General features: G+C 37.6%; 3 protein-coding genes and 1 pseudogene across 5 annotated transcripts in view; all 4 read left to right on the forward strand.

Annotated features, from left to right (window-relative positions):
* The first annotated feature begins 8,396 nt into the window (after nt 1-8,396).
* Nucleotides 8,397-8,495, forward strand: LOC127939084 (uncharacterized; annotated as a pseudogene).
* A 17,438-nt stretch (nt 8,496-25,933) lies between these two features.
* LOC127938356 (SNW domain-containing protein 1) lies at nt 25,934-33,031 on the forward strand. 3 transcript variants are annotated; one of them, XM_052534933.1, is made up of 14 exons: nt 25,934-26,048; nt 26,398-26,551; nt 27,353-27,514; nt 27,616-27,711; nt 28,202-28,308; nt 28,836-28,940; nt 29,030-29,099; nt 29,234-29,299; nt 29,407-29,523; nt 30,905-31,046; nt 31,363-31,465; nt 31,802-31,919; nt 32,240-32,403; nt 32,616-33,031. In XM_052534933.1, exons 1-14 carry the CDS (start codon nt 26,035-26,037, stop codon nt 32,806-32,808), a joined length of 1,611 nt encoding a protein of 536 aa, XP_052390893.1. In that variant the 5' UTR covers nt 25,934-26,034; the 3' UTR covers nt 32,809-33,031. The 3 variants fall into 3 exon arrangements, with proteins under 3 accessions (XP_052390893.1, XP_052390894.1, XP_052390895.1); XM_052534934.1 differs by lacking the exon at nt 25,934-26,048 and adding an exon at nt 26,708-26,855 and having other exon boundaries at nt 26,405-26,551; XM_052534935.1 differs by lacking the exons at nt 25,934-26,048; nt 26,398-26,551 and having other exon boundaries at nt 27,353-27,497.
* Nucleotides 33,032-38,862: 5,831 nt separating this feature from the next.
* LOC127938355 (serine palmitoyltransferase 2) lies at nt 38,863-59,960 on the forward strand. The gene is made up of 12 exons (XM_052534932.1): nt 38,863-39,108; nt 43,317-43,499; nt 43,849-44,003; nt 44,793-44,941; nt 45,348-45,472; nt 46,719-46,812; nt 47,135-47,240; nt 47,595-47,814; nt 48,113-48,239; nt 54,208-54,343; nt 54,507-54,636; nt 57,617-59,960. Exons 1-12 carry the CDS (start codon nt 38,962-38,964, stop codon nt 57,731-57,733), a joined length of 1,689 nt encoding a protein of 562 aa, XP_052390892.1. The 5' UTR covers nt 38,863-38,961; the 3' UTR covers nt 57,734-59,960.
* A 4,281-nt stretch (nt 59,961-64,241) lies between these two features.
* LOC127938357 (isthmin-2-like) overlaps nt 64,242-72,089 on the forward strand; it is an 11,157-nt gene continuing 3,309 nt past the window's right edge. Inside the window, exons 1-3 of the mRNA XM_052534936.1 lie at nt 64,242-64,684; nt 67,148-67,330; nt 67,802-68,102. Of these exons, the coding sequence (XP_052390896.1) occupies nt 64,562-64,684; nt 67,148-67,330; nt 67,802-68,102 (607 nt within the window). The 5' untranslated portion in view covers nt 64,242-64,561. The remainder of the gene's footprint in view (nt 64,685-67,147; nt 67,331-67,801; nt 68,103-72,089) is intronic.

Below are 72,089 nucleotides of genomic sequence, written 5' to 3' on the forward strand. Positions count from 1 at the left end.
CATTGATGTCATTTATTTCTATGTGAATAGAGCACTATAGTTTATTCCCACTAATATTTGAAAGGAGCATTTATCATGCCTTGGCTTGATGAGGCGTCACTATGATGAGCCTGTGTGATTAATCATTTATTTCCCATTGTGTGCAGAGGGAGATAAGAGCATAGGGTGTGCGGCAGTGACATTTGTGCCTTTGAGAGCACACTGAGTTATTAAAGCTGGTTAGAGGCAGGATTAAAAGAGCAAAAGCCTGTGTTTTTCAAAGCTAGGCTCTCCACTTTCAGTCTACAGAGGAGCCCTTCGGAGAGAAAGCTTTTTACCATCTTGCTCTGTTAATTACACCATTTAATGGTGTAATAAATCGGTTTACTATGGGGTTTCAAGGTTTTTACAGACAGATTTTAAAGCCTCAGGTCAGTGGTCTAAAGAAGAATTTGGTATCACAAGTGGAACCAAATGAAATTTCAGTCCTTTTTGTTTGCGCACCAGCATAATGGCACTGGTGCAATCATGATATGACAGCGGTGCAAAATTGCTCACCTGACCAATGGCAGACGTTGGTTTTTTTTATTATTATTATTATTATTATTATTATTTTATTATTTTGTTTTTAGTAAATTAAGCACTTCACCTTTAAACAGATCAGGAAGTGGCTGTATCAGTTGTCATACAGTATGTTCCTGTGGAGTTCAAATGCTCTCAAACTGTTTTTGTTGATTTCATGACTAATTATGACATTCTGAAACCCAGGTAGTCTGATACTTTTTTCCACAAACAAATTAATAATAAAAATAAATAAATAAACAAATTGTATGAGCTCACTGATATCAATAGTTCTAGTATAATTACTTGACTGCTGTGCAGTTTCAGGTTCTTATTAGTCAGCCAGAAAAAGCCATGTTTAGATGGGACCAGGATGCTAAAATTATTAGAGTTTATAAGGTTGATGGTATTAGATATTTGAAAGATATTTAAAGTTTTGTTTGGGAAAAAGAGTAGCACACTAGATAATAAATAATTTGCTGTGAAGCTGCTTTAAAACAATATTTATCATGAAAAGTGCTATACAAATAAATTTAAATAGAATTTAATTGAACTGAATATCAATGAGCACAACTTTATTACTATAAAACCCTACTGGATTTGTTTTCTGAGATAATACAATAATTATCTAATAAGGACAGTTGCAATTAGAAAGTCCACAAACATTTCCTAATTTCTTCTATTTTCAGTACAACAGTATCATTCAGTCCTAATATAATTTGAGTTAATTTTCTTAGTTTCCATAAAGAACTCTGAATTGTCAATTTACATGTCACTCAGATATTTAAGTGGGCAATTCTTGGTCAAAATAAGTTGCAGAGTTGCTGTCAGAATGGACCAGATTGAGTTGATGATTAAATTGCTCCACTCAACCAATGGACTTACTACACTATATATAAAAAAAAAGTTTTGGAACACACTTTTTAATTATTTAATTCAGGTGTGTCAATCAGAACCATTGCCACAAGTGCATAAAATCAAGCACCAAGCCATGAAGTCTGCATTTAGGAACATTTGTGGAAAATAAAACGTGTTGCTCTGGAGGGCTCTGTGAATTCAAGCACGGTACTGTGAGTCCACACGTGCGTTTTATGAAGATTTAAGGTCAAGTTTTATTTCAAGAACACATGCAACACTCACCGATCTCGCATATCAACAACAACGCTCTTCTTCAATCATCTTGCGATACTTTTCAGATCTCCCTCCTCCAAATATCGTCTGCCAATCTACATCCACTGCCATTAAACTGTACAGAATCATAGATTTGGTTTCCATAAGCAATGGCATGCAAGCATCACTTCGTCAAATAAAATGTCAAGTGTCAGATATAATGCTGTAAAGCACTGCCACTGGACTCTGGAACAGTGGAAACCTACTCTTTGGAGTGATGAATCATCCTTCTCCATTTTGCAGTCTGATGGGTGAGCCTGGGTTTGGCAGATGCCAGAAGAATGAGAATGCATTGTGCCGACTGTGAAGTTTTGATGAGAAGAGACAATGGTATGTGGTTGTTTTTCAGGGGTTGGGAAAGGCCTTTTAAAGAAAAACACCACCGTTTTACAATATTCCACTATGTTCTTCCATCAACTTAGACGAGTTGATACATATCTCTCCCGTCTCAGTGCATGCACTCAATTGCTGTATCCTGCGGTGCCACTATTCTAGCGTTTCGTTTAGCACCATTAATTATTCCTTAGGATCCAAACAGGGATTGATTTAGAAGCCACCAAACACTTCCAAGTTTTCCCTATTTAAAGATGTTACATAAGTACAGTCGTTACATGAGTAACTATGGTGACACAAAATAAACAGTGGCGATATCCAAAGCGGATAAAAATGTTGACTATAATGTATGGCGGAAGGGCACTCCACAGCACTTCGACCTCCATCCTTTCATTGGATCCTAATGAATGGTGCTAAGCTAAATGCTAGCATAGTAAGTTGAGGGAAGAAAGGTGGCATTTTCCTTTAATTCCAGTGAAGTGAAATCTTAATGCTTTTCATGCCAAGACATTTAGGACAATGCTATACTTCCAACTTTGTGAGAACAATATGGGGAAGGCCATTTTCTATTCCAACATGACTATGCCCCAGTGCCAGGTCCATAAAGATGTGGTTAGTTGAGTTTGGTTTGGAAGATCTTGACTGGCCCACACAGAGTCATGACCTCAACCCCATCGAACACCTTTGGGATGAACTGGAATGGAGATTGTGAGCCAGGCCATCTCGCCCAACATCAGTGCCTAACCTTACAATTTATCTACGACCCACAGAAATGCTCAAATTTATCAGAAAGGCTTCCCAGAAGAGTGGACGCTGTTATAGCTGCAAAGGGGAGCCCAACAACATATTACAGTAATGTCTATATATTTAGAATGCAATGCCAATGCAATGCAATACTTTTTTCCATATAGTGTATAATGAACAGGTAACAACATCTTGGACTTAAGGCCAAATCTGAAAAACCAACCAGACTGTGAAAAAGCAACACATTACCCTTCGAAATCGAATAATATAGTCAAGCAATGTTTTTGAAATGTGAATGTAAAACAGAGAAAGAAAGAACCATCTGTCTTTATTAGTGTATGGCGCCAACATGAGAGAATATGTGGGTGCAGTCACAGCAATACCCATAATTCCTCCCCACAACTATCTGGACTGGCTTGCACACAGACAAACTCAGGCATCAAAGACACAACTGCTATACTTGACTGCATTTCTGCAGTCACCTTGAGTTTGAGAAGAACGTTCTCTCAGTTAAAACTTAAATAAGGCCCCTATAGGCCATGTTCACTCTAGAAGCATCAAAGCTGAATTTGTTGGTTTTATACAGAACACCTTACACTATGTTCTTCAAAGTGCATACCCTTACTCAGAAATGCCCAAGAAAAGAAGGATTGATCATAGCCAGAGGTCTGTTTGTGTAACTGAAATGTAAACGTACACCTACTTTAATGTTCATCTTCTCAGATAACAGAAGTTATACTTCATCCTTCAGTCTGCTCTTGTGGAACTGGCACATTGGCAGTGAATCATTTCATTCCCTGTACACCCGGGCCATGTTCACCTCAGAACAGTATGAAAGTTGAATCCAAATGAACAGTAGGGGCTTGAAAGAGTCTTCATGGAATAGATGTAGAGTATCAGAGCATGGTCTGACTAACAAATGGTACATATTTTAATGAAAACAATTTCAGAAGCTCTCTTGGTAGGTACTACCCACTCACTGATGTGAGACCACTGTTATGGTTTGTATTTAAAGGGTTGGAGAGGCTTATAACTGGGCACTGCTATTTAATAATTAAACTTCTTCACAGCTATAAATGTGTTATAAAGAAGATTACTATTTTATGCTACATTGCAGTATGCCTGACTTTATTTATTTATTTATTTATTTACATTTGATGTGTAGGAATGTAGGAATGTGACTAGGGAATAACGCAGGCTGGATGAATCCAGCACACCACAGGCACAACAGCTCTTCTAACTTGAATATCTGGTTCTAGTAATACTGAGGTCATGGGTTAGATTTCGAGGTAATTGGTAAGATGTATGCACAGTGAGTTTTGAACAACAGTGTCTGCCAAATGAATGCATCACAGCCCATCAAGGTGTGATGCAGTGGAAAACAAGTTGACCTCATTTCAGTTAAAATACAAATATTTTGGTCAAAAAAAAAAGGAAGGAAGAAGAGTGCTACTTTCTTGTCCTGACTTTATCATTTGACATGAAAAGTATATTTTAAAAGTTTGTTTTAAATGAATAAGAAGTGATGTAATCTGTTTTGAAGTTATTATTTTATTTGTATTTTATTTTTTTATTAAAAGTCAAAAGAGTCAAAGATTGTCAGGATCTTGGCAAGGAGGAACTCAGGTGCAGACAGGATTTACAACACAAACAGGTTTATTCACAAAAAGGGGAAAAATAAAAACCCACGAGGGGGAAAACAAGGGCTAGGGTAAACACTAAATAATTCTACAAAACACAATAAACAAGGTAAACAAAGACTGAACACTAACTACTAACAAACACTCACTGCAGGACAAAAGACTTCGAGGAGTTTCAAGGACAAGGTACAATCACGAATGATGAACACATATGAGGTACACAAATCACAATGAACCGACGCAAGACAGAGCACACTTGGAGACCTAAATAGGGGAAACAATCAAGACACGACAGGTGGCACAGATGGGACAATCAAGACACGACTAGGTTAACAAGGGGGGCGGGGCAAGGGAACGAGACAACACAAGCACATGGCCCAAAGACAAGGCCATGTGCTTGAACACAAAACACGGGTCTGCCATGATCCTGCCTCAAGACTAGGAAAAATCAATGACACGAGGGCAGAATCATGACAGAACCCCTCCCTTAAGGAGCGGCTTCCAGACGCTCCTCAAGGGAACATCAAACACGGGACATGACTGACATGACAGACTGGGACACAGACACAAACCAACAAGACATGACAAATAATAACAAAGGCAAACATGAATACACAATGGCAGGGTTAGGGTGACATATCAAAAAAAACAAACAGGGAAGGGGAGGAGGCGGGAGCACAAAGTTCATGGGGGACAGACCAGGGTGGGTGGGAGGGGTAGGGATCTTAGGAGGACAGGACGAAGGCTGACGACGGGGGGTACGGGCAGGTCTGGGTGGTGAGGGGCGGGGAGGGGTCTCGGGACAACTGACAGGGGACATGATAGGAGCAGACAAGGGACGCGGGGCAACACTTACGGGATGCGGGGCAAGACTTACGGGACGCGGGGAGACGACAGCTGGACACGGGGGGACAACATCTACTGGACACGGGACGACAACATCTACTGGACACGGGACGACAACATCTACTGGACACGGGACATCTACGGGACACGGGGCAACATCTACTGGACACGGGACATCTACGGGACACGGGGCCACATCAACAGGATACATGACTTCATCAGCAGGACACGGGGCAACACTCACGGGACACGGGGAGACAACATCTACGGGACACGGGGAGACGACATCAGGACACTCGGGATTTCTGGGGACAGGGTCTGAGGACAAGACAGGACTGACGGGGACTTCTAGGATACGGACAAGACTAGACAAATAATCAGAAAAGGCTTTAGCCGCTAAGACAATTGGCATCTCCTTACGAGATGAGATACACTGAACTAAAGTCTTTGCTGCAGAGTCGGCCGCGGCACTCTCCTGCGCTCTCACGACTGCCGACTTGCATACTGCCCTCTTCTTTGCCGGCTCGGGCACGCCAGCGCTCTCCGCTGCTGGCTCGGACACGCTCACCGCTGCTGGCTCGGGCACGCCAGCGCTCACCGCTGCTGGCACGCCAGCTCTCTCCGCTGCTGGGACGGGCACGCCCACCGCTGCTGGCACGGGCACGCTCACCGCTGCTGGCACGGGCACGCCAGCTCTCTCCGCTGCTGGCACGGGAACGCCCACCGCTGCTGGCACGGGCACGCCCACCGCTGCTGGCACGGGCACGCCAGCGCTCTCCGCTGCTGGCACGGGCACGCCAGCGCTCTCCGCTGCTGGCACGGGCACGCCAGCGCTCTCCGCTGCTGGCACGGGCACGCCAGCGCTCTCCGCTGCTGGCACGGGAGGAGACAGGGTCACAGGACTGGCAGGCCCCCTCTTCCTCCTCTTCCTCCTTGGGCGCGGTGCAGAGGCCACAGCTGGGTCAGAGGCGGGTTGGGGGAGTTTGGTCTCGGGCAGGGCAGTCTCGGACGCCGAAGACTCAGAAGTTGACTCCCATGAAAACCGTCTCCCTCGTTTCATGGGGAGACTGCTGGCTGTGGAGGGCACCTCAGGACTCTGGGAGGGGCTTGCCTGATCCCCCAGGGTTGCCACGGCCAGGACACGACCCTCAGGGATTGTTGGCAGCTGGGTAGGTGGAGGGGACCTCTGTGGCTCCTCCTGGGAGATGCTTTCCCACAGCCGGGCATAATTACGGAGGATCCACTCCCCCTCGGGCGAGTATGGGAGGGTGACCCCCTTCCTGTCGGTGGGGGATGACGTCCAGCACTGCCTCCGGAACTCCAACAGGTGTTGGAGCTCGGAGGACCTCCTGCCTGCTGAGTTCCTTTTTGGTCGGTTCATTCTGTCAGGATCTTGGCAAGGAGGAACTCAGGTGCAGACAGGATTTACAACACAAACAGGTTTATTCACAAAAAGGGGAAAAATAAAAACCCACGAGGGGGAAAACAAGGGCTAGGGTAAACACTAAATAATTCTACAAAACACAATAAACAAGGTAAACAAAGACTGAACACTAACTACTAACAAACACTCACTGCAGGACAAAAGACTTCGAGGAGTTTCAAGGACAAGGTACAATCACGAATGATGAACACATATGAGGTACACAAATCACAATGAACCGACGCAAGACAGAGCACACTTGGAGACCTAAATAGGGGAAACAATCAAGACACGACAGGTGGCACAGATGGGACAATCAAGACACGACTAGGTTAACAAGGGGGGCGGGGCAAGGGAACGAGACAACACAAGCACATGGCCCAAAGACAAGGCCATGTGCTTGAACACAAAACACGGGTCTGCCATGATCCTGCCTCAAGACTAGGAAAAATCAATGACACGAGGGCAGAATCATGACAAAGATATTGTGTGAATGTGACATGCTGGTGATGTGACTCGCAGCTGAAAATGTCTGTATATAATACAGTTTCATCATGTAAGTAGCCTATATTGAAATTTCTAAATAAAATTATAACTTTACTAGCAGATTACCAATGTTCTTCAGTAATCTCCATCGTATATACAAGCAATAATAGAAAATGTATCCCATAGTCAAAAATGTCTATAGTAGCCTATATGTATAAAAACACTATTATAACAAATAGGTCCGCAGTGTATATTCTTGCTAAATTGCACCTGTTGACTGGGATTGCATCGTATGATTGTTGCCTAGCATATAGGTCACACATACTATGTTAATATAAAAATAAGCACTACTTAGTTTTAATTAAATACTTACTGTATAAATCATTTTTAATTTTCCAGGTTGTTAATATTTTATTACCCAAACTTTGCGTATTGTTCTCTTATATCTGGAATGTCTATTATTATTGACTGTTTTTAATTAGAATTATTAAATAATTCATAATAAATGAATTAATAATAACTCTAACAACAGGGGGTTTTCTTTCCAACTTCCAAGAGAATCCTTTAAATTATTTATTTATTTATTTATTTATTTATTTATTTATTTATTTATTTATTTATTTATTTTGGTTAATAAATGATTAATTTCAGTGCAAAAAAAAAATAATAATTAATTGCATTGATGTTACATAATGCCTGAAACATTTAGTTAAACATGACCCTCTTTTATAATCTAGATCTAAAACTGAAAGATGCAAACTTCAAGTGTCTTTTTGACTAAACATACACTGGCTTTTTGACAGGGGTCTGCTCCTATATTTGTATAAAGGTTTATAAGGGACTAAATCAGGATAGCAGACAACAGAGTAAAGGCAGAATATGTGTCCCCTGTGGTGTTATTAAAGGATGTTTAGATTGATGCCAATACTCCATTAAAAATTAGCCCTGGCTGATCATTATTCCTGTCAGGCGCCAGTGCGCCACTTCTGGAGAGGTTAATGACTGTTTGCCCCATTGTCTTTAGGGAAGATTTATCCTGATCAAAGGCCTGGGGAGGTCAAAAGGTCATAATGAGGAAGGCTGAGCTAGTCTTAAACAGGGGTGAAAGACTAGTGTCACACTTGCATGTGTCCAAACAGACGGAAGACGAAGAAGAATTCCAAGTAAAGTCTTTTAATGGTAGCTCATGAAAACAGGATACAGGCAGGGATACACAGACTAACGGCGGCACATATACTAAAACTGGATCGATACATAGCAGATTAGCATGGCCCCTGCAAAAGGATGAAATCCGTGAGGCTCTACATCTTTTAGGGAAGTCGTGGCCTAGTGGTTAGAGAGTTTGACTCCTAACCCTAGGGTTGTAGGTTCGTGTCTCAGGCCGGCAATACCACGACTGAGGTGCCCTTGAGTAAGGCACCGAACCCCAAACTGCTCCCTTGGCACCACAGCATAAATGGCTGCCCACTGCTCCCGGTGTGTGTTCACTGCTGTGTGTGTGTGCACTCTGGATGGGTTAAATGCAGAGCAAGAATTCGAGTATGGGTCACCATACTTGGCTGAATGTCACCTCACTCACTCACTAAATCAGATGGTGATCAGACAAATTAAACTGTGAGGGTGCAACTTAAATTAGGGAGTTGAAAAAATGAGGATTATTAACACAACACAAGACAACTGGTAACTAATGACAACAAATGAGAAGCGTGATATTAAAACAAAGTAACCAGGAATGAATGAAAAATAAAAACTGAAAGTCCATAACTAAAACAAACTCAACAAAAGTCCATAATCTTGACAGCTAGCAAGTCGGTTTGAAGATAAGCATCAAATATCAAATTCTTTTTTGGTTTACCTTTTGTGCAAATAACATTTAGATTGTGGAAAAAAGCAAAAGAACCAAATTTGATTATCTGATGATCTGACTAGTGAGAACAGTAATGCTACTGATGAGATGACAACAGCCGGCAGATCACCGTTTTCCCACTGTGATGTCATCCAACAACTGTTTTGCCCTTGGCTAATCCAAATCTCACCTAGAGTTCGGAATCCAACTGGCTTTTGACCTGAAAATGAACCTGACAATCACTGACCAAATATCCTCAGCATAACAATAATACATTTTTGAAGTATTTTAATACAAAACTACCTGTAGCTTGAGGCTCTCTGTTTGTGTGTACTGATTTTGGCTGACCACAAAATCATCTACATCCTTCAAAGAAATGCACAATATTATGTACAAATCTGTACCCTAGTGTTTACGAGGAGGAAAACACATACAAATGAATACATCAGTGGGTAGCAACACAATGTGTGGGGGAAGATGAGTGGCGAGAGAGCTGCGGTTAATTTCACGCCCCTGTATTTTCCCGTCACGCCTGGCTAATTTCTGTCATGTTCTGCCGAACTGTTGAAATACTCCATCTGCGAGCCCCTGGTGGTGTTTCTCAGAGAGTGGGGCATGACTAGCACACCAGCAGGGATGCTTCCATTTAATACAGGTGAGAGTAAATGCATATATATATATATATATATATATATATATATATATATATATATATATATATATATATATATATGGGGGGGGGGTGTGCTCTTGTTTTTGTGACATATCAGGACACAACTCTGTATAATGATATGGGTATGACACAGGTATTTCAAGGAGAGGGTGACTTATGAGGACATAACCAATTTCCCCATTTTGCAAAACACTTATAAATCATTCAGAATTTTTTGTTTGTTTGTTTGTTTTTTTTGAAAAAGTAAAAATGCACAAAGTTTCCTGTGAGGGTTAGGGTTAGGTTTAGGGTTGGTGTAGAGCCATAGAATATACAGTTTGTACAGTATAAAAACCATTACGCCTATGGGATGTCCCCACTATTCACAAAAGCAAACGTGTGTGTGTGTGTGTGTGTGTACCAGTCTGCACTTTTCTTGAATTAATTAACACCTTACTGGGATTTTTTTTTTTTATTTGATGTCATAAGGGATAAGTCTTGTGGCTTCACTCTATCTCCATCTGCAGAACCAAAATGCATTCTGATTAGGAAATGCATATTTGATTAGTAAAACCAAAGATAAGATTAACTCCACCTTAAAAACTTTGACCTGTTTATTTTATTACAAATGCTGATCATAAATTGTTTTCTGATCTTCACAGTGAGTAAATAACAAAGCATTTAATCCTGTCCATCTGCATTTTCCAGGCTGGTCCAGCTAATGTGCATGACAAGTGACTTCCTCCTACAGCTGCCGTTTTGAGCAATGCAGTAACTCTATCAAAAGCTGATCATAGATATTTACATTTTTATGTAATTAATTTTTTTTTTAAATTGGTTATGAATTTGAATAAATTCATATGATCTCATTCATCTGCTCATGCCCCCTTGTGGGTTAGGTTAAGGTTGGACATTAATTGTGACAATGAATGACATTGTGTTTACCAACAAATGGTTTATATTCAGGTTCCAACTCCTATAATAATGGAACCGTTCCAATGTGTTCCATCTCATTTTATATTTACAAGATTGTACCAATGAGACGGAACAACAACAACAAACTACTAGAGACGATCCAATGGGGATTAAGAGAAAACCACAACTCTAATTTAAACAGTACAAATTTAAAGTACAAAGTCAATATAATAAGTCATAACTTGTGGGAGGAAAACAGATACAGGTGCATCTCAATAAATTTGAATGTCGTGAAAAAATCATTTATTTCAGTAATTCAACTCAAATTGTGAAACTTGCGTATTAAATAAATTCAGTGCACACAGACCGAAGTAGTTTATGTCTTTGGTTCTTTTAATTGTGATGATTTTGGCTCACATTTAACCAAAACCCACCAATTCACCAATCTCAATAAATTAGAATAAGACCAATGAAAAAATGTTTTATTTTTTTGTGAATTGTTGGCCTTCTGGAAAGTATGTTCATTTACTGCACATGTACTCAATACTTGGTAGAGGCTCTTTTTTCTTTAATTTTTGCCTCAATTCAGCGTGGCATGGAGGTGATCAGTTTGTGGCACTGCTAAGGTGGTGTGGGAGCCCAGGTTTCTTTGATAGTGGCCTTCAGCTCATCTGCATTTTTTTGGTCTCTTGTTTTTCATTTTCCTCTTGACAATAGCCCATAGATTCTCTATGGGGTTCAGGTCTAATGAGTTTGCTGGCCAGTCAGGCACACAAACACCATGGTCATTTAACAATTTTTAACCATTTATATACTCAATTGATTGATTTATTTATTGATTAGTCATTTATTTTTCATATTATTTTTTCCATTGTGTATGATTAAACACCACTGGATGAGGAAATGTTGTTATTTCCGACTCAGGAAAATTAAGGTGTCAGGCTTTACTACAGTAGTTAGTATCTACTTGTTGATGTATTTTGACATTAATAACTATTTTTCAAACAAACACATAAATCTATGATATTTCACTATATAATATTAAATGTTTTGAGCATGGGGGAAAAAGGGAAAAAGCTTTCACATTAGCTCAGGATAGTCGCTAAGTGTTTGAGAATGTGTTGCAGTCTTGTGGTCCTATCAGGCAATTAGTGCTGTCAGGATATTGTTTTCCTATGGCTATTGTCTCATTAGGTCACATTGCATTTATGATATCTGGAAATCTGGATCTGAGCTTAAGTGCTCATCATGTGCAAAGATGGCAGCTTTCATTCTCCTTGCACTAGAACAAACCAATTTAATTGAGATGAATGGGCATGCCAGTCTTGCCAGGTATTATAGACTTTTAGACAGATTGCAGTTCCACTTGGCCGGTCCGCCATTTGAATTGGACTCGGTAATGTAAAGTACTGTTTTAACAAGACATGAGAATGCTACTGCTACTCATCATCTGTCAAAAGCAGTTACAAGACATGCTACAACAGATCTGTCTGGCTGTTTCGGGCGTGTAGCAAAAACACTGTTTATGATAATCAGCTTATTTGTGCAGGGCAGCATGCTTGGGCACCATGGGTAAAAGTATACATAAGGATTATGGCAAAGGCTGTTCAAAAAAACTGCTAAATTATGCGATGACAGTCTAGTCAAAATCAGAAGTAAATAAAAGGCAATAAACTGAAAAAGAGGTGTTCGGCATTTCCCTGCTGGACTAATCTGTAGTGTATGTACAAAAAATAATTAGTGTATTCTGTTGGAAGCAGTCACTTGAGCTCCAATTAGAGTCCAAATGCTCTTAAAAACTTGAGTTCACTGGAGTAGGAAATAGGAGGAATTAGCATTCACTGGCATGAGAGATTCCTATTTTTCTCTAAAACATTTAGGCTGGTCTGAGTACTGAACAAATTATTTTTCTGGATTTTACTGTGAGCAATGCAATCAAAATATAGACAATGAACTTAAAATATTCATTGCATAACTGTATCAAATATTAGTTTATATATTCAGTGAACAAAAGTTCCATTTTCCAGGGCTGTAACTAAGGGAACAGGCTCATGCTTGCTAATGACTACATCTATTGTTGTTATGATTTCTGAAATTGTGCTGAACTAATTGTGCTTTGAATATTCATGCTCAAACTGTAGCTTTACAAAGGCTGTGAAATGTAAGAGTTTCTCTGATGCAAAATTGATTTTTATTTTTTATATGGGAACATTGGGTTTAGGGGAATGTTATGGAAATGTTACTTTTGAATGTTTGCGAATGATGAGTAATGAGTAATATTGCTGGGTTCCTCTTTTCAAGAGAGAATACATAAATAGTTTTCTCTTTTGTAATGATACATTGGGGTCTAGGCACAAGGGAACTGCTGACCTCTTTATTTGCCAACTACTGCTTCTTCTCTAACCAAACCTAACTCAATGCACTGAACGCTGAAGCTTTGGACATGAGCTGTAGCTACTGTCTTCTGGCATTCAGGTGGTTCAAGGTTCACAATATTTGTTTATTTTCGAGATCCAGCTGGTGGTGGATAAGAGAACATACAGGTGTACTCAAGGATGTCTCATTCAATTGATACTAATTATATAAAAAAATAAAAAAATCACAAAAATAAAGGCCCAAAAGCTGGTAGTGGGGTGGTACCTTTTAAAAGGGTATTAAGATGCACAATCTGGGTACAAATATGTGCACTTTAGGTACTAAGATTACTAATATGCACAATATGTTTATGAATAGACTGTATTACCATTTGTAGGACCACTTCTTTAAGCGCTCATTGTAGCAACTTGTAAACCTAATTTAGATTAGAGATTACAGTTTTTGTGTGAAATATGCATCAGATGGTCTGTGAGCGAGATTAGCTTCTGGGGGTGTTCAAGCATATTAAATGAGGTACATGGTCAAGATGCTCAGTTCCAATACAGAGACATAAACCAAATGGACTTTCAGTGGCGGCAGCGGTACACTTGTTTATCCGAGTGTGATCTGCCTCCAAGTAATTGAAGGAAAGGCTTGTCGATGTTTGCTGAGAGCATTTTAATTAGCCGTCTCGCTGCATCCAAATGAGCACTCGTGGAGTGATGAAGCAATTTGAGTCAATTAGGAAATGAGTAATTTCTCCCTTCAAGGGCTAAGCATTCATAACATTTGTAGCAGGTTCTTGGAGGGCTTGTTTTGTGGAGTGCTTGCTTTGTGTAGGAGTTTAGGAGATTAGTCAGAAATGAAATTAGGAAATGGACAGTACAGCCTCCTCCATTATTTTTATTCCGCGCTTTCTCTACCACTCTGGCATTCCTCCATCCAGCTGCCTGTAATTCCATTTTTGGCTTTGATAAGATTAGGATTCCCCGGCTTCCCTCCTTAAAGAAATTGCTGTGTGGTGAGATACCTGCAAAATGCCTCGTGGATGTTCACTATCGACAGAGAGACAGTGGGAGCGAATGGAAACTGTCATTTGACCCAAGTAGGGCGTCAGACTTCAGTCAGTGCTGCCATCTGCTGGTGTGTAAACATTGCCTTAAGACTGATGAAAACATTTGCTACTCTACATGCTAATCATTTTTGTAAATGTTATTCTCAGTAGCATAAAAAATGACTGGCCAATCAAGATATTTATCAAGTACTATAATCAATTATTCATATAATGAGTGCTTTAGTAAGTCAGTCATTGTTTCAAGCTTCCTAGGTGTTCACATTTTTACAAGGTCAGAAGCACATATGAAACACATCGTGCAGTAGCCCCCAGCCCCTTATAATACATGATGTATGATGTATGAATATCAAAGGTTCTGTGACAATGAGTATTGTGAAATACTCGCTATACAAATAAATTTGAATTGAAATTAATTGAATTGAATCGAATTGTTGAAGAATTTGTTGTCACGTGATTTATTTATTTATTTATTTTTTAGTTGTGGAGGAAAAACTATTGTGAGACAATACAATGAAAAGGTAAAATTAGACCACTGGGGTAAAATTTACAAAAACTTATTTATCATTTAGAAAAAAAAACATTTTGAATATTTATATCCTTTTAAGACAAGGACAGCATCAATAATACAGATGCATATATTACAAAAGAAAAAGAAAAAATGTTTTAGGATATAGCAATAATAAGGCTTAACAGTGTACATATTGCTACTACAAAAATAGCTGATACATACATAAATAATTTTGTTCTTAATTAAGAAGAGAAACTTGATTATTAAAGAAAATCTAATTTCAGTCTTCTTACAGGGAGCACAATAAAACAAATGCAATTCTAAAGAGCACTAACATACTGTGAGAGAAAACACAGACCTCTTCCTGGCACTCTGTTGTGTTGCTCTGACTTTAAAGGCCAGCTCTGGACAGCCAGCTCAGGTTTATTTACACTATAGTTGTAAGCTTTTAGAATCCACTTCTGGCCTTGCCTTCTTCTCATACAACCCAAGCACTTCTTTTGATAAGGTGGGTGTTCACGGGATTCACGGAACTGACCTTCCTCCTTTCATGATGGAGAAAACAGGCAGAACTTTAGTTGATTTTTTAGGGCTTGGATGTACCTTTATTTAAAGGTACGCTCTCACTAGCAGGTTAAAATCTCCATGTTAACTCCATGAGTCAGCATTCTCAGCAATGGCCATGTAAATAGTTTGAACTGATGCCAGTTAATCACAGAACACAGATTTGCATTCCATTAGCTGTTAAATAAAAAAATTATTGTGGAACCAGATTAATTAAGAGGTTTAAATACAAATCAATAACAATAATATAACTGCCACATTCATAAATAACTTTTTAAATATTTGCACTTTAAATCTGGGAAGTCATAAATTAATTAAAAGTGATAAAGTAAAATGGCTTTATCTTGAAAAAAACTATATATATATATATATATATATATATATATATATATATATATATATATATATATATATATATATATATATACATATATATATATATCGCCCATTCCAATCAATAAAAGTACATTCTTTAATAAAAGTACACAAGTCATAATTAACCACAACAAGCAAATTAATATTTTATCCCTTCCTTTGGTTTGCTCAGCTCACAATCTAATTGGTCCAGAGTTGTACATCAAATGTCTTCTGAATAAATTGCCAAACATTGCAGTAAAGAATGTGAGGTTGTCTCCACACACACAATGCATTTACTTGGAGGCATGATTGATGATCAGCTGACTTTCTCAGACAACATTGCTAAAACTGTCCAATCCTGCAGATTTTCTTTATTCAACATCAAGAAGATCAGGCCCTTTCTTTCGGAACATGTAACACAACTCCTTGCTCAAGCTCTTGCTCTGTCCAGAATGCTCTCCTGACAGGTCTTCCAGCCAGTTCTATCAAACCTTTACAATTAATCCAGAACTAATTTAATATTTCTCAAGTCAATTTATTGTTTTAGATGTCAAGCCATTTAATGGAGTATTTTATTCCATAGTCAGATTCCTTGGATATATTTAGTCTCTTTAATCAGCCAGGAGGTGAAACAATAGAAGATGTTAGTTTTGAACTATAGCGCCATTTCTTCCTTCAAAACAAGTATTTTCAATTTTCTTAATTGACTTTACCTTATACCAGACCAAGCAGACATCTACCGGTTCTGATCCAAAGTGAGAGCAAAACACTAAAGCGTCGCCCCTGGCTCAGGGAGAGAGTGTTTCAGATGTATTACGATCTGTATAGTTTTCCTCCTCATCTGTCCTTTAGATTTATGAAGTGCAAGGGCTGCGGTGTTTGCTCTCGGCAGACTCCCTGATGTGTGTTTAAACTAGATCATACCGGAGAAGCAAATACCACTAGAATACCAATGCATGTGGATGTAAAAACAAAGACAAGGAGTCAAAGGCTCACTCCTCTGAATTTAGGCAGAGCTAAACATGGTGCAAGGTGTAATCCAATGTTCAGAAATCAGAGCCTTAGTATTCTGCACAGGATATGGGTTGTGGAGTATCAGGAATGATAAAAATGTAATGCTAAACAGAATGTTTGAATAGTAAAAATACATACACAAAAAATATAATAATAATAATAATAATAATAATTTGTGGTTGTATGGGCTATCAAATCAGTGAAGTTAGAAAAGTAAATCAAAATGGAATGTTGGCCCAATTCAGCTGATGCTTTAGGCACTTTAGGGTATCTTGTGAAGGGGAGCGCAAACTGATTGAGGCCCAGGATTTAAAATAATTTTAAAAAAATGTTTTTTAATGTCAACATTTGACAAATAAGTTTAGTAGTTTGTAGCACTGGATTACTGATGGTCATTTACCATTTCTTTCATAAAACAGTTGTCATATATGAAATGTTTAGCTCTGTTAAAACTGAAGCATCTCGTTGAATCCGCAGCTTTAAAATATATTTGTACATTTTTTGTCATCCTAACAACAATGGTGCAGTGTAGCAGAGCAAGACTGTCATATTGGTGACCCCTCGGTGTCTATTGATATTGAAATCATCAATATTCTATTTATTTTTATTTTGAAATACCCAGTTAGTAATGTTTTTTTTTTTGCAGTTTTCACCTCTCAATCATTACTTTTTCACATTTTCACCTCATCATTCTGTATTTTGAAGTGACAGGATAGTGAGTTATTTTATAATTTACAGATATTTATTTAATTTTTCTACACAATTAATATAAAATAAGATTACAATTAAATTAAAAAAATTCTGGTGGACACATATGTCTGGCATTCTCTGCAGAACAGAGAGGGGAGAAACTCACTGCAACTGTAATAATTCATTTAATATCATTAATAATTCCTGATCTACAATAGCATTGTTCTTTGTCTTAAGCATCATCAAAAAAATACCCACCATACACAAAACATTTATTTCACATACATTAGATTTATTTTACATAAAGTATGTAATAAAAAATAATAATACATTTTGTGATTTATACAGGGCAATTTTGCCCTATATAATTATATATGGAATAAAGTAAAAAAAATGTAAAAAAAAAAAAAATGGATGTAGTTATAAAAATAATTATTAATTCATTCAATTTATATTTATAAATAATTTTATGCATTATGAAAAAACACTTATTTGTTAAGGGAAAATAATTCCATTTAAAATTCCAGCTTTCCAAGTAGTTTTTGTTTCTTGTTTTTTCAGAAGTTTCTGTTTAAGCCCCACCTATCCATTTTGAGCCAAATACAGATGATTTTGGAATTACGCATATACAGATGTTGGGTTTGCTGCACATCAATAGTCCGTAGTAGAAATAGTGCAGAGTTACACACCAAACTTTAACACTTGCCTTGGAAAGGACCATTAACTAAATCACCATGGACCCAAAACCGAGTTAGGACGTCACCCGTTTAGCTTTATCACACTGATAATGAGGCAACAATATTGGTTAAGGAGCCGTTTCCTCAGGTCTGGTTTTTATTTTTTATTTATTTTTATTAGGCAGCCCACTGGGTGCAGCCAATGGTTGCTGGCACACTCTGAGCACAGGACTGGGTAAATGCTCACTAGACTGCAGGTATGACCCACTTTTGTACAAACGCTTGGTTCTTCATTCATCTCTTTGCAGTCTAAAGCCTGGGAGCATTTACCTGTGAATCAATGAGAAATTAATCAGAGCTGACAAACAGGACCTGTGCGGCCTGTGCAAAATGTGTTTTCAAACCTTTACACTAAAGGCAAAAACCCCAGGAAAATACATGTGCGCTGAAGTGTTAAACAAGGTCAGTAAAGATGTGAGAGATTTATCAAATCAAGACTAAAGCAGAAGTTTAGAGTTGGCAAAAATTCAAATTAAATTAAATATAAATGAGTTCGGACACTTCCATTACAAATAATCCAATTTCGCTGCCTTGGTGTATCGATCACAGGCATCCTGATAAAATCAAGAAATTGTATTTATTTTTAATTTACTAACTAACTAATAAATAAAACACATTGCTGTGATCTGTGCTTTTTCTGTCATGGGAAACCATCAGAAAAACAATGAGCAGCTACTCCAAACCGGCATGACATTTTCATTCTGTGGGAAACAAAAGCATGTGCCAAATAGGACCCAAAAGTACCATAACCACATCATAAAAGAATGATAAAAGTGGTTCATAAAACTTGTGTGCTATATTCCAGGTCTTCTTAATCCATATGATAGACTATTGTGACAAACAGAACAAAGTTTAAGCAGTTTTTACTAATACAGCAGTATTATAGTCCAGTGGTCAGTGGACTAAACTTGAGAACCGGATCCGTCCAGTTTATAAACAAATCTTTTAGATCATATTTGAAAAATGGAATTGACATTCATGAAATGGACACCCCTACTTCTCTCATCAATGCAGCAAGAAAAGCTATTTTTGGATGTCAAGACTTCAAGTACATAACAACTTCAATTTTGTCTACACACAAAGCATGTTTAAATTTGATGGGATGCTAATTTGTAAAAAAAAATACCAAATGAGATTATTTTCCTATTAGAGATTATGCTGTTTTAAACAAAAAGGGTGGTTGCACCAAATTTTCAAATTGCACCAAAGATTTGATTTGTTTAATTGAAGTAAATCTGATAAATAAAATTGATAAACTATTTATGGCAATTTTGAAAGCATCCTCACTTTACAGCATTTTTACACAAGTGCATTTTACCAAAATTAGAGGGATCATACAAAACGCATGTTATTTTTGATTTAGCACTGACCTGAATGAGATATTTCACATAAAAGAATTTTTCATATAGTCCAGAACAGGGAATAATATTGGGTTTGACCCAGTTTACATACGCTTGATTCTTAATACTGTGTTGTTGGATGATCCACAGGAGTAGGTACACTTGCACGTAGTTTTTCAGGTAGCTTTGCCGGTAGGTTTCTTGAAGTGTCTTGGAGATTTCCCCACAGTTCTTCTGGGTTTAGTCTGTGTGAGTTTTTCTCTGTTTCTTCATGTCTTTCTAGATGGACTGGATGATGGTGATATCAGTGTTCCACTGGAACGGCTTCTGCACATGACAGATATCAGAAGTAATAGTGTTTATTACATTTGAAATGTGGATATTTTTCTTTCAAAAATGCATGGATTCGCTACAGAAGACCTTTATTTACCCCTCGGAGCCATGTGAGGCACATTTTATTATGGATGCACACGCTTTATTTGACGACTTGTGGACTGTTCAACTGCACCACCCACCGTCAGCAATGATACAGCTTGGAATAGCCTGGAAAATGTTTAATATATCTCTGACTGGATTACACTGAAAGAAGAAAGTCATATACACCTAGGATGCTTTGAGGGTGAGTAAATCACTGGATAATTTAAATTTTGGGGGTAAACTTTATCTAAATTCATTACTGTAAACTTATGTGCCCTCTAGAAGCTTGCGTTGTGCAAGTGAACGATACATTATTGTGCCATCTAAAATAAGCACAAAATCACTTTCACTGACTTTTTCATTAACTGTTCCCTCCTGGTGGAATGACCTGCCCAGCTTAATCCAAGCAGCTAAGTCCTTAGTCATCTTCAAAAATGACTAAAACACATCTATTGCATCTTTATTTGACCCTCTAACTCTAGCACTTTCTATTCTACTTTATCGATTTATATTCCTTTTTATATAAAAAAAACTAGCTTTCTATTTTTTTCTATTCTATCTTCTTGTTTTTATTTGTGCTTGTGCATGTGTTTGTATACAATTATATATATATATATATATATATATATATATATATATATATATATATATATATATATATATATATATATATATATATATATATAAAACTTTATATATATATATATATATATATATATATATATATATATATATATATATAACTGTAACTTTAACAATCACTATTCTAATTCTATTCTTTTTAAAAAATCGAACTACCTTTCTAATCTTTTTGTATTCTATTTTCTTTTCATTTATTATGCAATTGTGTGTGTGTGTGTGTGTGTGTGTGTGTGTGTGTGTGTGTGTGTGTGTGTGTGTGTGTGTGTGTGTGTGTGTGTGTGTGTCTGTGTGTGTGTGTGTGTGCTTGCTCTCATCTTTTTTTATTCTATCTGCTTAGTTTTTATTTATTATATTATTTAAAAGCCCATGCTACGTGTACTGTGTTAACCTAACTGAGACTTGTTATAGCACTTATATAGCATTGCTCTTTTTGTTGTTTTTGATTGCTTCCACTGTCCTCATTTGTAGGTTGCTTTGGATAAAAGCTTCTGCTAAATGACTTAATGTAAATGTAATGTGTGTATATATATATATATATATATATATATATATATATATATATATATATATATATATATATATATATATATATATATATATATATATATATATATATATATACCTTGCTACATATACTGGGCTAGGCTAACCGAGACTTGTCATTTGCCATAAATATTCAGTTACCTAGATCCAGTAGCCTTGTAAACTCTGAAAGACATTTCCCATTCAGGAAAAACTCTGTAAGAGTGGCCTTACCGCTGCTGATGTGGTCTTGGGCTGATTGGGTCTATTAAAAGTGTTCTTATCCCTGCTGAGGCTGTGTGATTGATCACAGCTGACACGTCCTTTTACCCACTGTCACATTAATAACTTGGTGTCTCTCAGGAAAATGACAGACTGCTCAGTCCTGGAAGAACACGCTGCAGAATGCTCAAGGTTAGAGAGCTCGCTCATCACAAATCAAGAGCCCAAGTGTCATTAAACACAGCAGAGCATGCAATTTTCCTTCCTCATTCTACAGAAACACAGTGGCTGATCTATAGCACACAGGTACAACTACATGTTCCTGACTGTCAAGGACATTCTGTATACCTACTTCAGAGCCTCATCTGTGTGTTCAAGAATCTAGGACCGTTTTGGCACCCCAGGACATCAGCATCCCACAACGCTTCATTTTCAAGGCTGTTAAAATGCATTCTGGCTCTGATTCCAATTGCATTGATGCCCAGGAGGAATTCGCTGCCGGACTGCTTACTCAACTACATGGAACACAAATATCACCAAGCCAGACCTCTTTGCAGAGACTTTACATTGTTGTATATTATAAGTATATGATTTCCCAATTTACATTACATGTTATATAGCTGATTCATTTATTTGACTGTTGCAGGACAAGGTTCTTCGCCTTAATAGTTTCAGAGAAACAACAGTTCTATAATTCTCTCTCTCTCTCTCTCTCTCTCTCTCTCTCTCTCTCTCTCTCTCTCTATATATATATATATATATATATATATATATATATATATATATATATATATATATATATATATAATGTTTGTAACACCTATTGGCAAATTTCAGTTTCCAACTCACCAACATTCCTTTGTCTTTGGATTGTGGGGGAAACTTGAACACCCATAGGAAACCCACACCAATATTGTTAGAACATGCAACCTTGAAGGAACTATCTCCATTTGAAACCTATGACTTTCTTGAGCTGTCCTTTCTAAGTCAGGTCTGAAATAGGGCAGGCTACAGAGAAGAAATTAGATACACAAGATCTATAATAGCGGGTCAACCCAAGAAGAATTGCTGCTTTTTCATGTATGGTTTGTGAAATCCCAAACTACTTTCCATTTGGTTTAATTAATCTACAGCCAATTGGAAACCCCACCTACAAAAACACAATAGTCTGGTCTGCAGTAAGTGTAGGCTACATTTAGTGTCAGTCTACAGACTTGCAGAATTGGCTTCATCCTTCCTCAATAAGGAATTTATGGATTCCACATTCTCTCTATAAATGAACTGCCTCTACCAAAAAGTCGAAATCTTTAAGCTTTATAGCACTATTAGCAGAGTGGACATGGTGAACTGGCTTTGAGCATTTTAAGCATCTGGTGTCTCGTCCTGCATTATCAACAATCAATGTCTGGAAGATTCACTTTGCAAAGGGATCTCAGTAGTGTCTCCAACACAAACATAAATGCCAATAATGAGACAGGAATCTGCTTTTCCTTTTATCATGCCATGGTTGCCACACAGTTCCTATTTCTGACTGTGTGATATTGAGAGAGGAGATGACCTGACTGACTGAACTTCCTATTTCTAATGCAGAATTGTCCCCAGAAATTATACAGCTTCTCCAAAACAGATACTTGCTTAAATATTGTATGTAGATCAGTATTAAAAGTTGTTTGCTAATTGTCTCTGAAAGTTGTCCCATAAGGAACCAATGACTTGATTTTGTCAAAGTTTATCAGTGTATTTCCATCAAATAAGTATAATATATATAGTAGTCAGACTTGCTTTTTGATGTAAATGAATGTGCCTGAAGAAAGTTTGCATAAATGTAATGTGCAACACAAACATCATTAAAGCAAAGAAAGCAAAGTCCCAGCTGAATTGTGTCAAGCATGAATGATACTGTTGCACAAGGCTTGATCATCTGTGCATTCAGTCATGCTGTTTTACTCAGTCCAACCTGTTGTAGACACACTGCTTTTGTAAATGCTTACATGAGTTTTATCCATGACAGTTTATGTTTTAGATACTTATATATAACAAGTCAAAGTGGACTAGGCTTTGTTCCAATAATTCAATTCAAGTTTTCAATTCAAGTTTACTTGTATAGCGCTTTTTACGATACAAGTCATTGAAAAGCAACTTTACAGAAAATTATGTTTCTACAATATTTAGTAGTACTTAACAGTGGTGACTGTCAGTTTATGTGCATATGTAAAATTCATACAAGACGTAGTCAACAAGATGATTAACACTATTAACAGCAATTATTATATGACGCAATCACACTTAGCAATATTTGGTAGTTCTGTATATTGTTTCAGGGTTAACATCATCGGAGGTCCTCTGCTGTTTGTCAGTCTGCTGTTCTTTTTCCATTCTGCTGGGATTTTCTGACACAATTTTCCTCCAATAGCAGGAGAATGAGGAAGCAGAAATGTATCAAGAACCAAAGAAATAGTAATGGGGTGTCCGATTTGTGAGCTCTGAAAGAAGTGATCGAATCAGTACATTGCAAAAAGTAATTTAGTCTTTCTATCAATGACTATACTTATCGGGTTTGGATTAGTTTAATTTCCAAATTTCCTGTTGGATCTATTTTCATGGTACTGGAGCAATGCTGACTGATGAGCAGAGGGATTTGAAATCACTATGATTAGCATTATGATATTCTATTAGATACAATTACTGTCTGTTTCAATACTCTGTTGGTGTGCAATAAACATTTACAAATGATCCAAAGTGTTGGAATAAGTGAAGAACTGAGGGCAACTACTGTGGGTAGTTTTAAATGGAAACTGACATTTGGCGTGGCTGGAGGAGTCCCTTGCGGCCATATTGCTGAGATAATTGTAACTGTCTTCTTTGGTTAATCTGCCTCATTGCCCAGAGCAGGGTATAATACAAGGTGTAGGAGTCCAACACATCAGTATTCAGGATACACACAGCTCGGAAGCCCTGTAAATTAACACTCAATCTGTCATCTGCAACCGGTGAAATATCCGGGAAGGCTAATGCAGACGGATGGGAAAGAGCCATTAGCTGAGGAAGTGATGTATTAACACAACACTGCTTATGTCTCTAAACTGCTTTATAGCCATAGCAATGTTCTTTTATGTGAAACAAAACACCACTTTTCACAAAACATAAATGCATTTAGCAATAATATGTTGCCATTCTGTCGCCAAACCTAGATTTAAGTATAATGCTGTTAGTAGGCACCATTGTTTTCAAACTTTTGGCTTGATAAAGGAAAGTTTAAAGGTCAGACATGGACAAATCTTTAGTTAAAGAGACATGGTGAGGACATTACTTTTCGACTTTCGCCACAAATTCTCCTGTTCTCAGGACCCAGGTTTAACATTTGGAAAATTGGGAAAAGCACACCCCCACGTCACACATCCCTTTGTCATGAATACCTTTGACATTACTAAAAAAATTATAGAATCGTTTTCTCTGTGCTTTTTCCACGATACATTTTTGCTACTCTAATTATGTATGGTAATGTAGTTATTGCTTTTTTTCACATTTCATATTTACATTGTCGAAATTAATTACAGATGTGAAAACAAGTAGATGCTGTTTTAAATGGAAAGTAATCACTGGCCTGAAATTAAGCAAGTTGTTTAGACCTGGTTTAATCAATAGTCTTTAAATTGTTTGCCTGAGTAATTAGATCGCCGTGGTCTTCATTGGAGTCTTTGTCATGAATTCTCAATGACAGTGTCCCCACAATAAGATGTCACACCAATTATTAATTTCACAGACAGAAATGGATGACTGACAGAAGGTCGAACATGATGTGACAGATGTGATTGTTGAAGTTGATGGTTTGCACAGATACAATGTCTGTTTGTTCGTTTGTTTCTTATGCCATACTCTTATCATGACATTTTTTAGGAGTAAAGTTGGGGTGGTGTGACTTAGTATTTAAATAGCTGTGCTGAAAAAAAAGTTGTATGGTATAATAAATAGCTATGCTCTTCTTAAATTTGTTGTTTCATTTAAATATAAACATTTGTTAGATTTAGGCAGACTAAGCAGTTTCGTGGTTATTTGATCTAATGTTGTGTCTGTTGAAAATATCTATCTTTGACATTGTAAAAAAAAAAAAATTTTAATTTTGAAGTGTTCATTTGAAATCAGGGTAAGGTGCCCTCCCATTTTGCACAGAAGGCATGAGTGGCATGTTGTTGCTAGTGTTATTATTTTTTATGTATAATGTGGGATTATTATTTTTTTTTAAATCCATGAGTTAGATGCACATTTCAAACATCTTCATGATATATATACTGAAATCGTTTAATTTTAATTAATAATATTGCTATTATGACATGTCTTCAGTTAAAATATGGGCAATTAAATATTTACATATTCATATACTTTAAATTATTAAATAAATTTACCATCCAGATCATTATCTCTTTATCTGGGATTCTGCCTTGTCTGTCATCATTTATTCAATTAACTAAATTGTCAAAATACAATTTAAGTAGAATAGTTGATTTAATATTTTATATTAATGACACTTTAAAAATATATAAATATTTATAAAAATGATATCAACAGTCACATACATTATTTCATTGTTTACCCTATGGGCTTCTTGTTATAATTTGCATCCCTTAATAACACATTGGTTGACTCATCATCATCCTGACAAACATAGCATGTTATTCTATTTTTAAGAAGAAAATATATTATACTAACAAGAGTACATATAAAATTACAACAATATGTAGCATGTATCTAAATGTTTCAATTTGGATTAAAATAAGATGAACATTGTAGAGGGGCATATTTGACCAATCTACCATATATAATCGCTACATTTATTTTTATAACAATTACATATGGTATTTAATACGCATATATAAATACTCTTTTAATGCAACTTTTTTAAATGAATTGTCTATGGAAGTTTCCTTCTCTTCTCCAAACATCGCGAGACGGTATTTCAGTGGCGTGACGTCAGAACCCACCCACAGAAACAGTGAACATGTCGCTGGCGAGGTAAGTGGCACTGGATCTTTTTTATTATTTTATGTTTACACGTTTGGATTAAAGTTAAATAATAAACAATTTTTTGGCCACTTATTTTTGTTGTCCATTAGCTGAGTTGTGTTATTTGGTGCGTTAAGGCCTGCGGTGTTGTGCTATTTGTATCACAGTGATGCTAAAAAGCTAATGCTACGTAAACAGCTATTTTTTTATTTATTTTTTTTATTATACAATATTTGAGGTAATAGGTAATGTTACCTCTTGTACGTTAGTTACGTTAAGGAGACGTTTGTTGTAACGTTAGCCTTTGTATTTTCTCTCTCTCTCTCTCTTTTATCACCTGCTTTTCCCCATCTTGTAGTTTTCTCCCTGCGCCCACCCAACTGTCCCAGGACCAGCTGGAGGCAGAGGAGAGGTCTCGTGTTCAGAGGTCCCAGTCCACTGCTTTGGTCTCCACCCGCAGAGAACCTCCTCCTTACAGGTTCAGAAAATCATGGGTCCCCCGAGCGTTAGAGGTACTGCCCAAGACATATGTATATAATATATATTAGACAAACATACCATGTGCTGTCGAAATACTTGCTTCTGGTAGGCTGGAAGATGTGCATTTAAAATACAATGCACAGGTAGTTCCAGTCGGTTTAATCTCATTCCACATTTATTCCACACAGATCACAAACACACAGACGTTTGTGTCAACACTCCCCTGTCATTTTTTTATCATTAAATTAGCATCGATACTGCTTTCTGAGCAACAAGTTGGTAACATCGTTATTTTTGAAGTTTTTAAACTTGCAGAGAAGTGCTGCATGGATGCAGGTAATTAACACACACATTCTCTCTCTCTCTCTTTCTCTATGATTCATTTTGATTACTTTAAATAAATGTAATCATACTGCACTTCTTCGTGTCTTGAGTTAAGGGTGCAAAATTCTTTATCTAGCGAACTAAAGTGACTGGTATTGTATTCGGCGGTTCTTTGCCTCCCGTGTTGTGCGTTCTAATGCATGCCTAGCTGTTTTAAATGTGAGTGCAGTTTAAAAACTAAAGTTGGAAAAAAACGAGTGAAATAAACAATTTCCTCTTTCCATTCACAAATTTCTGTGGCTTTCAGCTGTTGTTAAGTTTCCTGCCCTTCTCATTTTTTAAACATTAGAAACTAATAAATAATACAAGATAAATACTGAGACCATTGAAAACATATATTCACAGAAAATTGTGAAAAAACTGGCTGGTGGCTAGGTGTTAGTTTCCTCCTCTGATGAAATCATACTGTACATTTCTTTGCTAATCTTATGTTTGGCATTGTTTTAAAGGACTTTGGAGATGGAGGAGCTTTTCCAGAGATCCATGTGGCCCAGTTTCCTCTAGAAATGGGTAGGAAGAAAAGGACCTCCAATGCTTTGGCAGTGCAAGTGGATGCAGAGGGCAAGATCAAATATGATGCCATTGCTAGACAAGGTCAAAGCAAAGACAAGGTGCCTTATCATCTTGTGTCATTGAATCATTCCTGTTTTCAGTAGCTCACAGTTGAAGTGGATGTGATGTCTTATTTTTTTTTATTATTTTTTTTTTATAGGTCATTTTCAGTAAATACACAGACATGCTTCCTAAGGAAGTGCTGAACGAAGATGATCCTGAGCTGCAGAAGCCAGATGAAGAGGCTGTACAAGAGGTGAGGTCACTTAAGAAAAAAAAATATATTAAAATAGTGGCTTTCTCTGCTTTTCAGCGGTAGCTGACAAATAAAATAATGAAATGGGATTTTCTTGTCTGGTGTTATTGCTACTATTCTGCCGTGCAACTGGCGAAAGGCCGTAAATTTTTTTGGGCCGAATATGAGTGATCGATATTTTTGGGACATTCAAAGACCTCCTTTATCATGTGGATAAGTAACGTGAGTCAATTTCGTTATTTCAACAGTAACTTTCAAAAGCCCAGGAGGACCTAAGGCAGTGACGGCGTAGTATGATCGCACATAAAATCACTAGTAACAGCTCGCAGTTAAATCCATATCCTAGCTTTTCATATAAACTGTTCAAATCCATGACAATGAACATCATCAGAGAGGTTTAATCTACAAGCATTCTAAAACATTATTCCTACTTGCTCGTCAAGCCAGCATGATCAAACTGTCCTTTTTTTTTTCTTCCCTGTTGCTGTAGCTCACAGAAAAGACCAGAGCAGCTCTGCAGAAACAGGTCTCGCAGAAAATTGCAGCCGCCATGCCTGTACGTGCTGCAGACAAACAGGCCCCAGCACAATATATCAGGTAAGAGCAGTTCCACTGATGAATGCTCTGTCACTTGGAGTATACATAAATGTGCTGGGATCACTACAGTCAAAAGTATATTAAGAGTACGATGTTCATTACAACAGCAGATTCATTAATTAAATTCCCTCATTTAAAATATATATATATAATTAAAAAGTGCAGCTTGTGCATGAATTATTTGGTACAAGCCAGTTTATTGTTTGTGCTTTAAAGCTGTCTAAATCACTCTTTATAAGGCTGGAATAGTGGCCCCCTTGTGCTTCCATTTGAATAGTATTACTGTAACAATTTTTGCTTTAAATACATTGAAATGTGAGTCAGTTATTTTCTAAAGTAATAGAGATGATGCCACAGATGCTGTATCGAACCTGAAATATTTCTTTAAAGTCAATCAGTGATTTTTCTGAGTAGTTGTCTTTGCATTGTGAGATGTTGACAGCATTTTGTATTTGAGTTTAAGTTCACAGAATGTTTTTAACTGTGTGGATATTTTTTTTTTTTTTCTTTTTTTTTTTTTTTTTAAGGTACACGCCTTCACAGCAAGGACTTGCATTTAACTCTGGAGCAAAACAGAGAGTCATCCGTATGGTGGAAATGCAGAAGGATCCTATGGAACCTCCGCGATTCAAGTATGTGGCCTTAATCTGGGATTTAAGTGAGAGTGAGTGCAATCTGTGTGGGGAAACTCACAAGAAACACAGTGATTGTTTTCTAACAGAATCAATAAGAAAATTCCTCGTGGACCTCCATCTCCTCCTGCTCCAGTCATGCACTCTCCAAGCAGAAAGGTAGGAGTCCAGCTTCCGACAACTATTGATCTCACCATCGATAGGCATCGGCTTTGTTTACACACAGAAACCTGTCTGGAGAAAAAAAAGATTTACCTCAAAGTGTCCATGTTTTTTTTGTTTTTTTTTTATAGATGACTGTGAAAGAACAGCAGGAGTGGAAGATTCCACCTTGTATTTCCAACTGGAAGAACGCAAAGGTATCGCTGAGCCTCCATCAATTATTCATCTTTTTATTGTTGGTTAAAAATATTGACCGTGAATACATCTGGGTTGCTTTCACACACCTCTCATTGTTTCTTCTCAGGGTTATACCATTCCACTGGACAAGCGTTTGGCTGCTGACGGACGAGGACTTCAAACTGTCCACATCAATGAGAACTTTGCCAAGCTGGCCGAGGCTTTGTACATTGCAGACAGAAAGGTAGACAACATTCCCTTAACACAGAGTCCCACACTGCTAAGATTCCTGACTTTGAGGAAGTTTAGAAATCTTCAGGACTTCGTTAAACATTACAGAACAGTTTCTCAGGCTGATTGCTGCAACTGTCGGCTATGGGAAAAATCCATACCGATTGTTTTTGTAGTTTGTGTCCGTTGCCTGAGAAGCTCTGCTGTCTTTATACAGTGCCTCTAGAGACGAAATTACTGACGCCTTGTGCAGTTTATTTTGACACGTGACACTGTGTGCTGCACAGAGGCAGGACACTTAAGATGCGAGTTTAAAACAGACAGTGAAATGTGTGTATACAGTACACTATAGTGCATGCTTTCAAATCATTAAGTTATTAATTTGTTGACTAGATGCTGCATTAGTTGTGAAAGACTAATTGGACTTAATTTGACATCAAGGCTGAGAGGACGCATCAAAACACAAAACTGTGTTACCTAAACACCGGTCACACCCAAATATTTGATGTCACGATTGTTACCTATTTCCATTAGTTTATATTTGTCAATTTAATGCATTTGTAATCTATCGAAGTTGCATGTTTAAAGCTAGTGATGTGAGAAAGCACACCAGTACGTTCATGCAGCCGACAGAAATCCTGCTGCTCCACAGAGCGCCACTCGCATAGTTTTCCATTATTATTTCCATCATCATTATTATTATTAAGTCTGTTTCATATAGACAGCTACAGTACAGATCGCACTTTCTTTTTCTGTTCTGCTCTAAACTTCAGGCTCATAGACAACATTCCTGTTGTGAATGTTTGGTGATTAAATAAGCTGTTCTGGACCGTCCGGTGTGTGATACCTGCGAGTTATATGAAATAACACTTAATTTGTAAGATTCCATTTGTAACATTAGCTAAGATTAATATAAGCTGTAGAAGTATTGTTCCTTGATAGACTGTTAATATCAATACCAATACATCTGTTGGTATTATTGTATATTATTATTGGTAATAACATTACATTGGTAATACTAGTGTTCCTGTAGCTCAACTGGTAGAGCACTGCGCTAGCATACAAGCTAGCGCAAGGTTGGGGCTTCGATTCCCCGCGAACACATGATATGTAAAAATTGATAGCCTGAATGTACTGTAAGTCGCTTTGGATAAAAGCGTCTGCTAAATGCATAAATTTAATTTTAATTTAATTTAATCTGTTAACATTAGTTAATGAAGTATGAACTAACATTAAATGATCAATTTATAATTAATATTTCACATTAATATTTTTATTCTATTTAAAAAGCATGTCTTTTTGTTTGTTTGTGTTTTGAATAAAGATCAGCACTATTTAGTTTTCATCCAGTATCTATTTTGAGAAACAAACCATTGGTTGTGTGACGTGTACAGGCCAGAGAGGCTGTGGAAATGAGAGCTCAAGTGGAAAAGAAGATGGCCCAGAAAGAGAAAGAAAAGAAAGAGGAGAAGCTGAGAGAGTTGGCTAAAATGGCCAGGGACAGGAGAGCTGGTATCAAAGCCCACGGTGACAAAGGTAGAAGAGAAAAAAAACAAAACAAAGAAATGCACACACCATCACTGATTGTTTAGTTTAGTGGCAGTGTCATACAATGAGAATTGAGAATGCCTCTTGAATTTTATTTGGTTTTAAAGTTTAAGTAGCATAAATTGTAATGAATTTAAAATTAGTTATTCAGTATGAATGTATGGGATATTTTCTTATACATTTTAAAATTTATATAAATATTTTCCAATTCAAAAGGAAGAGAATTTGACCCCAAACCTGGTTTTGACTGAACCTTGTGTCAGGTTCTCATCAGCGTGCTGTCACATCTGTGTCTTTGCTTCAGGTGGTGAGGACACAGAAGTCCGGGAGCGTGACGAGATCCGTCACGAGAGGAGGAAAGAGAGGCAGCACGACAGGAACATCTCCAGAGCCGCCCCTGATAAGAGGCACATGCATTTTTTACACATTTGCCGTGAATCATTCATGTTCCGGTAGAACTGGTGCACGCATTGCACTTAACCTACATGATTTAGTGTTATCTTCTGTCTTCTGGTCTCACACAAATCCCACAGCTTTTTAAATAAGACACCTTTTAGTGAAGCAAACGGACGCCTACTTTAAGCATGCTACTTATCGCTTGAAACATTCATGCTTTTCCCTCAAAGATGTTCGTGTGAGAATTTTCCGTTTGAGACTTGTGTACTGTAGCGTGACGAGTGTGGCTGTATGTATAAGGTGTTAATGTTAGTTGAACTGATGTCTGTGTATTTCGGTCTGTCCAGGTCGAAGTTACAGAGAGATCAGGACAGGGACGTGAGTGAGCTCATTGCCCTGGGTCAGCCGAACCCCCGTACCTCCAGTGAGGCTCAGTATGATCAGAGACTCTTCAATCAGAACAAGGTAATTAACCCTTGACCTTTGCTGATCCAGGTTACTGATTTCAGGTCAGTAACTAGATCCTTATGGGAAGCTGCTTCACCACAAAATATTGTATTTTGGTTCTATTTGAAATACATTGCGGTGCTTGTCTTATGCCACACAAATAAAATTGTGGTCGAATGATGATCAAAATATGATTTTTAGACTTGGGAATTTTGTTCCATAATATTCAGACTATAAAGTGTTACAAAATGTAAGTCCAGTAATTGCAAAAGGCTGTTAGATGCATATTTTATAGCTGTCAGTTTGGTGTATTTTCTCACTCTTTGTCTGTTTTTCAGGGGATGGACAGTGGTTTTGCTGGTGGAGAGGATGAGATATATAATGTGTACGATCAGCCCTTCAGAAGTGGCAGAGACATGGCACAAAATATTTACAGGCCCAGTAAAAATGCGGATAAGGACATGTATGGAGACAACCTGGACACACTCATGCAAAGCAGCAGGTATGGAGACACCTGGACTCAAGTTTTGCATGAATATTAAAAAAAAAAAAATACAACAGATCAGAGAGAAAAAATGTCAGATCAATTTTTTTTTTTTTTTATAATTTAATATTTTGGTTTCTTGACTGAAGATTGGTTCTATTTGTCTGGTATTTATTCTTTAACTATTACTTCTGGTGCACACAATTTAACCATGTCCCTTCTCTCTCCAGGTTTGTTCCTGATCGGGAGTTCTCCGGTGCTGACCACGGCCCCCGCCGGGATGGACCTGTGCAGTTTGAGGAGGATCCTTTCGGTCTGGATAAGTTCTTGGAGGAAGCCAAACAGCACGGAGGCTCCAAAAGGGCGTCCACTAGTGGGCGCTCCAAGGACTACGATCATGAGAAGAAACGCAGGAAGGAGTGAGACATCTCTGCCCACGGCTGCAGGGTCAAATCCTAATTTACTTTAGCTGTGAAGTGAATGATGAAATGTTTGTAATATTGTATATCATCCTTTTTCTTTTTTTTATCATCCTCTTATTTTAATGTTTTTTTTTTCCAGTCATGTTTTCTTCAATTCAAAAGTGTGAACTTAAACCTATTGTACTGCAAACCCCAACCTAATAAATTACTTGAAGAGGATTGCATTGAATGTGATAAATTGTTTATGGTGGGTGTGACATTTGTCTAAAGTAATCTCTTAACAGTTCTGCAACTGATTTGGCGCAGGGTGAAATTAATTTGAAATGACTCTCTCTCCATTAGTTGTATAAAGTACACATCGATTTCATCTGCAGAGTCGGCTGTTTACACCCTAGAGTAAATTAAGCCTCTCGACATACGTGTGCATTGCTTGAGTTTGTTCAAAGGAGGAAAGATTACTATTGTTTAGTTCGTTTTAGAGCTATATAGAGAATGCATAGCATCTGTTTGTTGGCTCTCTATTAATATATGTTAAATAATTATTTCTGGCCCCTAGAATGTTTTCAATATACAAAAAAAAAAAGAGAGAGAGAGAGAAATGGAAAGGAAATAATACCTTTTATAAGCTATTTATTTAATTTCTTTCTGATTTTGGAAAGGTTAAACCCTGAAAAAAGTTTTGGTGTAAAAATCTCCTTGAAATGTATAAAGTTTGATCAGGATCATGATTGCAGTTGTAGTAAGTAGTAAAAATTGCCCCCTAATATATCTGAAACTGCGTTTTCTCTTCATAATAATGAATGATTTTGTTTATAACGGTATCATTATGCAGTGCTGAATGTGAATCCCAGGGATGCAAGAAACTCTCCAGGAGTCATGATGCCAATTAACTCAAAGATGTCTTTCTAAAGGATCTTTTATTTCGCTGTGTTACACATTGTATATGTCCAATGTAGAAGTTGCTGATAAGATTTAGGTTTCTTAATTGAAACATACCATCCTTGAGTAATTTCAAGAGATTTTCAATGGCTATTTTGTATATATTTTTTCTTTCTTTTGAATAATTTCTTGAAAAATGAGCCCAATTTGCATAATGATTAAATGAATTTGGCCCCAATTAACTTAAAGGACCAATAAATAACAGCAACTTCTCTGCTCCAAAAACTGTTCTGAGGTTTACGTGTTGCTTATAGGAATGTCTGTCCCATTTATTACCTTTGATTACTATTAATATATCAATGGAAATTTAGCAACCACCAGTTCCACAGTTAGAATAATATCACTTAAACCCTGCTGTATAAAGCATTAAGTCAGTAGTAGTATCTACCAATAAGAGCTCAGTTCAAACTTTTACAAACGTACAAAGATTTTCCTTGTGCTCAGATCCTGAAAGTAGTAATGTGCTTCTAAAATGTATTATTATTTTTTTGGGGTGGAAATATAACTGACATGTTTTCATGAGATTTATTCAAAAGTTTTATTTCTACTCAAATTTTCTCTTTAAGAAGCTCATTCGAATCCATTGAAGAACAGATATGCTTAATACAGCAAGACCAAATTAGTTTTTTTACAGCCCCACACTCATTATCATAGTATCCTTTCTCGTTTTGTTTCTCATTTCAATTCAACATTGTCCAGGTTTTTATTTTATTTTATTTTTTTGGGGTGTATTTAATTCTTCACGACAGCCAGATAATGAGTCCTCACTCTTCTGTTGTTTGTATTTCTAAATACATAGAGCAAGAAAAATGAGTTTCTCATTGACGACAGCCTAAGGAAATTGGTTCTTTTGCTAGCTTTTGTATGGTTTGAAGAACAAACAACCAGCACATTGTTTCGTGTCATAATGGAAACTTTGGGAAGCAAAAGCTGAGACTGATAGGTTCTTATCTGCTGTCTGGAGGAACAACCAGCAATATTCAGGCTGGTTGTTTCAGTCCATTGAGCAAAAAGCTTTTTGTTCTTTTAGAGCAGAGACCATAACAGCCTTCAAATGGCATTCAGCTACATGTCTGGAGCTCCAGAGTGCTTCAGAAAAGAAAGTATGGTTGTGTCAGTCAAACAGAGTCCGCTTTCAAATTAACCAGTAAATAGCAATTTATATGTTTACTAAGAAAACTTTACTTGCAAGAATATTCCTGGTTTTAAAAATGCAATTCTTTTAAAATAGGATATAATCACAGGAGAATAACACCCCAGGGGGTGAAAACTTTTTTAATTTGAAGATGAAGGTAAATTCTACTTAATTTGTTTTACAGGAAACGTCCAAGTATCTTCTGTTGCTTCCGAAGGGCAGTGTTAAATGGAAAAAATACATATATTTCTACAAAATAAAAATAGAAATTGGCCATCTTCATCGTGTTCAAAAGTTTTCATCCCCCTACTTTCTAATGATCATGTTTGCTTCTGGAGATTCAGTGAATTATTGAACCTTTTTGAATACTTGTGTTTGAGTCCCTCAATTGTCCTTACACACACACACACACATACATGCAAACATACAATATTTTATGTGAATAATTAAAAAATTAATAAAGCAATTTATTCCATTTGATTTCTGCTTTAAATTCCAGCTCAATTTACAGTTTTGTTTGATAAGTCAGGAGTTGAATTGCAATACATTAATTTATTTCTGAATGGCACACAAGGATGTCCCTGAAGGACACGACAATCTTCTTGTAGAACTGCTGGTAGTGTTTATAGCCTGAAGCTCTGCAGCGTTTCAAGGAAAGGAATGAGAGGGTATTGAAAGAGTAGCCTTAAAGGAGGAGTGTTCATTAGCGGAGACAACTATTAGGTTGGTTTCTTTGAAATGTGTAAACAACACTGCCAAAAAATATCAGAATATTAATTCAACTGGAAACTTCATTCAGTCATTCAGAAGAACAGATAATGTTTAATTTGCATGCAAGAATGAAAAGTTGAGGTTTATGACATAGAGATAATGAGAATCCTCAGGTCTGAGAAAAATGACATAATGAGGTTGCATATAAAGGGCTGATGGTAGGGAGATACATCTTCACTCGACAGGTGGTGCACTGACAATTGCTTCACTATACTATACCTACATCATGACGATGTCAAACTATTATAATGTAATCTGAGAATGTGTGACAGTGATGAAAAACAATGCAGAGGTTAATTTAATATTTTTCCCTTAGATCTAGTATGTACTAACTTGGCATGCTCTAAATGACTTTGTGCTGTTGGAATGTGGCCTTAGAGTACTTCCTTCACTTTATAGCCAATTGTTTTTAAAATATAACGTGTTTCTTATCGTCAAGTCATCTGAGAGTTAGCGTGTGAATGTTTATGAAACAGGAAACAAACCCCAATGAGCATTACATTCTTATGCAGCCACAGGAGCCTCACCTTGGAACTTACTGGAAGGAAAAGACGGTTGTTTTGGATGCTATACAAAAGTATTTTATAGTATTTAAGAATACTTTATATGAATAATGTGGTATGAATAGGGTATTTTTTGTTTTGTTTTGATTTTTGTCGCCAAAAATCCCATTGTCTTTGGAGTGAGAACTAATGTTAGAAAAGCTATCACCGGTATCTAACATAAAATTAATAAAGCATGAGAAGTATCCACTTAAAACACACCAAAGGTTTGTCTTTAATTTTTGGGAAATACATTTGGTTAATAACTAAAAAACAACGTTTGGTGCTAAAGCTAAACTGTGGAGGTCCGTATACATGAAGAACGCTGTCAGCATTCCCATTCATCTCAATGGCAGTTCATTTCCCTGCTGGTGTAAGATGTGTCTGACGTAGAAATTATGTGATCTTGCCCAGAATTCTGCATACACGTGTTTATGAGCCATGCCACCCAAGTCATAAAAGTGAGCAAGACTAATCAATGAACAGGAAAGTATGTCATAGCAATGCTGATTGTTTGATGGCACCATGAGAATACAAAGTCCAAAGCCTTTCGCTTGCAACACTCATGAGAAATTCAATCAAGGGCAGTAGACAGAAAAAAAAATATTTTAAATGGCAATTAAGAAGACTGTTTTTATGGTTTATGGTTATGGCCTTCACCAGTAGGGCTAAAAGGTCCATGCTAACTAGCCAAACTCAAACCCCATGACCCACCTTGTACAGATTTACAGCATGGAATGTTTTATATCATTTTTTTTTATGCAGTACTTATTATGGCAGACATCTTGGATTTACCGGTATCTAACATAAAATTAATAAAGCATGAGAAGTATCCACTTAAAACACACCAAAGGTCTGTCTTTAATTTTTGAGAAATACATTTGGTTAATAACTAAAAAACAACGTTTGGTGCTAAAGCTAAACTGAGGAGGTCTGTATACATGAAGAAAGCTGTCAGCATTCCCATTCATCTCAATGGCAGTTCATTTCCCTGTTGGTGTAAGATGTGTTTGACGTAGAAATTATGTGATCTTGCCCAGAATTCTGCATACACTTGTTTATGAGCCATGCCACCCAAGTCATAAAAGTGAGCAAGACTAATCAATGAACAGGAAAGTATGTCATAGCAATACTGATTGCTTGATGGCACCATGAGAATACAAAGTCCAAAGCCTTTCGCTTGCAACACTCATGAGAAATTCAATCAAGGGCAGTAGACGGAAAAAAAAAAAATATTTTAAATGGCAATTAAGAAGACTGTTTTTATGGTTTATGGTTATGGCCTTCACCAGTAGGTCCATGCTAAAGGTCCATGCTAACTAGCCAAACTCAAACCCCATGACCCACCTTCTACAGATTTACAGCATGGAATGTTTTATATAATTTTTTATTTATGCAGTACTTATTATGGCAGACATCTTGGATTTATACTGAAACAGAATTAAGAAATTATTTCTCTTGCAGATGCCACTGTAGAAATTTGCTCATATCACACATTTAAGCTAAGCTTTTTTAAATAAATAAATAAATTCATAGTATACACTGCTCACGACATCCCAGACAACAGTATTTTAATGATTCATAAAATATAAATTACTGTCTGACAAGCTGAGATTTCGGTATGAGGGACATTTCACTAAATGGAAATTACATTAGCTTTTGTAACTTTTGAAAAAAATTAAACTTAATTTTGTATATTTTTTCAATACTGTATCTAAAAACACATATTTCACTCTTTGAAATGTCCATTGGTCAATCTCAGGCACCTTTTTAATTAAGTTTTAAAGTAGGGGATGGATACATTTTCTCAGTCCTGTTACCAATAATCAAGTTTCTTTTAAAAAGCATGTTTAAAAAAAGTCAAGTTATTCCTTTGTCTTACATTCACAAAAAGTGTTTAGAATATCTTAAATAAATGGTTGGTAAAATGTTTGAATTAGTTATATTTGTCACAAAAAGTTCACTAAACAAGCACACATGAATATAAGGTTATATTTTCGGTAGTATTACGGCACACTGTGACTGTATATTAACATTGTTTGTTGTTTGCTTGTGCAACTAATAGAGCATTTGAACCCAGAAACTGCCCAGAAAGTAAACAGTAAATAGTAATATTCATCCATCCCATATGAGACAACTCACTCCACATAAGTTAAAACAGGTTGTTAATGGGTGCTCTCTTAAATCTGCCAGCAATTTGACTTGTTTTTATCCTTTAACCTACAGCAGTGATTTTATTAATATATATATATATATATATATATATATATATATATATTTTTTTTTTTTTTTTTTTAAGGTTTTGTTTACTGCTAGAATCTAATGCCTTTCTTTCACTGAAAACACAGAAAAATATATATTTGAGATTTTAGCTTTCCAGGTTTTGTACCTAATTTGTAAAAAGTACAGATGTACTACGTTTAGCATGAAACTCACATTACATGGAGGAAGATATTTAACGTATAGGTCAGAGTTTCCATTACTCATCAAATAAAAAGCGCACCATGTCACGTACATACAGAAGGTGGGGTGGTCCACGCCCTAAAGGATTGCGTGGGTTAATAACGTCACGTGTTGATAAACGTGGATGATAAGCCACGCCCATACGGCGCTGCTCATTGGCTGTGAGTTCGTGTAGAGGGCGCGGTCTGTCTTGTAATCTAGGAGTGAGCGTAGTTTTGTCATTCGACGGTTTGGGAGGGTACGGAAAATCTAGAGAGAATACACAAATTGAAACCGGAGATCCAGCACACAACGCCGGCCTGCCATGACGCAAAACTCCGCTAGCAAGCTACTGAATGGAGACACCTTACACCGGGCGAAACAAGACAAGAAAGCGGGCGGAAATGGGTTCGTGAAGAACCACTGCTTGTTCCAGCAGCAGCAGAAGCGATACCGCCGCCCGGCGGAGAAGGTGAGGCCGCCTCCTGCGCTTTATACGCCCGGAAAGTGTACACACAGGGGCCGTTTAAGCTGTAGAGTTAAATTACAATAGAAGTATTTCAGTTTCGTACTGGTATTACATTGCGAGTTTGATTTCGGAAAGGACCGTTCATCTTGTTTATATTCGTGTGTAGGGAGGGGGATTGGGTGTGTATCATGGTTTCAGTATTTCATGTGTTCAAACATTGGACCGTTATATATAGCATCTTCGACATATAATTTAAATTTACGAACTGCTATTTAATGGCTTTCAGTTAATTAAAAAAAATATATTATAGACATTATTCATTAAAAATGGTCTTGCCTTTTGACATAGTTGACATTTATTTATTTATGTGTTTGTTTTACTCAGCTGCAATTGAATTATGATGGTAGAAATATGAATGATATGATGATATTAGAATTTGAGTTCATATCATGATTGACAGAATGATGCTAACTGAAGATGCAACATTTAACACCACTGCTGGAGAGCATTTGTCTAATTTTGGCACAAGCATTATAGTTATTGATATATAACCCTTGTGACAACAAGCCCATAATGGTCTCTTTATTAAAATGCCCCTTCATTTGTGACTAAATGTACTATATAGCAAATTTACTATAGCCTAAAGTGCCCTATTGCTTTTGCTTAACAGCTAGGGTACTAAATCCTATAAAATAATAATAATAAAGGGACAGAATATAGTTAATTAATAAATTATTAACCGAATTTGTTAAATGTCATCCTTCTGCTAAGAGAAACAGTCCCTAACTTGCGAACTGAGGCTTGTGTTTATTCTCTGTGGGTGTTGTGCATGTCTGGTGAACAGCTGTTTCATGTGGCATTGGTGACAAGAATTGTGCCATTTCAATGGTGTCAAAAATATGCATATCATAAAGACCTCATTTCAAGCCAAATAACTATTGTGAAAATATATTTTCACAATAGTGTCAAATAAAATTACTCCTATTGCAATATAAGATTTTGGTCATATCGCCCACACATCAAATGTAAATAATTACTGATCCGTTAAACATTAATGTTTGTTCATGACTTCATAATAAAAGTTGAGGTTTTAATATAGTGCCCACTTTTAATCTCAATGTCAAAAAAAGCATCAGCAGCCCGTGACATTGAGATGAATGGTTATGGGATCAAATGAATTGTTTGGGCTTAGCGTTTTAGTTGTCTCTGTTTGTATTGACACAAGCATGGAAAATAACAGTGCCGTGTTCTGTCATGTAACTGGAGAGTACGCTTTGTTCTTTGCAACCTGAGGACGTTTGCCCAGAGCCCTTCTGAGCTCCATTGGAGCAACAAGAACATGGGTGTGTTGTCAAGCTAGTTTTTCTTGTCCTAGCTCCTTATTATCAAAATGGACATTTGGTTTAGGTGTGCAGCAATTATAGGTTTATTTAAAATATAAAGGTTAACTTAAATCTAACACGCTAAATGTACAAGCACAAATGCAAACCATGAAAATAGTTATTTGCCAGTATGTTGATTATTAATACAATATATAGTATAACGTAGATATTTTCATTTCAGTAGAAATTTTTGTAAAAAGATTTTGTGTAAAAAAAATTATCCAAAATCAATATTTGTGCAATTACATGGCCAGTATTCAAAACTATCGCCTTACTTAAGTCAGATTCACAACGGTTAATTTATAATAATGTTTTCTAATTTGAGTGGTTCGGGTAGGTTTTCGCGGGAAATTCGACCATGGCACTACCTCATTACGTCGAGTCTGTAAACATAAAGAAGTTGTCCGCATGTGAGGATCCTGCAGGTGGTGGATTGTTTAATTATAGGCTATTCCCACAACAGCTGGATTACATTAATTCAAAAATTAAAAATGTTAAATAAATTATAAATGTTAACAACATCGATGTTGTTAACATTTATCATTTTTGAATAAAGTATAATAATAATTTGCAGGTCTTGATGTGATATGAGCTAACCGATCGTTCGATTAAATCACCATCGGTAGCGAGATTTATTATGTTTTTTTCTTCAGTTGGTCAGAACAAAGCTTGGCAGACTTATTTACGTGTAGGCCTGTCGCGATAGTCGATAAATCAATTAATCGCATGATTAAAAAAAAAAAAAAGCTCGATAATATTTTCGGCCGCAACATTTTTTTTCGCAGTTGCACTCTGGAGGCGTCTGTCGTTGCGATATCAGTTACAACAAGGACATGATTTCAGTAATGGATTTCCACCACCAAAAAACCCTTGCTGTAACTCTGCTACAAGTTTTATTTACAAAGAAAAGTAAAACACTCTGCAGTGTTTTGGTGCTCCCCATTTTTCAATCACCCCAAAGGAAGTTGATTGGTTGGTTCTTGTCGCATGACCTGGTGAGCTTGCGTCATTCTGAAAAGCTGAGATGTTTTTAGCTAGATGTGGAGCGGATGGTCCTTGAAAAAACGAGTTCCATTAAGAGCGTGCATACTGCATTTGAAATAACAAACTTGAGCACAAAAAAGACGTGATATGTGAACGACCCCTTCATCGATCAAAATGTTTACTTTAGGTTAATGGTTAAACGGTCAATATGAGCATCCCTAACTAGTCGTTAATGCGCCTCTAACCGGCTTTACTGACGAGATGCGCATAACTCTAAGAACGACAATATTATCGTTTATCGCGATAATTTTTTGGAGAATTTATCGTCCAGCAAAATTTGTTATCGTGACAGGCCTATTTACGTGTTCAAATGGCAATATATGGTGGAAATTCTTATTTAGGTCATATATTCCAAGACGTAGGCTAGAATCTGTGATTAATAAATACATTGAATATCCACACTAGTGCAGTGACTGACAGCTATACATTCACCTCAAAACAGATTCATCAGCACTGGATCACAACCCACGCTTGGAATATAATTACGCACGGAACTGCAATTCCAGGTTTTCAAACATAGATGGCTACTAAGAGGACAGACTGCAGCTTTGTTTGTTTTTTTGAGAATCAGGTTGAACAATTTCAGTTTCAGTTAATCGATTCAAAACTGATTTTGAATAATTTGTTTGCTCAAAAATGGGTTTCGTCATTTACTAAAATGCTTTGGTAAAATGTATTTTTATTTAAATATTGCTGTTAATTACCATATATTGTCATTTAATATTTGTTTATATATTTTTTTATTTTATATAAAAGATTTGAGTGTACATATTCCCAAATGTGTACAATTTCCATTCCCAAATCAGAATAGAAAAGATCTGTTAATAGAAAAGACACTAAGGAGAAAAAATACAAAACATTTTTGGACCACTCTTGCCTATTTTCTAAATATAGCCTTTTTCTGTGAGAAAATTTCAAAAAAAAGTGCATTAACATAGGGATATAGCGGTCTAATGTATATCATCTAAATATCTTATTGACATCCCTACTGTAAGCAGTTTTAGTATTTTGAGTTAATATTTCCAGTCTTTATTAAAAGAAGGTTTGTCTGCCTTGTTTCAGGAAGGAATTATGACTGAGTTAGAAACTGAACAAATATAAGATTTTCCTGTATTTAGCAATGGGGGTTTCCCGCAAAGTCTTTCACACTTAGTTCTGCCACAAACTGTGTTAACCCTGACTTAACTGAGCTTTACGTAAGAAGGCTGATTCAGGGATCTGCAACAGTGGGATCAAGCCATTCCTTACCGGAAGGGCAGATTATAGAGTGGATGCAGCTGAGAGAAGCACGAGTTTGATCACATGCTGCTGTTAAGCAGTGTGAGTATGAAGGCAAACTCTGCTTCAGTTGCTTGACTGGAGTAGTAAATGAAATTCTGCTCTTCTGAAAATCTCTGGTGTCTGTAACCTCATGTTTAAAGCTGTGAGCAGTTTCAGTCCCAACTACAGTTTTACATTTTCCATAGAGAATGTGAGTATGGCTTGCTGGCCAGCAGTGTATTGTTATGCAGTTGATAAAATGTTCAGGGTGGTGTTAGATAGTTGCTTTTGGCCCAACTTAAAAGAGCCCATCCCTAAACTTCATAATTATTCTGGTCCCTATATTCTTTCAGTGCTCCACCTGTACTGAGATGATTTGTCTTTAATCTAGTTTGGACAAAATCATTCTACTGTTATCTGTTTTTTTATAAGACTAACTGTACATTTTTTTCTGCTTTGGTTTTGTTTATGAGGTGCATACATTTTTCAGTGTGGATTCTCTTCATATATTTCTTTCCCTCACAGAGCCATCATGCTTCACTTTATAAAAAACCATTTGTGGAGTCGTTTGAGGAGACGCCTCTGCTGGTTGCCGTCCTCACCTACATGGGCTATGGCATCCTTACCATTTTTGGCTATCTGCGAGATTTCCTGAGGGACTGGAAGTTTGAGAAGTGTCATCTGGCCAGAGAGAGGGAAGAACAGAAGGTACGGTTAAAACGTATTTGTTGTGCTTGCCTCACTTTCATTTAATGCTGCCCGATGTAATGTATTTCAGTTTTCATATAATCTTCAAGACAATAATCTTCGGTCCGTGTGAATTGAATGCTTTAAACTTTAAACTCGTGATTTCAGCTATTAGCAGCTCTACAGAAGATAGCCGGTGTGTTTTTTAGCTCGAGTCAGTTTAATGTTGATTCAGTCAGTCAGGGGTCAGTTCTCCTCTAGCAAAATGGGCAAACACTGTGTGGTTTATTATTCCAGGCTGCATCACAGCAAGTCATATTTGTGCATTGATGTTATTCAAATGTAATTTTATTATATGTTCTGTTCCCAGGATTTTGTTCCACTGTACCAGGACTTTGAGAACTTCTACACCAGGAATCTGTACATGAGGATCAGAGACAACTGGAACAGGCCCATACGCAGTGTCCCTGGAGCCAAGATGGACCTTGTGGAGCGGGCCACACCTGACTACAACTGGACCTTTGAGTGAGTGATACGTTGCCATATCCAGATATCTGTTTTGACTGATATCCCAACTAATCAACAGGGTTTTGTCTGATACCCAAACCCTGTTAAAAGAAAGCTTGATATCCAAACTAGTCAGCAACTTATTTTTCCATCAGTCCAAGAGACAGGGAAAATTAGAAACCAAAATTAATTACAGGATGGTATTTTCAAATATAAGTACAATGCAGAAACACACTAAGTGAATTGTATCAAATAATAATTAAAAAGTACATAGTATTTAAGGACAAGTATTTAGTATTTAGTATTTAAGTATAAGATAATATATTTTTAATTATAATATGGCTGCTTTAGATTGCAATAATTCTTAATAATCTAATATTGCTGTTTTTACTTGTTTTGTTTTTTTGTTGCTCAAAATAAATGCAGCCATGGTGCAAATAAGATACTTCAGGTTTTTTATTTTACTTTAAGGTGTCCTTGTTACATGTTACATGTACTTACTGTTATAATAACAGTTAATTATGAATAATTACATGCAAGTTACCCTAAAACAATCCCAAATCCTAACCCTAACCTTATAGTAAGTATATGTAGTTAATTAATATCACTCAGTACTTGTATAATTACATTGTAACAAGGACACCTTAAAAGGTTCAAAAACCTTAAAACAAATTTACTATTCCAAACTTTTTAGAGGCTGTATATTCTCTTTTTTTGAAGGTAATGCATGTCATTTTTATTAGTATTATTATTTTTGAGATGCTCAGGTTATTCCTTGTTTATTCTTTCCATTGCTCTTTCTTGCAGACACACAGGAAAGGTTCTGAAAGATGTTATCAATATGGGCTCGTATAACTACCTAGGCTTTGCTGAGAATACCGGCACATGTGCTGATGCTGCCTCTGAGTGCACTGTGAAATACGGCATGGGGGTGTGCAGCACCAGGCAAGAGCTAGGTAATAAATACTCACTCTCTCAGGCTTTACAGCCAATACTTCTCATATGACACTTTTGGGGTGGGTTTTAATAGATTTTAAAGGACCATATATTTGGTCCTCATAAGTCCTCTTCTAAAATTAATCAAGATTTTGACCTTATGATCATTTTCCACCCTCTCACTGACACATAGAATATTTATTCATATATTCAGTTCTTATTAAGTCATTCATCCCATCAGGTGAGGATTTGCTTTTATGGTAGAAAAGAAATGTGCTTCACTATGCAAAACTTATTTCTTATCTAATTTTTATCATTGTGTCCCTGGAGTGGGATGTTTACATAATGGCAACACAAAAAGGAGGAAACAGGTCTTTTATGATACCAATCTGGTTTTGCATCATAAAGATATTTGCTCTCTTGCAGGAAACCTTGACAAGCATGAAGAGCTGGAGAAGCTGACGGCCAGGTTTTTAGGGGTGGAGTCATCCATGGTCTTTGGAATGGGCTTCGCTACAAATTCCATGAATATTCCTGCGCTCATGGGAAAAGTACGTTGTTTTACTATGAACAAAAACATTAAGTCAAATGGAATGCTAAGAATTTCCTTTCTAAATCAAAGCCAAGTAAAGTGGCAAAAGAAAATTGTGGATCGGGAGTTCTGTTTTTGTTCTTTTATGGAAATACTTCCAATGATCATAGATTTCTTTGGCTCACACAGCAAATTTGTCATAACTCAGTCACATAACATGTTATTGAAAGCACACACCTAAGAATGTATGCACACATTCCTGTTTTCATTCACAACAGATTTGATTACTTTTGAGGACTCTCAACTTTTCCCCCACAAACAGAATTAAATACTGTTTCCCTACCTTGAAATACTGGTAAAATCAGGGCAAAAGATGCTTTAATGGTCGTTGAAGTAGAGGTCGACCGATTGATCGGTTTTGCCAATTAATCGGCACCGATAATTGATTGCTGGAACTATGGACTATCTGCAAAAATCCATGCCGATAGTTTTCTGCGTTGCGTCCATTGCTGGAGTGGCTGAGAAGCTCCACTGTCATTAGACAGAACAAGATTGGCCTCTAGAGGCAGCACTGACACCACATGCTGTTAGCTTTGATACGTGACACTGCTCACGGCACAGAGCGGAGACTTCAAATGTGGATTTAGTATACTATAGTGCATGTTTTCATATCATACCTACGTCATTACTTTAACAAGATGTTGAATTAGTGGAGAAAGATCAGCAGTTTGCTTTCAAGGCTGAGAGGACACAAACATTAGTATAACCTCAAGCAGTTAAAAGAATGTAATCAAAACATGTCTTCCCCCTAATTATCATCATCACCCCATCCCTTAATCGCCAGCCTTCACCAGGCTCCAGACAGGAGAGGGTGTGTGGAAGAGGAGGGGCGCAGAAACTGGCAGGTCTGGTGGCATGTGACCACCAGACTCCGCCCCCTTCCTGAATACTGCCCTTCCTTCACAATTCCCCGTCACAGTGAGGACACCAAATGTCTGTCGTTGGCCACACTGACCCAAATGTTTAATGTCCCGATTGTCACCATCTATTTGCATTCGTTTATATACAGCTGGTCACATCTCAATGCATTTGTTAGCCAGAGAAGTTGCAGATTTACAGCTGTGATGTAAGAAAGCAAACTGACATGTTTTGACATTTGAAATCTTGCTTTTGTATCGTTTCAACTCTTTAGTTAACAGGTTTAGTAATATTTTATATGCATTCTCGATTTTCATTAAATTAACCTACAAGTGTATTTCTCTTAGGGCTGTCTGATCTTAAGTGATGAGCTCAATCATGCGTCTCTGGTTCTGGGTGCCCGTCTCTCTGGCGCTACCATCCGTGTATATAAACACAACAGTAAGTTCATGCTCCACAGTGACAAGAAAAATGCTCACAACCAGTTAGATAATATTTGATGGTTAATATACAGGATTGTGGACCAATGGGAGTTCACAGTGTGTGGCTCAGACATAGAAACTCCCTCATTACTGAACGCCACTTGTTTGCTGAATATATCGTGTGTGTGATCAACGTAACTGAATTGGCATTTCGCCACAAAAATGTAATGCATGTGAACCTCAGAGATATCTTAGGCCATACTTTTTAAAACCTGCTCACTAAGAACAGCATTCGCGAAAACATAGTAAGATGCCTGCTCATTTCTAACCCTTACTCTCAGATATGCAGAGTCTGGAGAAGTTGCTTCGGGATGCTCTCATACACGGCCAACCTAGAACCCACCGGCCCTGGAAGAAGATCCTCATCCTCGTTGAGGGAATTTACAGGTATAGCATCCATCTTTATCTTCCTTCTTCACTCTGTATACTTGTCTTTTCAGACTTGAGCAGAAACCTGATGTGTTTTGTGCAAAGCATATGCAAATGGAGGCTGGTTTGCATACCCTTTTTCTGGCTTGGATGAAGGTCATTTCATTCTTTATGACATTATCCATAAAGTGGCAATAATAATAATAATAATAATAATAATAATAATAGCATGTTTTTCACATGTACATGCATTGTAATGCCAGAGTAGGATAGGATGTAGGATTTATTTAACATTTTCAAATAAAAATGGAAAAGCAATATCAAGTCCTTTATGGGAATGCATTAATAGTACACCTGCATTCTTCTTTTTAGCATGGAGGGCTCAATCGTGCGACTTCCTGAGATCATTGCCCTAAAGAAGAAATACAAAGCCTACCTGTACCTGGATGAGGCACACAGCATAGGGGCACTAGGACCAAGAGGCAGAGGTGTAGTGGACTACTTTGGCCTGGATCCATGTGATGTTGACATCATGATGGGCACTTTCACAAAGAGCTTTGGTGCAGCTGGAGGATACATCGGAGGAAAGAAGGTTTGCAATCAATTCTGCAGTCAATGGCGTATTACATTATATTACTACACACACAAACACACAAGAATCAAACATACTGGTTCGAGTCTGGACCTCAGCCTGTCATCTCCAACTCTCTCCCCCAATTCCTGAATGTCATAATAATAGCTTAATAATAGGAATAATAACTCCTCTTATATGCTTATAATTCAGAAGTGCAGTATATATTTTTCTTAAGTAGCAATTCTTATGTAATATTTTTGATGCATAATTTTGTTTGAATTAATGAATTAATTATATTTATTTATCTATTTTAAAGGAGCTGGTTGATTACCTCCGCTTACATTCTCACAGTGCAGTTTATGCTACCTCTATGTCCCCGCCCATCACCCAGCAGATTATCACTTCAATGAAGTGCATCATGGGAGAGGATGGCACCACATTAGGTGAGTTTAGAATTTTAATCTGGATCAGTTCTAATAAAGATTACTTGGGTTGAATAATATTTGGGTGAATTTTATTCGAAATATTATTTGTATCCAATATCCAATACAGTAGTAATATACACTGCCTGACCAAAAAAAAAAAAATCATAATTTGAATTTAAATTAGCAAATACTGAATTTTCTAGGATTGCATCATTATTGCATTGATTAATATGTTTCATATGTTTCTGGCATGTTATATGTTTGGCAACAATTATTTTAACCCAAACTTATGCATTGTTTAGCTTTGCATTTCCTGAATAACCATCCAGTGTCCATATTCCAGGATGACCATGCCCAGATTCATTAGACCTAAATTCTGAAATACTGTTTCAATGACGAACATGACTTCATTGTCAATACAAGATCCTAGGCAAAAATATATAAATGGATCGAAATAAATGTTGTGAAGTTACATAACTTTGTCAAAAAAATGCCACAATGAAAGCATAATATTATTAAATCTAATGGCAGTCCAATAAAATATTAGAGTGTGTGACTTTGTTTTGGTAAGGCAGTGTAACGTCTTCTCCAGCACATCCCAAAGACTTTCAGTAGCGTTAAGGTCAGGACTATGTAAATTAAATATTTACATTTATTGAAATTCATTTTAATTACATAGGCCTCTATTACATTTAATTACATTCTAATATTATGTATTATTATATAATGATGACTTTATTTTCTACATTTTTGCTTGCATCAAACTTGTGTCTTTCCACAAAAATAGAATATTTAATATACCAATAAATTAGACCTACATCATTTTTTACTGCATTTCATCTTATATCTTCCTTACAAAAAAACACAAACATGCACATTGTTAAAAAACACAAATTCAGTTATTGCTTGTACTATATTTTGCAGTAATATTTTTTTTCTCGCAAATGTGAGCTGTTGACAATGCAGTACGGTGTTTTGGAGCAAAAATGTTTGTGGTTATGCAAGAACTTTTATCCTTTTTGTGAACAGTGGTTGAGTCCGCAAGGTGTTTTAATTTTCATTCAGTCAACTGACATTCGCATGTCAATGTTTTCAATAGTAGTACTATAATTACTGTATTTTCCAGACTATAGGTCACACTTTTTTTCATAAGTATGGCTGGTCCTGCGTCTTATAGTCAGGTGCAACTTATTTATCAAAATTAATTTGACATGAACCAAGAGATAACATTACCGTCTCCAGCCGCGAGAGGGCGCTCTATGCTGCTCCGTGCTCCTGTAGCCTACCACTGAGCAGCATAGAGCGCCCTTTCGTGGCTGTAGACGGTAATGATATCTCTTGGTTCTTAAATCTAAATAAATGCGACTTATAGTCCAGTGCGACTTGTGTTTTTTTCCTCATCATGAAGTATTTTTGGACTGATGCGACTTATACTCAGGTGCGACTTAGAGTCCGAAAAATACTGTATCAACGTTACACCACGTAAAACACTACATAGATATAGGTATGTTGACTGATAATACTATAACATTGCACTAAATGGATCGCGGGTATGGTACAGCGAAATCTACGCACTTTGAATTTGATCCCAGCATGATGAGGTCAGTGAGGTAACAAAGGTTCGTTTTCACAGGTCACGTGACAGTCTCATTTCAAGCAGTGCTCCGAAACACCGTTTCAAAGCATTAGTGTGTCAAAAACTCGAAACGTGTGTCGACACTAGGGGTCAATCTACCCATCCCTACATATTATATGAAGGTCTTAAAGTAGACATTGTCATAATTCATCAACTCGAGCTAATAAGAAATCACTTGGAATAAATGTGTGCTATTCATTGATTGAGAATCACTTGGAAGCAAGTCTGAACTAAGCACTGTTGAGCCTGTTGGACCAGTCTATTGCTGCATCCCAAAACTAAAAAAATTTGGAGGACGCATTCCAAGATGGGGAGGCATCAAGGCACGTCAGAATTCAATGTTAGCTTCAGTTCCTGTCTCCTGAGATGCCTTCAACTGGCTGATTTTTGAAGGCAGCATAGATGTATCCTTCACTGTCTTTGATATCCCACAATCCTGTGCGTTCCATTCTGTGACAGTTAAGCTTAAAAATAAAGATGGCGCCTGAAAGTTGCAGTCGGTGGTCAGTTTGTGTGTAAATGTATGTTTTTGATCAACGTTTTCCACTTTTTATGTCATTTCTATCGTCGTCAATTATTTCTTACTTAATTGATTCAAGATTCAAGATTTTTATTCATCACATACACAATTGTATATAGCATATATAACCAGCAGTGAAATGTGAGTATAATGGTTTCATTATTTTGGCCGGTACAAAAAAAAAAGTGGATTAAAAATAATAAAAGCAAAAATGTTTCTCCATACCTGGGCGGCCGTTAATATCCCTGGGTGGCTCGCCCAAGTAAAGTATGTGTGGGAAGCGCTTACATTGGTATGTCATCACACATTGTTGTTCGAGAAATAAAAAGCTACGCATTGCATCAGTTAGGGTTAAAAGAATTGATTGCATGCCAGAAACATATTATTCACGGCAATTGCATTTCTGTCCTTAGACTCTTTAGTATTGCTTATTTAAATCCAGAGGGCGACTTCTTATTTTTAACCAGGCAGTGTAGTAATACTGTATTTGTACATAAAAAATTGTGTAATGTTAAAAAGAGCCACAAGATGGAAGCAATTCGTAGATTACAGTTGTTAAATGACAAATTGTGGTTATTTAATTATAATATAACAAATATTGCATATTGTAAGCTGTACTTTGACTTCCATACTGTTCACCTGTGTATATTACACAAAACTTTGACCTGGCATGCAGGTGGATGCTTGTGAACACTTGTTGAGGCCAAATATATACTCCTCACAAGTATGCAAATTGACATAAAAGTGCTTGGCCAACGCATTGCAAGCACTCATCACGAATTCTGTAGTGGTAACAAACTTCTGTAACCATCCAGTGTCTGCGCTATTAAACGTGATGTCGTTATTCATTAAACTAGATCTAATCCGTTCCACCATCTGAAAGAAAAGAAAAGATTATAGAAATCATTGCATATGTTGCATATTGAACTTTGTTCTGATATATTTGGAGATGCAGTTGAATCTGAGATCAAGCATTTGTGTCGGTGTACTCAAATTCCTTGAACTGCAAGAATATTCCCAGTGTTGAAAAGTGTTAATTATCAGCAGTTACACAATCTCTGAGTTTGTTTGGGAAAAGTAAACTCGATGACTCAGCGATTGGTTACACATACCGTTTCACCCCTGATTGATTTAGCAGGGCGTTCACTTGGAAAACCACATCTATATTCCAGACACACACGCACAATGCATCTGGAAACTCTTTGAGCCCTTCTGAGCCTTTAGCGTGAGAAACGAAGGCCGTAAGTTACTCTCTGTAGGATAACGGATGCTGACGGACCTTGAAGATGTAATGAGCTCCTTCACCATTAGGCTCTCAAATGTATAAGAGAGGATTTATGCTATATTTATGTTATAGAAACGTCTCAACTTGAGCTGATTTCTGTAGCTTAACTTTTAGAGCAAAGCACTAGAAACACCAAAGTCATGGGATCAATTCCCAGGGAACACAAATACAAGATAAAATGTTTAAGTTTGAATATAACCTTTTCTTTGCAGCACGTTAATAAAAAATATTGATGCTTATTCTTCTTCATCGTTATTATACAAATATGCTAATTAGTTATCTGTGGCTTGGCACGGGGCATTCTGTATGGCTGATGTATCCGTTTAATTTAACTTTAATTTTAGGCTACATGTTTTAAATAATTTTATATTTAACATTTGTTTATGTCCAGGCATTTAGTGTTAAACTGTTGGTCTTTAAAATAAACCGCAGACCTTGGGGCTAATAGCGATGTATGACTGATGTGTCCGAATATATATGAACTAGCCATTTAAAATATTTTATAATTAACATTTTAGTTTATCAGTATGTTTGAAAGTATATTATTTAGATTATTGAAAATATCATGTATCGGCGATCTCACAGGCTGGCAATATGACAATATGAAAAATGACCAAATCGCACTAGTTTGGACGCCATATTGAATTTAACAAAGATAATTCTGTGAGGGATAGACATATTTTTACATTTCATGCACTGCATAAATGTCCTAGATCACATATTTTATAGAATCCCAACTTTCCAAAGTGTTTTGGAGTTTCTGTCTGCTAAAAGTTAAGTTTTTTTCCAAAAGATGTTTCACCACCTGAACGATTGGTATGTTGTTAAACAACGGTACAATACATTACATGCATTGTGCTTTTTCCATCAAAACCTTGTTTTCATAAATTAGCATTACCCTGACTAAGCAGCATGAAACAACATTTTATTTATTCAAATTGTGAATATGATTATTTATACCCAGAAAGGAAGCAAATAGGGCTTAATAGAGGTCCGTCACTGTTCAGCGCAAGTTCACAGAGTTTTACACTCTCATGAAAAACTGTTGTAATTAACCGATAAATTTTTTGTGCCCCTGATTCAATAAAATTGAGTATCTGCTGATACCGAGTCCTGATTTGATACTTTTATATTCCCAATGTTTGTTGCACAATTCAATTACATTAAAGTTATTAAAATCAATGCAATGTTTACGAAGTTGTGCAGAGAGTAAAATAAATATATGTGTGAGTGTATTCTAAACATTGTAAACAAACTGGTCACAATTATTAATATGGGACTACTGATATAAACTTATTTTATTTTATACTGTATGTACAATAAGCAGAATATTTGCAAAATAGAGGGGAAAAGTAAGCAATACATTTACTTTACCCACTGGTTCTCACGCACATACATTTTTGAACAACTTCTTTTCCTTTTAATGGCGGTTTAAAGGTGCATACCGCCTCCTACTGCAAGACAACATCATGACAGCTGATGTGAAATGAGGATCAGGCTTAGGAGAGCAAAGACCAACCAGTTAAAAAATGCTTGATCGATCCCGATCGTTGAGATTTGCTTGGGGCATCCCAAAGCAGCTAACTACACTGAATTGTAACTTTCTTATTTACATCTTGTCTACACTTTGTTGTTTGACTCTGTCATAAAAGTGACTGAACAAATCCGTTTTGAGCAGATTTCTTCCGCACACAGATTGAGTTAAGCATCTTTGGCTGTGGGTCAACACTACAAAAACACATTGTAAATAGTCGTCTTTGTTATGGGAGTAAATCTAATGCTGTAATCACCACTTTTCATTATTAGGCAATCACAATATTTTTTCCCATCAATTGCACAACCCTAGTTGCACAGTTAATGCGCAACACTAGAAGAACTTCCTAGTACACGCACAATGTAGTAACATTAGACGTGGCAAACCTGTTCATGATATCACTGCACAGCAACCACAGAGAACAACAATAAAAGAAATCAAAATAGAAATAATTGTGTTTTCAGATGTCAGAGAAAAAACGCTTCTTGAACATGAAAGGCAGGACTTGATTTTGTACATGAGGAATTGATCGGACTGGGGATTGGGGCCCAAACTCAGAATTTATTCACCTTTATTTCTTTATTCATATAGCTCTAGAATACAGATTGTTTCAAGGAAAAAATTATTCAGTGATTCAAACATAATTCAGTTCTGCTGTAAAGTGGCTCTATAAAGACAATATATATCTGAGGTCAATTGCTGTGATGGTTTCATCTGAGTGATAGGATGCTTAAGGGCAGGGACTTTTTTTTTTTTTCAAGGCTGAGCACTTTGAAATGTAACAGCATACTTCTCTTTATTAACAAGCAGCACAATTTGAGATATGATTCATGTCCATACAATAAACCGTGTGGGATGCATTTTTGTTAACTTATTTGAAGTATGAGCAATAGTAAGCATTAAGCCAAGCAAAAACCATTAATGAATAAATAGCAAGGACACTGTTTTGGAAAGGGTAATAAGCTGGTTTGCAGGGCTGACTGTGATTTTCATATTTTGTCTTTTATGCAGGTCAGGAAAGACTCCGTCAGCTGTCAGAAAACACAACCTATTTTCGCAAGAGATTACATGAGATGGGCTTTATCATCTATGGGAACAATGACTCCCCTGTTGTACCCTTGATGCTTTACATGCCAGCTAAAATCGGGTCAGTCTCACTCACAGTTTAACTGAATCATGACTATTCTATTTGATGATATGCTCACCAGACGATTTTTTTAGTTTGATGATGATTTAAAAAAAAAACGACTTGATTTAGCAGACTTTTGATTGTTTTGATGAATGTATTTATTCTGTATTCTGTTGTTTAGAGCATTTGGGCGGGAGATGCTGAAGAGGAACATTGGGACAGTGGTGGTTGGGTTCCCTGCTACACCCATCATTGAGTCCCGAGCTCGTTTCTGTGTTTCTGCCGCCCACACAAGAGAGATGCTCGACACCGTACGTATCACATGAACACTAGTAAAATAATCATTGCAGAAAAAAAATTGACGACAAATTTATTTTTTATCAAATTTATTTTATTATTTATTTTTGTCTTATATTTTGATTTTGGGGTAAATTAGTACTCCGTACAGAAGCCCATTTCCGCTGCTGAATAAAAAAAGATTTTAAAAGGTAATTGCGACTTTTCATCTCACAATTCAGATTATTATTATTTTTTTTTTTTGGTTCACAATTGTAACTTTTTTTTATGAATTGTGGGAAGTCGCAATTGCATGTTATGAAGTCAGAATTGTGAGATATAAACATGCAGTTGCGGGTTATAAAGTCTAAATATTAACTTGCGATTAAAAAAATAAAAAAATCTTGCAATTGTGAGTTTACATCTCACAGTTCTGACTTTTTCTCAGACCTTCCAGATACAAAGTCGAAATTGTAAGATTGTAAGATATAAACTTACACTTGCGAGTTATCAAGTCCAATTCTGAGGAAAAAAAGACCGTTTCCTTACAATTGCAAGATAATATCACACAGTTCTGACTTTACATCTCTGAATTCTGACTTTGTCACTTGCCATTGCGAGTTTTTTATCATGTAATAAAAAAAAAGACAGAATTCTGAAATAAAAATTTGCGATTTACCTTTTTTTAAAATGTTTTTATTAAGTGGCGGAAACATGCTTCCATATCTCTGAGATGTTTCATGAGCTTCACCAATACGTCTATTTGTGTATTAGGCAAAAGGTGCAAAGGAGAGGTAAAATATAAAAACCAATCGTTAACATATTTTTTAAACTTCCAAACTAGTTCTAAACTTTACCTAATTACCTCTTGTGGGTACCTTTATGCAACATCTGACCTCACAGTGAATGTTTCCAAACCACAAGAAGCAGCAGAGACAAAAATCTGTGTTCCTACACAGTTATTCATCCATGAATCTCTGACTTACCTCAAAGTCAACTAGAGTACATAAACATTAAAGGAATAATTCATTCCAAAAAATAAGCATCCTGTCATCCTTTAGCAGTTCCTTAACACCATGTTCTACCTAGAGATCGACCGATATGGGTTTTTCTATAGCCGATGCCGATGTTTAGAGTTCAGGGTCAGCCGATGGCCGATATGTGCTGCCGATTTTTAGGGCCGATATCTTGAAGTTTTGCCCTTCATTTGCATGATAAAATGTCACACTAATAATAAGTGGATGCACAACATTTCTAAACTTATCCTCATTTATTGAGCACTGACTTGAACCATCTCTCGAATCTTAATTTTGTGCACTGCACGGTATTAAAATAAAAAATCTATCCAAAGTTAACCAAACAAAATCAATAAACTTACCAAGTATTAAATATATAAAACAGGTTATATATATATATATATATATATATATATATATATATATATATATATATATATATATATATATATATATATATATATATATATATACACACACACACACACAAGTAAATCATTTACATAAAAGTTTTAGAGCATTTATCAAGTAGATTTTTTCAAGTTTGTTGAAACATAAATGTAAACTTAAATATACATTTAAATAAATACAATTTTAGAAATAAAAATCAATTAAATTGAAAAATATAAAAAATAAATATATAAAAAATAAATAATAGTAGTGCTGCAAACACACTAGCAACCAGCAACATTTGTGTTTGGTATAAATGACACAGAACATCTAAAGTGCATTCTAATTTCAAAATTACATCCCAGTCTGTTCATTATTAAAATAAAGTACAGTCAACCAAACATTTAAAAGGTTACACTGGTCAGTTTAAAGAGACCGTGGCTGTTATGCCAAGGAGGTTTTTGCTCATGTGAAGAGATGATCTTTTCCGTCTACATTAAATAAATAAAATATATTATAGTTTAACATTCAGATACATTGCGAATATGGAAACATTTGGATATGTTTAGAAGAAGCCAAAATGCGCGGGCCGTTCACTTTTTTTTTTTTCATAAATCAATCCACGGGTCACGTGTGTGTCGAACCGAAGATATTGATCCGAACGGATCACGGATCATCATTGATCTGTTGCACAACCATCCGTTGTCATTTGAAAACACTGCAGTTGCGTTTTAAAATACAACAACGAGCACCACGAAACCATTTAAAGAGACTCATTCAGCGGTCTCCTTGACGAGAAACAGTCAACAAAATAAAATAATCTCCAACGTATGGCGCGCTCTCTTCATTTTATCAAATAATCATAATCACATCTATTCATTTTACAGTCCTGCTACTAGCATTTTATTAAGACTAAAACCCCTTTAATTCGGGTGAGAAAGCTTTTTTTCCAAGTGGCTTTTGCACATAATAATAATGCCGCTGCAGACGCATTTTGCAGCATTAAGGTTATTAATTGATCATTAATTTAAACGACAATCGATCATGGAAATTATCGAATATTGACATCCCTAAATAGAAACGAGTTGGATGGAAACCTGGTTATTGTCTGCATCAAACCATGCTTCCGAACAAATGTCATTCACCGTTCTGGGCAGCTCCAGCACAGCTGTCTCTCCAAGCACTGTGCTGTATTTGAGCGGCGGAGTAACGTCAGAGACAGTTTACTTTGGTAGCGTGACGCTGCAGTGTTTGTTAGAGCTGCCAACTTCTCCACCCCATTTAGAGTGAAATTCTCTGACTACCTTTATCTCCCAGGACTGTTGTTGAATCTTCCAAAAGTTTTGGCTTTGGGTGCTTCACATGAGGCAGCAGCAGCGCACCAATAACATGGGGCTGCCCGCCGACGTGCCTGACTTTAAATCGGCGCTACTAAACACGGATATCGGCCGATGCCGATATATAAAAAAAAAAGACAAATATCGGCCCGATATATCGGCCGAGCGATATATCGGTCGACCTCTAGTTCTACCAAACGCACCATATTATTCCTCAACCAAACCTTTATTCAAGTGTTAATAACCCCTGTGTTTCTTCTTGACTCTTTCAGGCTTTAAATGCCATCAGTGAAGTTGGAGATCTACTCCAGCTGAAATACTCCAGAAAAAACAGACATGGGAGTGAAGGAACTGACTGTTTTTCATTCCTGGAGAGCCACCAGGACTAGCACTTTCTCACGATGGACTGATTGTGTCTTTCTTCCACACCAGAGCGATTTATGTCATACTAAAGCATCATTTTCATGTTGATTCATTTCAGCGGAGACACATTGAAGCCCACCAACTGACCAAATTTCAAGTCTTACCTTTGGGTTAAGTGAGCAATATTCATTTCACTGTGCAATATCAACCGTAGTAAAGACTCCACATCACTGTGTTCAGCATCAGAAATGACACAGGATAAAAGTTAATGCCGTAGTGTTAGGGCTAATTTATCCTTCTACACAGTGAAACAAATGAGTACACAAAATTATTTTCTGATATTTTATACAAATATGATGTGTTTCTGTCTTGTTTTCTATTAAAATGTTAAATAAGATGAATTTACTCAGGGTTAAGTTTAGATAATAGTCTTTTTACACCATTTGCAAACAAAGTTTATAATAAATTTAGTACAATTTAGTAAGATTTATGCTTAAAACAAAAAGAAAAGAAAAAAAATACACCAATGGAGGACAATAAACTTAATTCAATATATATATATACATATTGTCTGAGAAGTCTTATTATATTATATTTTTACTGTCAAACCAGTAAAACTTTAAGCCAAATTTAAGAATATTTAGATTTTTAATACAAAACAAGACAGAAATCCTGATTAAGAATATGATTTTTTTTTTAAGTGTACAAAAAATAGTGACACCCACCCCCCGGCATTTATATAAATAAATCTACTTATGAAGGACCGAAATTATTATAAACAGTTAATAAGAATGTGACTTCATATCCATATATCTAAAAATATATTGACATGTATTTATTAATGTACATTGCAGTGTGTCTGCATTTAACATATCACATACTAGCTTTGCGTAGGTCCACAAATCTTCAAATGTCAAATGTCTTTGTATTTATTTTTTTCACAATGCAAATATCACCAAGTTGGTAAATTAGCGATGTCTTAACTGGTCCAAAAGGAATATTAACAACATTCTGTTTTTGTTTCATCGGAACATTCTAGTATGGAAAATTCTGATGATGTTTCCTGTATTTTGATTTGAGTTGTGGTACTTTCCACAAATAGGATACAGTTTGGTGTCCTTTTTTATTTTTATTTAGTTTAGTAAGCACTAGAGAAACAAAGCCCATTAATTAACCCATACATCTCCAAACATTATTTGGACAATTTTTCGTTTAATTTAAGATTTATTGATGAATAGAAAAAAATTACAATCACATAAATCCTGGGTCTGTTAAACTGTATGTACACATGTCCCACATTTTGGTAATGAAATTTAAAAAAACGAAAAACCTCATAAACATAACCTTCAGAAAATGTCAACTAAATGTTATATTTTATGCACTCACCATCTGTTTAAAATGCACTTTTTACTCAGAATTTCAGTACTTCATGTGTACTCTATTTTTGGAAGGTGCCTTTATGTCTTGAATGTCTGTTACTTGATGAAAGTTTGCATATCTCACAACTAGGCATGTTATCTACACTTATTTAACTTTCGATGTCTTAGCCAGGGCATTTCACAAAGGCAGAAATCTTTCAGTGAGCCAACTGAAATAGACTGACATAGTTCATTCATCGTTTCATTCTCTGTCTGCTGTTAACAGACAGCAGGGGGAAATGTTTGTTGCCTTTTGTATTGTTATATAGTTGCTTTTGATTTGCTCCTTTTAAGAGAAATCTCTTTTGTTTTTTGAATTTGTGTTCTTCTATCAAAAGTGCTAAATACGGGTCACTGATATATGATATGAAATGAGCTCTTGTTTGTATGTATGATGATGTGGCTCACGAATGCCTGTCGGATGTACATTTATTTTCCTCAATTTTTTTTTTTTCTCCATTCCCTGTTGTGTTTTTTGAGTCTTGTTCTTAATCGGAAAGGCAGCTCTGAATATGTCTCTGAAAGCAGATATATTTAAGTGGGACTATATGAACTTTGAGCTACTAATGACTGTTAAGAGATGCAGATATGACGTCGGCACACTGGCTTTACGCAGCCTGTATAAATGCAAGTAATGCCACAGAGCTGCATTTGACTGAAACCAAAGGGCATTCCACAGTTTTTGTTTGTTTGTTTCTTATATATTTTGAGTTGCATTTTTCATCAGATATGCATACTCTAACACATTTGTCACACTCCTCCATGCAAGAAACTGAAATTCACTGAATGTGACTGATCATTTGTTTCTGAAGATAATTAAATAACTTCTATTGAATATTGTTTTCTCCAGAATCCTGGTCATTGTAATCATCAAATCTCAAATCTTGCGCTTACAGTCTGTTTTTATAAATAAAGACCAATATTTAAATCAATAGTCATATTCAGACTGTACAGCATTTATGTAGGTATAATGTATATGTAGGTATAATGTATAAGGTATAATGTATATTCAGTGAAAAGTTTAAAGTTTAGTTAAATGTATTTTATTATTGAAGACAAATTAGACAAAAAAAATACAATAAATTCCACCTACTTTAGTTGAAAAACTTAAGTTCAGCTGCTGCCTTAAATGTTTGAGTACAATCAAATTGGCAAGTTAAAAGTCATTTTGAATTAAATTATATTAAACTGCATATAACATTTTTAGAAATGAAAGTTGAAATTTGTTAAATTATTTTAATGAGTTAAAAGTAATGGGAAAACAAATTGCACCGTGACTAAAAAGGGATAGTTCATTGCACCCATAAATGAATTTTGTCATAATTTACTCACCCTCATGTTGTTCCAAACCCGTAAGACCTTCGTTCATCTTCGGAAACACAAATTAAGATATTTTTTTTATGAAATCCGAGAGCTGTCTGACCCTGTATAGACTGCAAGAGAACCACCACATTTAAGTCCCAGAAAAGTAGCAAGGAAATTGTCATTTTTATGAAGCTACGATAATTTTTTTTTTTGCGCGCAAAGAAAACAAAAATAACAGCAACGTAATGGTACTCTTATGAATAATGGCGGACACTGACAAGGAGGGAATTGTGTTGTGAGGATGGGTTTGGGACGAACTCAGATGCAGACAGGATGTACTGAACACAAGATTTATTATACAAAAAGGGGAAAAACAAAACCCACGAGGGGGAAAACAAGGGCTAGGGTGAACACTAAAAGAATTCTACAAAACACAATAAACAAGGTAAACAAAGACTCTGAACACTAAATACTAACAAACACTCACTGCAAGACAAAGACTTCTTCGAGGGGTTTCTAGGACAAGGTATCTCAGGAGAATGACATGTAGGAACACATAAGTAGAACAATGAACCGACGAAAGACAGAGCACACTAGGAGATCTAAATAGGGGAACAATTAAGACACGACAGGTGGCACAGATACGGCAAATCACAACAAGACTAGGATAACAAGGGGGGCGGGGCAAGGGAATGAGACAACACAAGCACATGGCCCAAAGACAAGGCCATGTGCTTGTACACAAAACACGGGTCTGTCATGATCCTGCCTCAAGACTAGAGAAAAGTCGGGACATGAAGGCAGAATCATGACAGAACCCCTCCCTTAAGGAGCGGCTTCCAGACGCTCCCCAAGGGAACATCAAACGCGGGACAAGACTGACTGGGACAGAGACAAAAACCAACAAGACATGACAAATAATAACAAAGGCAAACATGAATAGACAATGACGGGGTTAGGGTGACAAATCAAAAAAAACAAACAGGGAAGGGGAGGGGGCGGGACCACAAAGTTCATGGGGGACAGACCAGGGTGGGTGGGTGGGGTAGGAATCTTAGGAGGACAGGACGAAGGCTGACGACGGGGGGTACGGGCAGGTCTGGGTGGTGAGGGACGGGGAGGGGTCTCGGGACAACTGACAGGGGACATGACAGGAGCAGACACGGGACGCGGGGGGACAACATCTACTGGACACGGGGGGACAACATCTACTGGACACGGGGGGACAACATCTACTGGACACGGGGGGACAACATCTACTGGACACGGGGGGACGACATCTACGGGACACGGGGGGACGACATCTACGGGACACGGGGGGACGACATCTACGGGACACGGGGAGGCAACGACAGGACACTCGGGATTTCTGGGGACAGGGTCCGGGGACGAGACAGGACTGACGGGGACTTCTAAAATCTGAACAAGACGGGACAAATAATCAGAAAAAGACTTTACAGCTATTACAATGGGCATCTCCTTGCGAGATGAGACCGATTGTAGTAAAGCCTTGGCTGCAGAGTCGGCCGCGGCTCTCTCCTCCGCCCTCGTGACTGCTGACTTAGTGACAGTTCTCATCCTTGCCGGCCCGGGCACGCCAGTGCTCACCGCTGCTGGCTCGGGCACAGTCACCGCTGCTGGCTCGGGCACGCTCTCCGCTGCTGGCTCGGGCACGCTCTCCGCTGCTGGCTCGGGCACGCTCTCCGCTGCTGGCTCGGGCACGCCAGCGCTCACCGCTGCTGGCACGGGCACGCAAGCGCTCACCGCTGCTGGCTCGGGCACGCTCACCGCTGCTGGCTCGGGCACGCTCACCGCTGCTGGCTCGGGCACGCTCACCGCTGCTGGCTCGGGCACGCCAGCTCTCTCCGCTGCTGGCTCGGGCACGCCAGCTCTCTCCGCTGCTGGCTCGGGCACGCCAGCTCTCTCCGCTGCTGGCTCGGGCACGCCAGCTCTCTCCGCTGCTGGCTCGGGCACGCCAGCTCTCTCCGCTGCTGGCTCGGGCACGCCAGCTCTCTCCGCTGCTGGCACGGGAGGAGACAGGGTTACAGGACCGGCAGGCCCCTTCTTCCTCCTCTTCCTCCTCGGGCGCGGTGCAGAGGCTACAGCTGGGTCAGAGGCGGGTTGGGGGAGTTTGGTCTCGGGCAGGGCAGCCTCGGACGCCGAAGACTCTGAAGCTGACTCCCATGAAAGCCGTCTCCCTCGCTTGTTGGGGAGACTTAAGGTAGTGGGAGGTACCTCAGGATCTTGGGAGGGACGTAACTGATCCCCCAGGGTTGCCACGGCCAGGACACGACCCTCCGGGAACGCCGGCAGCTGGGTAGGTGGGGACCTCTGGGGGGTACCCTGCGGCGCCTCCTGGGAGAACTTCTCCCACAGCCGGGCATAATTGTAGAGAACCCACTCGTTCTCAGGCGAGTATGGCAGGGCAACCCTTTTCTTCTCGGCGGGGGACGACATCCAACACTGTTGGCGGAACTCCAATTGGGATTGAGGAGTGGGGACATCCTGTCTGCTGAGTTCCTATTTGGTCGGTTCATTCTGTTGTGAGGATGGGTTTGGGACGAACTCAGATGCAGACAGGATGTACTGAACACAAGATTTATTATACAAAAAGGGGAAAAACAAAACCCACGAGGGGGAAAACAAGGGCTAGGGTGAACACTAAAAGAATTCTACAAAACACAATAAACAAGGTAAACAAAGACTCTGAACACTAAATACTAACAAACACTCACTGCAAGACAAAGACTTCTTCGAGGGGTTTCTAGGACAAGGTATCTCAGGAGAATGACATGTAGGAACACATAAGTAGAACAATGAACCGACGAAAGACAGAGCACACTAGGAGATCTAAATAGGGGAACAATTAAGACACGACAGGTGGCACAGATACGGCAAATCACAACAAGACTAGGATAACAAGGGGGGCGGGGCAAGGGAATGAGACAACACAAGCACATGGCCCAAAGACAAGGCCATGTGCTTGTACACAAAACACGGGTCTGTCATGATCCTGCCTCAAGACTAGAGAAAAGTCGGGACATGAAGGCAGAATCATGACAAATTGTTGAATAAAGTTTCCTTTCTGGGCCTGGGAACACTTCAGTTCCATTGCTGACCCCATTTGGGGTCAGAAAGCTCTTGGATTTCATCAAAAATATCTTAATTTGTGTTTAGAAATATGAACGAAGGTCGAATAGGTTTGGAACGCCATGAGGATGATTAATTAATGACAGAATTTTCATTTTGGGGTGAACTAACCCTTTAATATAATTTTTACAGTGTGTGAAGAATGATATGAAGGATGAAACCAGAACAATTAAAAAACTGCCTGAATGTTATGCACTATAGAAACAATAAATATGTCACATATTTATGGCTGATTCATACTGGACCATGATATTCATTATTTAAAAATGCTCTTACAGCTGTGAAATTTTGTGAATTTCTTAAAATTTCAGTTCATTCAAATTGTATTTTCTTAAATTCAAGAGTTAACCATCCAGCATCCTCTTCGCTAGCTTGATTGAAGTTCAATTTAAACTTAGGAAATGAACTGGAATTAAAACAACTGAAAGTGAATTGAGTTCTGAATGGCACAAACACTCACCTGAGCAGAAATGATCCTCACACACCTGTCAGATGAATCAGCATCATTGGCTCTGGAAATGATTCTCCATCAGAGATCAGACCATCCTGCTGGTGTATCACTGCTGTGCACACAGCTCTACAGCTCAAGTGTACTTGTGATATCCGAGATGCCCACATCTACAGCATTAACGTGTAGGTAATGATTCAGTGCTCTGCCATCTTACAGAAGAAGTGGAGATAAGGTTTTGTAATAGCTGGATGAGGATGCACTGGAAGAGCAGCACGTGAGTGAGGTCAGCAGTAACGTTAGCTACTTAAACTGAGAGCCGATCAGTCCACATGGACAGACTCTGTGAAGAAGAGACTCAGCAAGTCGTTTCAAGTCACATACCTGTGCTAGTTTTAATGAAGTTTGGATGGAGATGAAGAGCAGTGCACTGAAGATCTTCACCAGGAGGAAAATCCACAGAGCTTCCTAAACAACTATTGCTCATTTAATAAATTAGTAGTATTTAGTGGGCAGACACGCAATTGTGCAAAATGCTCACAGCGCGTAACAGTTTCTGGGGACTTTTAACAGTGCTGCTCGCTGTCTGGACAGAGCGCGCGACAGGCGTCCCTGTGAGGCGTCACGAGAGATCCAGACACGCGGACTCCACCGAGGTGAGTACAAGTGGATCGAGATATCCTTGATCTTATGTTGTTGTTGTTTTCATTCACTAATTTGATTTCACAGGGATTGGTTAAAAAACACACTTTTATAATTAATTTATTTAATTAGTGCTGCGTGGGTCTATTTTATTGCTTTGCCTCTGCGTCCGACCCATATTTCAGCCTTTAAATAGCATGTGATGTTAAATAACACAAAATAATATAGTATGTGAGTATCATTTTGAACTGAGTATTGTTAGTATTAGTAGAATTGTTACGTAATTTCCAAACAATTTGTACTAGATTGTGTGAATATGTGGTTGCACTTTGTTTTAAGGTGTCCTTGTTACAGTGTAATTATATATATACTTACTTGTGAAATATTAATTAACTACAGCAATACTTAGTAGGTTAGGGTTAGAAATTGGGGTTGGCTTAGGGTTACTTTCAAGTAATTCTGCATAATCAATTGTTTTTATAATAGCAAGTACGTGTGTGTCACATGTGTAAGAAGGACACCTTAAAATAAAATGTTGAATATGTTATTATGTCTATACATTATTTATGTATTTGGATACAACATGCTGTATAACCATAGAGTGACAAATGCATCAGGCCATTTTATTTAAAACTTTTTTGTTTGTTTGTTTGTTTGTTTACTAATTTACACTACATATTTCCAAATGCAATACATGAGGCTGATAAAATAATTTGTGGAACTGACTCTTGAAGAAACTGCACCATGGGATATAACAGTTATTCTGAAAGACCCAAAAGCACAAATAGTGCAGGTTGTATTCATTTCAAGTCTTTAAACATTAATAATGAACATTGTGTCACTTAAGCTAAATGAATATAATTTAAAATGTGCTGAGGATACATGTCTTCAGAAAAGTAAGAGTCTGAGGTAACATGGTTGACAGTGGTAGAGATAATGCTGCTAATAAAAGTGATCTTGAAGGAATTAGAATTGAATGCTTATATTTCTATATCCAGTTTTTTAATTTATTAATTAATAAGTTGTTTGCCACAAAATGGTAAGAGGTTGACCATTTAAAATGTGCCTTATGCTTTTGCCTTTTGGAATGAGTGCTCATTTGCCATGATATTGTATAAATGTGTAAGATGTCATGAATATTTTATTTAAAATAACAAATTATCTTAATACATAACCACCCCATAGCATCTTGCTTCGTTAACATGACTGAAACGAGTGACACCAATAGATTCAAATCTCTAACCCTGTTTTTATTATTTCACCATGCAAAGGGGTCCAGAATGGAGAGAGGCCTACAGTAGAGCAATACAATATGAGGCCTTACATAATACTGGTCAAAAAACACTTAGTTTTTTCCCTCTCTCCTACGGGGTCATAGTTCAGCTCCTAAATTATTTTTTTAGCCCCTCTTCTGTGTTAATGTGGAATTTCCTGCAGTCTGGTCTCCTTGATGCTATGTTTGTGCACAAGGGGGCCACGTCTAACCTCTCCAAGAAAGGTCCTTCTACTCAGCTTTGTATAACTAAATGTCTCTTTTGTTTTTACATCTGGGGCAGGGGTCATCAAGGGGAAAGAGAACTAAGAGGGGTCTTAGATTATTGTTTTTCTTCACTGGTTTGGTCCTGAGACTTTGATATTGGAGGTCACTTAAATCTAGGCTGCACTGCATGCTGCTTTCCCAAATGTCCCAACATAAAGTGTGTGTGCTGATTGTGTCCATGTGTCTCACCAGTAAGCTCAGTAAGGGCTGTGTGTGTGACGTATGGTCTTTTGCCTGCTAAGGCTTTGTTTCGGATTCTAGAATTCATGCCATATTTGTGTGATGGTTAGAAAGCCCAGTGGCAGGACAAGCCACATTCCACAGGGAGGAAAGGCAATTTTACAGTAAATTCACAATAGAAAGAAAGACAAGAAATGGCCTCTTGGAGACAAAGGATGGGAGGATGGGAGGAAATTAAACTCGCTCTGTTAATCTATGTTAAGAGTCTTTAATGAGTGACAGCATCTAGTCTTTCAGCCCCTCTTGTTGAGACCTCCGGGAAGAAAAGACTTACGACATCTCTGATTCACCACTGCATTCATGCAATATGTAACCAATTGTTAACAATGTTCAGCTGCTGAAAAAACATTCATTCAGCAGTATGGAATGCTTTTTGAAGTTATTTAATAGTGGCATACATGAGATGCAGCACAAAAGCTAACGATGCAGTTGCACAATGACCATGGAGCAAGAAGGGTCCCAAACCCCCAGTACTGCGCATTGCCCAGTATGAATCCACAAAACCAATCTCAGCACTTCTCCAACTCCCAGTCACCATGTTACCTGCTAAGCAATACTTAGATGTTCCAAAATGTTCCAATAGAGTGGTGCAGGTATGATGTCAGAAGTCAGAAGACTAATTCGCTGCTGGTTCCGTTTGTTTTGTCATTAGACACATCTAATGAGAGACACTGACCATAATCTCCTGCACCAGCAGAACCAAATCCAGAATAATTTGGCAGACCTACATCCCCACCAACACAGGTGGCTTCAGCATCGCTCAACGGGTGTCCTACCACAGCCTGAGCCCGAGGAAGAATCAAAACCCTTTGTCCTAGACCTCAAAACCTTTCCAGATCTTGCAAATGCAGACGCTGGCTCCCAAAACCCAAACATTCAGGTGAGCACATGCAAGAGCACACATCTCAAGTTAGTAGCCATCTCTGTGAAATGCTTTGTGATGTGATGGTAGTGAGTTCCTCTTCCAATGCCTCTGATGATTGAGTGGGCAAGTCCTAATATGCCAGTCCGGATATAATAAGCCATTACCGTTTGTCTCTACTCTGAGGCTAATGTCAAATCCTGTGTAATCCAAAAAGTCAGCATCCATAGTGAGTCATCACTCCTGATTGGATGTAATTAAGTGTAATAAGTAATCTGATTTTGAGATGAAGAGGAAGTAATTTTGCTTGATTTGATATTGAGGCTGAGCTACTGACTGTTCTCTAGACTTACTAATAGAATAATTAGAATGGTTTGTCTTCAGTGCCTTTGTTAGCTGTGTGTTTTTTAAGTTCTTAAAATAACACCCAATGTTCCCTATTATAATTCAGTGATTTAGTCCCTGTGTACTTTGCATCTTTGGTTATAGGTGACCATCGAGGTGTTGAATGACCCACCCATGGAAGTGGACACGGACCTGATTAAAGACAGGAGTAATGACTGGCCTACATCTTCTCCCTCCTCTACTGTAGAATGGCATGGTGGGAAGAAGCTTTTCTGGCCTTTATTTTGGGGCTATGCAGATGTAGATTCAGGTGAGGATGGTACCGGCCAAGCAGGGGAGGAAGAGGATGATTATGCACTGGAGTATGACCGTGGGGAGCCCCTTCCTAGTGTGCTTGGCAAAACAGGTGGCAACTGGGAAAGTCCATGGACCCAACACCATTATGGTGAGCAGTTTCTTTATTAGCCAGTTCTACTCACAGGTCTTGAGAATTTAGAAGTAATAGTATGTGAACTTTCAAGCTATGTAATTAAAAAAAGCTTTGGAATGGAGAAAGCTGTCTTCAAGCAAGTTCAGAATTTGCAGAACTGCCATGTATCCATATATTAAAACTATTAATAGAAAAAGTTGGTTTCCAGCTGATGGAATGGGAGAATTCAAGAATGCTGCTTTGGCAGCAGTCAGATGTCAATTTGTAGAGTGGTTTAAGGGAAAGGGTGATGAAGATATTGGGGAGTAAGGGTAGAGCGAGCTTTTTCACAGCATTGATTCAGACTAGCCAGCGGCAGGGTATTTGTGAGCGCCGGACCTTTGATGTAGACACTGGTTTCACTCGGCGGAGAAGACCGCTGTTTGAAGATGAGCCCAATCCGCTCACTAATGGCAGCGTGAGTATGTTCTCTTGAGCAAATAAGCCTGTGCTTGTGTTTAATTAGAGCATAGATTGGGAACACAGAGTGAGAGGGGTCATCCGTTTACTTTTTATGTCCCGCGGGTTGGACCCCAGACCCTGCCTCCCCCCACTACCCCCTCCATCCCAGAGCGGCTGGCTCTTTCAAGCTTGTTCAAGAATCCTAGGCTTTTCAAGGCCATGCATAACATTATGTCTCTGTTGTTTTTTTGTTTTTCTCTCCAGGCCATGTCTGTGTCATGGTGGGAATTGCATACTTTGCGTTGTAGCTGTGCAGTCTTGTTTCACTGGGGACAGGGATGAAATGGAATGTGTTTAATTGGAGTGATGGTGGAAGACACAATGACTGAGTGCTAAATTTAGAGATTAATGGCGTTTTTTCCACTGTGTGGTATGACTCGGCTCAGTACGGCTCAGCACAATATGGTTTAGTACTGAATTAGTACTATTACTGGATAATCTTATTTTTGACATAATTTCTCTTTTCTATCTCATGTCCTGAAATGTATACAGGTTGTAAGGGAAACAGGTCAATTTAGCTCAAAGGGAATCATTTAAGATTTTAAAGGGAATTTGAACAGAATCACTGTTTCACGGCTGTTCACGGAGACGCGCCTGCGGTTCAGTGAACGAGCCGTTTAACATCAAATCTGCGCTGGATACTAATATCCAAACTATAGTGAAAACACTATCAATTAGCACAGTAACAAGATCGGCAGTTTAAGACATTAACTTGTAAGCACAAAACACAAGATACTTCTCTTTTCAATATGAATAAGGCTTTATTAGATAAATCTAAGACATATAAACTAATCTAACACATAAACGCACGCACTCACACATTCACACAAGTTGCAGGAAGATCGAAAGTTAGGAAAAGCTGAGTTTAAGAGAATGGAAATATGGAATTCCGAGTTTACAGCAATACGTTAAATTGCATAGACATGAACAACCATCAATCACGTAATTAGCCCTTGCATTGAGTTCCTCAATGTGACTAAAATTATATTAGATACACCAGCACAACAAATATCTGGGGATACGTTGCCTTCGTTTGCTGTGAAAGGGACTCCCGTTGAAAGGGGTATCCCGGTGTCGCTGATTGGCTGGAAGTTCAGTAGTGAAGTGACGTCTTGGGAAGCCCGTGGTTGTTGGGCGTTGGCTGAAAGTGCAGAGTCGTGTGCGCTGGTTGAAGTTGAACGGGCATCCGATGTCAGGCGTCGGAGACTCGACATTACAAAACTTAACTCAGAACACGAAACTCTCAAACGGAAAAGAAAAGAAATAAAGTTTGACGAGACTAGGTTGTGTTCCTTCTCATCGTGGCATAGTAGCAGCAGGCAGGCACGCTGGAACCGCGCTCAAAGAACAATGATGACTAACCGCATGGCTAGATGCTACAAGCTAAAGCTAGGTAGCAAAGCTACAAGCTAAAAGCTAAGAGCAGGCATGACTAATAGCACGAGCAAGGCTGGAACTAAAAGCCGACATGGCTAATAGCAGCAGCTAGGGACTAAAAGCAGACTAAAAGCAAGGCATTACTGATAGCACAAGCAATGCTCGAACTAAAAGCTAAATTTCATGGTGTCCAAAGTATTTAAACTTCCTTGTGGGCCACCCCTCAAATGTTGCCCTGACCAATCAGATATGGTCTTGGCTCAGGGGATCATAAATCATTTGTTTATCTTACCAAGCATGTGGTTCCTGCCTCGCAGGATCTAATTTTGGACATGATTCCTATAACACAATCATGATATATTTTACAAATAAATGATTGTCAGGACAATATCAAGCAAGAAAATTCGATTATATCAATACTAGACATGACTATGTATCCTATAGTTATCAAAAGACATACACAATAACTGATTATACATGATAGTCAAATGTGTGGGTTACACATAAATGAATATGGAGTTAAGCAATGGAATGATTCGTTTATAAGTCTTTTTGAGTTCATTCTGGTCCATATATAATGTATAAAAAGCAGTTTCTTTGCCATTCTCTGGCAAAGGGACTTTTCTGTGAAGACAAAGGTTTAAAGCCCTTCCCCCTTAGGAATTTCAGTCTGGTTTTGCTGGGTGGGGGGAAGTCAATGCAAGTATTTAACTTGATCTCCTGGGTTTACATGTGATGTCCAGCGTTGCATTTCAATCACGAACAATAAATTTGACAATCTCTTCTTCGAATTAAAATTGTCAATAATTGTTCTATTGGTGTTAATGTTGAAAGCTGTTGTAGGGACAAGTTGGTTGGTTGGTTATCTTGCTTGGTTCTTGTGGCACTAGAACTGATTTATGACTTCCTGAGGAGTTTGGCTCTCATTTCAATGCACACAGCTCTGATAGACTCTTTAATTTGTCTGGTTCGACTCATTTCTGCTACAAGGTATATATATATACACACACACACACACATACAGACAACCCAAATTCCAGAAAATTTAGGACGTTTTGTAAAATGCAATAAAATTAAAACATTTAGTCTGTTCATTCTCTTTAAAATGTATTTAATTGACATTGAGGCATATATTGGAATTGTGCAGAGACATATACTGCCATCAAGATGACATCTTTCATTGCAAGTCCATCGTTATTAGATCAATGCCAGGTCTCATTCTTCGTGTGCTACAACAGCATGACACACAGAGGGAATGTGCTAGAAATGGAAAAAAAAATATATTATTAAAGTTCTGATCGTAGGTTCAAGAGGAGCCTAAACATTCAGTCGTGTCAGTCATCTTTACAAGCTTTTATAAGCAGCAGCAGTCATTATGCTGTCCTAGGGACAGTTATTCCGGCGTCCCTCCACCTCCCCATCTCCTCCTTTATTTCTGTCACTCTCCCTCTATGTAGTTCCACACAAGGTGGGTTGAACTCGGAGCTCAAGCCTAGGGTTGAGCCTCTGTTGATGACAGCAAGCCAAGTTCGTTTACCATAAACTATTAAGGCTGGATGGACAGGCGAACTTGTGAAATTGTAAAAATAGCACAACAAAAATGGTCTAATCAAGAACTGGTCCTCTGCTATAAGACAAGCCCTGTGGCTTTAATGGATTTCACAGTTTGGCAGTTCTACAAAGCCAGCAAGAGCAGACACTGAGCCTTTGTCTCCTTTTCATCTTTAACTATAGTCTGTCTGTAATCAGGGCACCATCACTGTGTGTGCAATATCACTGGCACCCCACCCAGATTCAAGTTAAATATTTAAACATGCTAGTCTGTAATCTATACTCTATATTACAGAAGACAGAAGAAGACATCTGTTGTCTTTGTTTAATCCATTATCTGCAGTTTGTTTTTAGTAAAGAGAGTTTTGAAATCTCTCAAATGCTAAAAGCTAATCAGCCTTTAGAAGTCTTTTTAAATTCTTTATTGAATTGTTTTTTTTAGCGGCTATAAGCCCTAGCAAAAGCTTACTCTTGCAGCTTACCCTTGCATTCTTGTGCAAAAGTTACAGCCAAGAGTGCTAGCATGCTATTGCAAAGGATTTCCTGGGATGGTGTCTTTGAGTGATGAGTGGT

The sequence above is a fragment of the Carassius gibelio genome, chromosome A20, assembly GCF_023724105.1.
Source record: "Carassius gibelio isolate Cgi1373 ecotype wild population from Czech Republic chromosome A20, carGib1.2-hapl.c, whole genome shotgun sequence".
NCBI classification, from domain to species: Eukaryota; Metazoa; Chordata; class Actinopteri; order Cypriniformes; family Cyprinidae; genus Carassius; species Carassius gibelio.

Excerpts from the sequence above, each read along its gene's own strand:
- LOC127938355 (XM_052534932.1), top strand. The coding sequence starts at position 38,962 with ATGACGCAAAACTCCGCTAGCAAGCTACTGAATGGAGACACCTTACAC. Across the intron at positions 48,240-54,207 it reads AGAGGATGGCACCACATTAG|GTCAGGAAAGACTCCGTCAG; the intron begins GTGAGTTTAGAA and ends TCTTTTATGCAG. Across the intron at positions 54,637-57,616 it reads CAAGAGAGATGCTCGACACC|GCTTTAAATGCCATCAGTGA; the intron begins GTACGTATCACA and ends TGACTCTTTCAG.
- LOC127938356 (XM_052534933.1), top strand. Across the intron at positions 27,712-28,201 it reads ATGAAGAGGCTGTACAAGAG|CTCACAGAAAAGACCAGAGC; the intron begins GTGAGGTCACTT and ends CTGTTGCTGTAG. Across the intron at positions 32,404-32,615 it reads ACACTCATGCAAAGCAGCAG|GTTTGTTCCTGATCGGGAGT; the intron begins GTATGGAGACAC and ends TTCTCTCTCCAG.